This window comes from Melanerpes formicivorus, unplaced genomic scaffold, assembly GCF_026170545.1.
Source record: "Melanerpes formicivorus ecotype bairdi unplaced genomic scaffold, bMelFor1.0.p_v2 SCAF_94, whole genome shotgun sequence".
Lineage (NCBI taxonomy): Eukaryota > Metazoa > Chordata > Aves > Piciformes > Picidae > Melanerpes > Melanerpes formicivorus.
In genome coordinates, this window is record NW_027142446.1 from 47,517 (window position 1) to 116,749 (window position 69,233).

Genomic DNA, 69,233 nt, shown 5'->3' on the forward strand with positions numbered 1-69,233 from the left:
AGATTTCTTTAATCTGTAAAGGTAGATCTGGCCAGGCTCTAGCTTCACAGACAGAAAACTTGCAGGCAAACAGCAAGAGCAAAAGAGCTTCATTGCTTTGCCTAATAGCCTTTTTGCTCATCCTAATAATGCTAATCTCTTATTGATACCATTATATATATATAATCCTTAAAAAACTATTACAAATACAAAATAAGACCAAAAATCTCATTCCATAATATACCTATAACAAACCCTTAACTTATGCTAATACCAAAAATCCTTAAAACCTTAAAAAACTATGTTAAAATTAATCCATCAAATCAGTGTCTAAAAAGAAATAAAATTGTTACATTAACTAAAAAACACTTTCCAAAAATTAAAACCTGTTTACACAGTCCTTAACTATATTACATGGAGCTCCTTTGAAAAGCCTATAGGCACACAATTAAAAAAGGTTCGAACCAAAAGAAAATCATACAATATAAACTCATTACAAAGTACTTACACCTTACTGCAATTACTATGTACCAAGTACCTGTAAATACCAAATGCTTACTTATTCATTATGCTTATTAGAAAAACTTAACAAAACTCGTAAATAACAAATCTCTGAAAGACATTACAATCAGAAATGACAAAATGAGTACTGTTGCTTTAAATCAGAGCAGAGTAGTGCAGCTAAAGCCGCTGCGGGGGAAAGGGGCGGGGGCTGCTGCCGTGACCGCGGCTGGGTCACTGCTTCTGTCGGTGCTGTCGGTGCTGTCGGTGTCGGTGGTGCGTCAGCCGGTACCGCCTTGGTTGGAGCCGTCGGTATCCACGGGGGTCGGCAGGGCTCGCGGGAGGAGTGCGGCCATAAGAACGCCGTAATTGCGAGCCTCCAAGCGCTCCATTTTTTCTAAGAGGGGCCGTAAAGCAAAGTCAGCGCTGTTTGAATTCCTTGCTGCCGGTGTTGTCTTCCGAATCCGAGCCCTCGCTGGCGATGTCAGAGGAAGGTGTTGATAAAAAGGGGTCGAACACACTGAGCTGCCTTTTTCCGGCTTTTTCCCCGCTGTGTGCAAACGGCAGTGGTGACGGCTGGTAAACGCGGTGTGGTTGCCGCAAGATGTATCGGGGGCGGCCCCGGTCGATTGGTCAATAGTTCTCAGACACATCTTTCAGCTGCAATTTAGATACACCTGGCGCTGCATCTCGTCCTGACAAAGTTGCTCTAACTGCAGCAGCCATTCGCTGTTTCAGTTCATAGGTTTTAACACAGTTCATGCACTCTTGCCACGACTTTTGCAGCTTGATGGTAACCCAGTCCCACAGTTTGTCAAAAAGCTTATCTCCTAACTTACACCATTCTCCTTCTTCATCTCCCTCCTCGTGTAAATGCTCTGCAACCCTTCTCCAATAATCTCTGTTTCTTTGTCCTAAATCATCGTTAACCTCTTCCCTTTTTACTTCCTTTGTCTCCACAACTTCTTCACCCTTCAGCAATTCAGAAGAGTGAGGCGATGGAGGAAATTCCTCCTCTGCATATTCTAACATGGGTACTAACTCCCTTTTTTTTTTTTTTAATTTAACTTACACTGTCACTTTTCTAAAAAGCACTTAAATACGCTGCCTGCCTATCCATATCCGTATTTAAACGTTAATACCTGTGCCCACAGTCCTCGTTTAAGCAGTTCCCGGCTCTACAGCGTCTTCGGCTTCAAGGCTGTCTTCCCTTTTCTTGCAGCCTCCGGTACTGCTATCCGGGGCCGGCCTTCTTCTTGCCTCCAGGCTTACTCCGAATCTCCCTAACCTTTGTCTTCATTAGGGTGCCCGCATTCTCGACCATTTGTTGCAAGAAGGGGCCGCTACAACGACCGATGTGATCAGCGGAATCCAACTTTATTGAGCATCAGACACATCTTATATACAGTTTACTGTAATTATGCCTACTTGGTAACATACTATTGGCTACAGATTGCATGTCAACCCCACCTCTTGCAGTTTTAGCATCCTACTTCAGCAGGCCACACACATCTTGTTTGGATAAGCCCCCTACTTGTTTTACGACCCTCACGATTACACGACTACAGTGCCCTTGTGACACTTCGTGATAATTCAGCTACATCCATCATGTTCTGTGGCATTCCTTATCTCGGCAGGGCGCCAGGCAGTCCTGCAGGTATCCCTTATCTTATCAGAAGGCCACAGGGCAGGGCAGGGCAGGGCAGGGTAAGGCAGGGCAGGGTAAGGCATTGCAGGGCAGGGCAGGGCAAGACAGTGCAAGGAAGGGCAAGACATAGCAGGGCAAGGCAGGGCAGGGCAAGGTAGGGCAGGGCAAGGCAGGGCAGGGCAAGGCAGGGCAGGGCAGAGCAGGGCAAGGTAGGGTAAAGCAAGGCAGGGTAAGGCAGGGCAGGGCAGGGAAGGGCAGGGAAAGGCAGGACAGGGCAAGGTAGGGCAGAGAAGGGCAGGGCAAGGTAGGGTAAGGCAAGGCAGGGCAGGGCACAGAATGGCAGGTCAAGGCAGGGCAGGGCAGGGCTGGGCAAGACAGGGGAGGGCAGGGCAGAGCAGTACAAGGTAGGGCTGGGCAGGGCAGGGCAGGGCTGGGCAAGACTGGGCAGGGCAGGGCAGGATAAGGTAGGGCTGGGCAGGGCAAAGCAGTGATGTGTAGGGCAGGGCAGTGCTGGGTAGGGCAGGGCAGTGCAATCCCAGACAAGGCAGGGAAAGGCAGGGTAGGACAGGGCAGGGCAGGGCAAGGCAAGGCAGGGCAGGGTAGTGCTGGTCAAGGCAGGGCAGGGCTGAGCAAGGCAGGGCAGGGCAGGGGAAGGGAAGGCAGGGCAAGGTAGGGTAAAGCAAGGCAGGGTAAGGCAGGGCAGGGCAGGGAAGGGCAGGGAAAGGCAGGACAGGGCAAGGTAGGGCAGAGAAGGGCAGGGCAAGGTAGGGTAAGGCAAGGCAGGGCAGGGCACAGAATGGCAGGTCAAGGCAGGGCAGGGCAGGGCTGGGCAAGACAGGGGAGGGCAGGGCAGAGCAGTACAAGGTAGGGCTGGGCAGGGCAGGGCAGGGCTGGGCAAGACTGGGCAGGGCAGGGCAGGATAAGGTAGGGCTGGGCAGGGCAAAGCAGTGATGTGTAGGGCAGGGCAGTGCTGGGTAGGGCAGGGCAGTGCAATCCCAGACAAGGCAGGGAAAGGCAGGGTAGGACAGGGCAGGGCAGGGCAAGGCAAGGCAGGGCAGGGTAGTGCTGGTCAAGGCAGGGCAGGGCTGAGCAAGGCAGGGCAGGGCAGGGGAAGGGAAGGCAGGGCAAGGTAGGGTAAAGCAAGGCAGGGTAAGGCAGGGCAGGGCAGGGAAGGGCAGGGAAAGGCAGGGCAGGGCAAGGTAGGGCAGAGAAGGGCAGGGCAAGGTAGGGTAAGGCAAGGCAGGGTAAGGCAGGGCAGGGCAGGGAAGGGCAGGGAAAGGCAGGGCAGGGCAAGGTAGGGCAGAGAAGGGCAGGGCAAGGTAGGGTAAGGCAAGGCAGGGCAGGGCACAGAATGGCAGGTCAAGGCAGGGCAGGGCAGGGCTGGGCAAGACAGGGGAGGGCAGGGCAGAGCAGTACAAGGTAGGGCTGGGCAGGGCAGGGCAGGGCTGGGCAAGACTGGGCAGGGCAGGGCAGGATATGGTAGGGCTGGGCAGGGCAAAGCAGTGATGTGTAGGGCAGGGCAGTGCTGGGTAGGGCAGGGCAGTGCAATCCCAGACAAGGCAGGGAAAGGCAGGGTAGGACAGGGCAGGGCAGGGCAAGGCAGGGCATGGCAGGGCAAGGCAGGGCAGGGTAGTGCTGGTCAAGGCAGGGCAGGGCTGAGCAAGGCAGGGCAGGGCAGGGGAAGGGAAGGCAGGGCAGAGCAATACAGGGCAAGGCAGGGAAAGGTAGCCAAGGGCAAGGCAGGGCAGGGCTGAGCAAGGCAGGGCAAGGCAGGGTAGGGCAGGGCAGAGCAGAGCAGGGCAAGGCAGGGCAGGGCTGGGCAACGAAGGGCAGGGCAAGGCAGGGTAGGACTAGGAAAGGCAAGGCAAGGGAAGGCACAGCAGGGCAGGGGTAGGTAAGGCAGGGAATGGCAGGGCAAGGCAAGGCAGGGCAAGGCAGGGCAGGGGAGGGCAGGGCTGGGCAAGGCAGGGCAAGGCAGGGCAGGGCTGGGCAAGGCAAGGCAGGGGAGGGCAGGGCAGGGCAGAGCAGAGCAGAGCAGGGCAAGACAGGTCAGGGCTGGGCAGGGAAAGACCTGGCATGTCTGGGAATGGCAGGGGAAGGCAGGGCAGGGAAGAGCAGGATAGAGTAGGGCTGGGAAGGGCAAGGAGAGGCAGGGCAGGGCAGGGCAGAGCAGGGCAGAGCAGAGCAGGGCAAGACAGGTCAGGGCTGAGCAGGGAAAGACCTGGCATGTCTGGGAATGGCAGGGGAAGGCAGGGCAGGGAAGGGCAGGATAGAGTAGGGCCGGGAAGGGCATGGAGAGGCAGGGCAGGGCAGGGGAGGTCAAGGCTGGGCTGGGCAGAGGAAGGCAGGGCAGGGCAGGGCAGGGCATGGCAAGGCAAGGGAGGGCAAGTCTAGGCAGGGCAGGGTAGGTCAAGGCAGAGCATGGCAGGGGAGGGCAGGGCTGGACAAGGCAGGGCAAGGCAGGGCATGGCAGGTCAAGGCAGGGCATGGCAGGGCAAGGAAGGGGAGGGCAGGGCTGGACAAGGCAGGGTAAGGCAGGGCATGGCAGGGCAAGTCAGTGGAGGGCAGGGCAGGGCTGGGCAAGGCAGGGGAGGGCAGGGCAGGGCAAGACAAGGCAAGGGAGGGCAAGGCGAGGCAGGGCAGGGCAGGTCAAGGCTGGGCTGGGCAGAGGAAGGCAGGGCAGGGCAGTGCAGAACAGGGTAGGGGAAAGGAGGGCTGGACAAAACATTGAAGGGCAATGCAGGGCAGGGTATGGCAAGGCAGGGCAGGGTAGGGGAAGGCAGGTCTGGGGAAGGCTGGCCATGGCAGGGCAGGGCAAGCCAGGGCAGGGCAAGTCAAGGGAGGGCAAGGCTAGGCAGGGCAGGGCAGGGCAGGGCAGTGCAGGGCAGGGCATTGCAAGGCAGGGCAGGGTAGGGGAAGGCAGGGCAGTGCAAGGCAGGGCATGTTTGGGCAATGCCGGGCAGGGCAATGCAGGTCAAGTTTGGGCAAGGCAGGGCAGGGCAGGGCAGGGCAATGCATTGCAAGGGTGGGCAGGGGAAGGCAGGGCAGTGCAATGCAGGGCATGTTTGGGCAATGCCGGGCAAGTTTGGGCAAGGCAGGGCAGGGGAAGGCAGGGCAATGTAGGGCAGGGCAGGGCTGCGCAGGAGAGAGCAAAGCAGGGCAGGGCAAGGAAGGGTAGGGCAAGGAAGGGCAGAGCAAGGAAGGGCAGGGCAAGGCAAGGCAAGGCAGGGCAGGGTAAGGCAGGGCAGGGCAGGGCAGGGCAGGGCAGGGCAAGGCAGTGCAAGGAAGGGCAAGACACGTCAGGGCAAGGAAGGGCAGGGCAAGGAAGGGCAGGGCAGGGGAAGGCAGGGCAGGACAGGTTTGGACAAGGCAGGGCAGGACAGGGCAAGTGTAATGGGTTGGGGCAAACCCCCTCCCCACCACAGGGCAGAAACAACGACTCAGACAAAGGGATTGCAAAAGTGATGGAAAGTTTAAATAGAAAAACAATTTAAAAACAAACAGCAATGAAAGCTTTACAGAGAACCACAAGCACCGTGACAAAGAGAGAGATCCCAGAACATGCCCAAGAACATCCCATCCCCACCTGGGGGTACACCCAAACCCCCCCAGGGATCTTTCCTCCCCCCCCCCCCCACCCAGCCTTGGGCCTGGGCAGGCCCAAGGGAGGCAGCTCACGCCATTTTACCTAGGCTGCGGCTGGGGATGAAAGAGGAAGTGAATACCCCACATAGGCATTTTATAGGGGAGCAGGGCATTATGGGAAATGGAATACTGCCTGCGACCACCCCCTGGGCTGGGCCCACCCATAGGGACCTCCCAGGAGTGTTCTATGCAGTGGCATCCAGGCCAGCACCCAGCCTAAACCACCACACGCCACCCCTTATTCCATACCATAATCCCTGCACCCAGAACATATCACCAAATTAGAACTCTTCTCATGACATGTCTAGCAACAGTCCAGGTCTTCATCTGGGCGTCCTTCCACACAGTCTCTCATTCAGGCTCGAGTACCAGTCCATTCCAGTTCTTCTTCCTCATATGATGGAACCTCCCAGCGACACAGAGTCATTCTCCCGCAGTGTGAATTCCTTGTGGACTTGTTGGGACATCCTGGTCACCTGGCAATACCTCACAACTTCTCAGCTGAACCTTTGTTTGCTTTTACAGTTGATCAGCAGCTTTTTTCCACCCCTGGGTCATGTCGATCAGAGCAATGACCGCTTTTCTCCATCCCTTCAGGGAGCCTCAGCCGACCACTTCCAGCTGCGGTCTGAAGCTACACAAATGCACATCACAGGTACATCACAGGCACACCACAGGCACATCACCGGCACATCCCAGGCAAATCACCGGCACATCACAGGCACATCGCCAGCACATCGCAGGCACATCGCCAGCACATCACAGGCACATCCCAGGCGCATCCCAGGCGCCTCACAGGCACATCCCAGGCACATCCCAGGCACATCCCAGGCACATCCCAGTCACATCGCCGGCACATCGCAGGCACATCACAGGCGCATCGCCAGCACATCGCAGGCACATCACAGGCACATCGCCGGCACATCGCAGGCACATCCCAGGCACATCCCAGGCACATCCCAGGCACATCGCAGGCACATCGCAGGCACATCGTCGGCACATCCCAGGCACATCGCCGGCGCATCACAGGCGCATCACAGGCGCATCACAGGCGCATCACAGGCGCATCCCCGGCACATCACAGGCACATCGCCGGAACATCCCAGGCACATCGCCGGAACATCACAGGCACATCGCAGGCACATCACAGGCACATCGCCGGCACATCGCAGGCACATTGCCGGCACATCACCGGCACATCGCCAGCACATCGCAGGCACATTGCAGGCACATCGCCCCCCGCCGTGGAGTTCACGTACCGAGGCATCACTGCATCCGATTCACAGCCGTCCCCCGTCAGAGGGGGTGGCTGCAGTACAACTCGCTGAGAAGAGAAGAGGCGGAGCCAGGTGCTTGGCGCCATTCTCAGATCATGTCCAAAAACACCAGGGAAAGTTTTACAGCTGCCACTGCCGCTTGAACGCAGCTGGCCCGGCCCCCGCCGTCTCTGTCACCACGATGCAGAGTCCAAGTCACCTCCACCCCCCTCGGGTTTCAGAAGCCGTTGCTTGCCCACTCGCCACGGGTGGCCGTGCCCCGCAGCAGCTGCAGGCCGACCCTGCTCTGCTTGCCACTGCCCCCTCCTCCACTCCGCTCCCTGCCGCTCGTCGCTCCACAGAGAATAAGGAGGAGAAGGCAGGTCTTGCTTTCTCAAGCTAGTTGAGCATTTTTAAGCCACCCTGGGCAGAAAAGTCACAGAAAGAGCCACCCCTCGCTATTCCCAAGCAACAGCAGGGATTTCCATGCTATCAGCCATGCACCAGGAGTCCTTCTGCAGTCCACAGGAGTTCACACAGTCGCCCTGGCAACAAAACTTGAGCCCCAACTTGCAAACCCAAACCGACACCCAGAACTAAATTTAAACTCTCCATCTTTTGCAATCGATCTGCAGAGTGGGCACAGCAGCCAGCCCCACGTTGGGTGCCAAAATGTAATGGGTTGGGGCAAACCCCCTCCCCACCACAGGGCAGAAACAACGACTCAGACAAAGGGATTGCAAAAGTGATGGAAAGTTTAAATAGAAAAACAATTGATAAACAAACACCAATGAAAGCTTTACAGAGACCCACAAGCACCGTGACAGAGAGATCCCAGAACATACCCAAGAACATCCCATCCCCTCCTGGGGGTACACCCAAACCCCCCCAGGGCTCTTTCCTTCCCCCCCCCCCAACCCAGCCTTGGGCCTGGGCAGGCCCAAGGGAGGCGGCTCACGCCATTTTACCTAGGCTGCAGCTGGGGACGAAAGAGGAAGTGAAGACCCCACATGGGCATTTTATAGGAGAGCAGGGCATTATGGGAAATGGAATACCTGCCTGTGACCACCCCCTGGGCTGGGCCCACCTGTAAGGACCTCCCAGGTGTGTTCTGTGCAGTGGCATCCAGGCCAGCACCCAGCCTAAACCACCACAGCAAGGTAGGGCAGGGCAGGGCAGAGCAGGGCAAGGAAGGGCAAGGCAGAGCAGGGAAAGGAAGGGCAGGGCAGGGCAGGGCATGACAAGACAGAGCAGGGCAGAGCAGCATTGTAAAGGCAGGGCAGGGCAGGTCACTGCAAGCCTGGGCAGGGCAAGGTAGGGCAGGGCAGCGCAGCACAGCGCAAGGCATGGTAGGGCAAGGTAGGGCAGGGGAGGGCTGGGGAAGGCAGTTAAAGGTACTGCAGGGGAAGGCAGGGCAGGGCAGGGCTGCGAAGGCAGGGCCAGACAGGGCAAGGCAGGGCAGGGCAAGGAAGTGCAAGGCACAGTAGGGCAGTGAAAGGAAGGGCAAGGAAGGGCAGGGCAGGGCTGGGGAAGGCAGGGAAAAGTAGGGCAGGGCAGGACAGGGCAGGGCAGGGTAGGGTAGGGCAAGGCTGGGCACGGCAAGACAGAGCTGGGCAAGGCAGGGTACAGCAGAGCAGTGCAAGGAAGGGCTGGGCAGGGCAGGGCAAGGCAGGGCAGGGAAGGGCAGGACAGGGCAGTGCTGGGCAGGGTAATTCATGGCAGGGCAGGGCAGTGCTGGGCAGGGCAGGGCAGGGCAATCCCAGGCAGGGCAGAGAAAGGCAGAGTAGGGCAGGGCAGGGCAGGGCAGGGGAAGGCAAGGCAGGGCAGGGGAAGGCAGGGTAGTGCTGGGCAGGGCAGGGCAATGGAGGGCAAGGCCGGGCAGGTCTGGGCAAGGCAGGGGAAGGCAGGGCAGGGCAGGGCAAGGTAGGGTAGCGTAGGGCAGGGCTGGGCTGGGCAAGGCAGGTCAAGGCAGGGCAGGACAGGACAGGTCTGGGCAAGGCAGGGCAATGCAGGGCAAGGTAGGGCAGGGCTGAGTAAGGATGGTCAAGGCAGGGCTGGGCAAGGCAGGGCAGGGAATGGCAAGAGAAGGCCAGGCAGGGCAAGGGAAGGCCATGCAGGGCAAGGCAGGGCAGGGCAGTGTCGGGTAAGGCAGGGCAGGACAAGACAAGGCAATGCAGGGCAAGGCAAGGCAGGGCAAGGGAAGGCAGGGCAGGGCAGGGCAAAACAAGGCAGGGTAGGGCTGGGCAAGGCATTGCAGGGGAAGGCAGAGCAGGTTGGGGCAAGGCAGAAGGCAGGGCAGGGCAGGGCAGGGCAGGACAGGGCAGGGCAGGGCAGGGCAGGGCAAGGCAGGGCAGGTTGGGGCAGGGCAGGGTAGGGCAGGGCAGGTGTCGGCAAGGTAGTTCAAGGCAGGGCAGGGCAGGTCAATGCAGGGCAAGGCAGGGCAGGGCAGGTCAATGCAGGGCAAGGCAGGGCAAGGCAGGGAAAGGCAGGGCAAGGTAGACAAGGGTAAGTCAGGGCAGGGCAAGGGAAGGCAGGTGAGGGCAAGGAAGGACAGGGGAGGGCAGGGCTGGGAACGGCAAGGCAAGGGAAGACAGTTCAGGCAAGGGCATGGAAGGGCAGGGCAAGGTAAGGCAGGGCTGGGCAGGGCTGAACAACGCAGGAATGGGCAGGGCTGGACAAGACAGGGCAGGGCTGCGCAGGGCAGGGCAGGGTAGGGCAGAGCATAGCAGGGCCGGGTAGGTCTGGGCAAGGCAGGGGAAGATAGGGGAGGGGAGGGCAGGGCAACACAGGGCAGGGCAGGGCTGGGAAAGGCAGGGAAAGGCAGGGCAGGAGAAGGCAGGGCAGGGCAGGGTAAGACGGGAGGGCTGGGAAAGGCAGGGCAATGCAGGGCAATGCAGGGCAGTGCAGGGCTGAGCAAGGCAGTTGAAGGGAAGGGAGGGCAGGGCAAGGAAGGGCAAGACAGGGCAGGGCAAGCAGGGCAGGGCAGGGCAAGAAGGGCAGGGAAGGGTAGGGCAAGGCAGGGCAGGACAGAGGAAGGCTGAGCAGGGCAGGACAGAGGAAGGCTGAGCAGGGCAGGGCAAGGCAGGGCAGAGCAGTGCTGGGCAAGGCAGGGCAAGGGAAGGCAGAGCAGATCAGGACACAGCAGGGCTGGGCAGTGCAGGGCAGTGCTGAGTAGGGCAGTGCAGCGCATTCCCAGGCAGGGCAGGGAAAGACAGAGTGGGACAGGGCAGGGGAGGGCAGGGCTCGGCAACGCAGGGCTCGGCAGGGCAGGGTAGTGCTGGTCAAGGCAGGGCAGGGCTGAGCAAGGCAGGGCAAGGCAGGGCAAGGGAAGGCAGGGCAGGGCAATGCAGGGAAAGGCAGGGAAAGGTAGACGAGAGCAAGACCGGGCAGGGCAAGGCAGGGCACGAGAAGGCATGGTAGGTCTGGGCAGGGCAGGGTAGGGGATGGCAGGGCAGTGTAGGTCAGGGAAGGGAAAGGCAGGGCAGGGCAGGGCAGGGCAGGGCAGGGCAGGGCAGGGCACGAGAAGGCATGGGAGGTCTGGGCAGGGCAGGGAAGTGATGGCAGGGCAGTGTAGGTCAGGGAAGGGAAAGGCAGGGCAAGGCAGGGAAAGGGAGACGAGGACAAGTCAGAGCAGGGCAAGGGAAGGCAGGTGAGGGCAAGGTACGTCAGGGGAGGGCAGGGCAGGGTAAGGCAGGGCAGGGCAATGTAGGGCAGGGCAAGGCAGGGTAGGGAAGGGGAGGGCAGGGCAGGGTTGGGCAGGGCAGGGCAGGGTTGGGCAAGGCAGGCAAGGCAGGGCAGGGCAGGACAGGACAAGGTAGGGCAGGGCTGGGCAGAGCAGGGCAGGGCAGGGAAAGGAAGGGAAAGGCAGATCAGGGAAAGGAAGGGCAGGGCAGGGCAGGACAGAGCAGTGCCAGGGCAGGGCACTGGGCAGGGCAACGCCAGATGGAGCGGGGCAGGGGAGTGCAGGGCAGGGGAGGGCAAAGCAGAGCAGAGTAAGGCAGAGCAAGGCAGGGTAGGGCAGGGCAAGGAAGGGCAGGGCAAGGCAGGAGAAGGTAGGGCAAAGAAGGGCAAGGCAGAGCAGGGAAAGGCAGGGGAAGGCAAGGCAGGGCAGGGCATGCCAAAGCAGGGCAGGGCAGGGCACTGCAAGGCTGGGCAGGGCAAGGTAGGGCAGGGCAGGACAGTGCAAGGCAGAGTAGGGCAAGGCAGGGCAGGGCAAGGCAGAGCAAGGCAGGGTAGGGTAGGGCTGAGGAAGGCAGGGAAAGGTAGGGCAGGGCAAGGCAGGGCTGGGCAAGGTAAGGCAGGGCACGGCAGAGCAGTGCAAGGTAGGGCTGGGCAGGGCAGAGCAAGGTAGGGAAGGGCAGGGCAGGACAAGGCAGGACAGGGAAGGGCAAGGTAGAACTGGGCTGGGCCGGGCAAGGTAGAGCTGGGCAGGAAGGGCAAGGCATGGCAAGGAAGGGCTGGGCAAGAGAGGGCAGGGTAGAGTATGTTAAGGCAGGGTAGGGCAGGGCAGGGCAGGGCAAGGCAGGGCAGGGCAGGGTTGGGCAGAGTAAGGCAGCGCAGGGCAAGGCATGGCAAAGCAGGGCTGGGCAAGACAGGGCAAGGCAGGGCAGGGAAGGGTTGGGCAGTGTTGGGCAGGGCAAGGCAGGGCAGGGCAAGGCAAAGCTGGGCAAGGCAGGGCAGGGCAGGGCAAGACAGGGTAAGGCAAGGCAAGGCAGGGCAGGGCTGGGCAGGGCAGGGCAGGGCAGGGCAAGGCAGGGCAGGGCAAAGCAGGGCTGGGCAATATACAGCAGGGCAGGGCAGGGCAGAGCAGGGCTTGGTAGGGAAGGGCAGGGTAGGGAAGGGCAAGGCAGGGCATGGCAGGGCAGGGTAGGGTGGGGCAGGGCTTGGCAATGCAAGGCCGGGCTGGGCAAGGCAGAGGAAGGCAGGGAAGGTCAAGGCAGGGCAGAACAAGGCAGGGCAGGGAAAGGCAGGGCTGGGGAAGGAAGGGCAAGGCAGGGCAGGGCAAGGCAAGGCAAGGCAGGCCACGGTAAGGCAGTGCAGGGCAGGGTTGGGCCGGGTTGGGCAGGGCAAGGCAATGAAAGGCAGGGCAGGGCAGGGCTGGACAAGGCAGGGCAAGGAATGGTAGGGCAGGGCAGGGCAGGGCAAGGCAGGGCAAGGGAAGGCAGGGCAAGGTAGTGCAGGGCAAAAAGGGCAGGGAAGGGCAGGGCAGGGCTGGGCAAGGCAGGGCAGGGCAAGGCAGTGCAGGGCAGGGTGAGGCAGGGCAGGGCAGGGCAGGGCAGGGCAGCACAGTGCCGGGCAGGGCAGAGTAGTGTAAGTTAGGTCTGGGCAGGGCAAGGCTGGGCAAGGCAGGGCAGTGAAGGCAGGGCAGGGCAGGGCTCTGCAAGACTGGGCAGGGCAAGGCTGGGCAAGGCAGAGCAGGGAAAGGCAGGGCAGGGCTAGGCAGGGCAGGGCATGGGAGGGCAAAGCAGAGCAGGGAAAGGCAGGGCAAGGCAAGGCTGGGCAGGGCATGCCAAGGCAGGGCAGGGCAGGGCAGGGCTGTGAAGGAAGGGTAGGGCAAGGTAGGGCAGAGCAAGGCAGAGCAGGGCAGGGCCGGGGAAGGCAGGGCAGGGTAGGGCAGGGTAGGGCAGGGCAAGGGAGGGGAGGGCAAAGCAGGTCAGGGTTGGGCAGGGTTGGGCAGTGAAGGGCAGGGCAGGGCTGGGGAAGGCAGGGCAGGGCAGGGTTGGGCAGGGTTGGGCAGGGCAAGGCAGTAGAGGAGAGGGCAGGGCAGGGCAAGGCAGGGTTGGGCAGGGGTGGGCAGGGCAAGGCAGTAGAGGAGAGGGCAGGGCAGGGCAAGGCAGGGTTGGGCAGGGCAAGGCAGGGCAAGGCAGAGCAGCACAGGGCAAGGCAGAGCAGGGGAAGGCAGGTGTACTGGTTTGAGCCTTAACTGCGAGTTAAAAGCTCAAATGGTGAAAAGCCTGAGAATCTCTTACCCACTCCACCCCCCCTCCTCCCTCCAAACAGGGAGAGGGGAAAAAGAAAGGTAAGGAGCAAATCCACTAAACAACAATCTGGAGTCAGCTTGGAAGTAGAGAGGCGAATAATTTTTCTTCAAATTATATATATGACAATAACAGGGAAAAAAAGGTTCACAAGGGCAAAGAACAAGAATGGATGGGAGTGGGACAGAAAAGAATAATACAAAACCAGTCTTTCTCTGAGGAGGTGCAGAGGCAGCAGGGAAAAGGATCAGGTCCGGCCACGTGGCTGAAGAGCAGGAGGGCAGCTGCAGTAGCTCTCATCCAGCAGAGGCAGGAGCCAAAAAGGAGCTCCAACTGCTATGATGTCCTGCTTTTTCTACCCTAGCTGGGCAGGGAGGGGGGAGTGGAACAGACTCAGCTTTCTCAGGGGAAACGCCCTGCAGGAAGGGTAAAATACGCGCAAGCCCTCCCCCCTGCTTTCTTCTTTTGTTTTCAGAAAAAGGCATTAACCCACCACAATCCACCCCTCTGTTCCACTTCTTCTCTCCTGCCACAGCCCCTTCACGCAATCTTGACATGTGGTACTTGAGTCCTTGGTGCAAGTCCCTTGCTATCCCGGCTCGCTCTCTCCCAGGGCAGTCTCTCTCTCTCTCCGGTGATGGTCAGTGTAGGTGGTGCTTGAACTGGGCAGGCATGTGGAGAAGAATCAGGAATCAGTCTGTCTTTGAAAGGGAAAGAAAAAAAAATCAGGAACAGTCCATTGCTGTAGGGACATCAGGAACAGTCCGTTGCTGTAGGGACATCAGGAACAGGTGCAGGTGAGATGATGCAGGAGCTCTCTGGCTTGGTGTGCAGTGGGTACATTGGGTCCTGGATGCTGGGCTGGTATTAAGCTAGGATGGAGAAACTTAGAACAATTTATAACTATTCACATGATTACATTGATGAGTGTTGCCTCCTCTGAGTTCATCCCCTCTCAGCCAGAGTCACATTCCGCTGTGGGATACACTGAATGTCCCCAGTTTCTAACATAACCCAGTACATGTGACCAGGCCCCTCAGCCGAGACCACCCCTCGGGTTGGTTTGCCCTCACCAGCAGCAGGGAAAACCCACACTGACTTCCCCAGCAGGTTCTTCTCAGCAATCACAGGAACACCATCTCCATCCACTGTTTGCAGCAGGTGGGACTGGGCAGGACCAGCTTGGTTCACAGCTCCTCTGCTGTTCACTAACCAAGTGGCTTGAGCTAGGTGCTTTTCCCACTTCCTGAAGGTTCCACCCCCCATGGCTTTTAGGGTGGTCTTTAGCAAGCCATTGTAGCGCTCGACCTTCCCTGCAGCTGGTGCATGGTGTGGGATGTGGTAAATCCACTCAATCCCATGTTCCTTTGCCCAGTCCCTTATGAGATGGTGTTGCGAGCAGTGGCATGAGGTACTGAGTAGGTCTCCAGACACCCTGTACTTGCCTCCACCATGGTCAGTACGTACTGCTTGCCACTGTGAGACCGAGGAAGGGTGACGTAGTCGATCTGTCAGGCCTCTCCATATTTATATTTCGACCATCTCCCCCCATACCACAGAGGCTTGATGCACTTGGCCTGCTTGATGGCAGCACAGATGTCACACTCATGGATGACCTGTGAGATGGCCTCCATAGAGATGTCCACGAATCTGTCCCAAGTCCACCAGAATGTGGCATCTCTCCCTTGGTGGCCAGAAGTGTCATGGGCCCAGCGAGCTAAGAACAGCTCGCCCTTGTGTTCCCAGTCCAAGTCTATTTGGGAGATCTTAGCAGCCAGGCCTGCTTGGTGGTTGTGCTTGTGCTCCTCTGTGACTCTGCCCTTGGGGATGTGTGCATCGACGTGTCGCACCTTTATTGGCAGCCTGTCCAGGTGGGCAGCGATGTCTTGCCACAGGTCAGCGGCCCAAACAGGCTTCCCTTTTCTCTGCCACCCGTTCCTCCTCCATTCCCTCAGCCACCCTCACAAGGCGTTGGCTACCACCCAGGAGTCAGTGTAGAGGTACAGCACTGGCCAGTTCTCTCGTTCTGCTATATCCAGGGCCAGCTGGACAGCTTTTACCTCTGCGTACTGACTGGATTCACCTTCTCCATCCCTTGCTTCTGCCACTTACCTTTTTGGGCTCCAGACAGCTGCCTTCCATCTCCGCTTGCTTCCTACAAGCCGGCAGGACCCATCTGTAAATAGAGCATAGCCCTTCTCGTTGTCAGGGAGATCGTTATATGGGGGAGCCTCCTCAGCACGGGTCACTGTCTGCTCTGCTGGCATTCCAAAGTCAGCACCCTCTGGCCAGTTGGTGATCACTTCCACTATGCCAGGGCATTCAAAGTTCCCCATCCGAGCTCGCTGAGTTATCAGGGCCATCCACTTACTCCAGGTAGCATCTGTGGCATGATGTGGGGTTGAGCCTCTCCCTTTGAACATCCAGGTCAGGACTGGAAGCCTCGGACCTAGAAATAGAGGTGACTCAGTCCCAATTACCTCAGAGGCAGCCCGGACGCCCTCATAGGCAGCTAGGATTTCCTTCTCTGTCGCGGTGTAGTTGGCCTCGGAGCCTTTGTACCCCTTACTCCAGAAACCTAGGGGCCTGCCCCTGGTTTCACCAGGAGCCTTCTGCCACAAGCTCCATGTAGGACCATTCTCACCAGCCGCAGTGTACAGCACATTCTTGATCTCTGGCCCAGTTCAAACAGGTCCCAGAGCCATAGCACGGACCACTTCTCATTTGATCTGGTCAAACGCCATCTGCTGCTCAGGTCCCCACACAAAATCATTTTTCTTCCTTGTTACATGGAAGAGAGGCTTCACAAATTGACTGTACCCGGGAATGTGCATTTTCCAGAAGCCCACAAGCCCCAAAAACGACTGTGTCTCTTTCTTGTTCGTGGGCTGCACCATAGTGGCTACCCTGTTCACCACCTCCTGAGGGATGTGGCAACAGCCATCCTGCCATCGAACACCCAGGAACTGGATCTCCCTGGCAGGCCCTTTCACCTTGCTTCTCTTGATGGCAAAGCCAGCCTCCAGCAGGATGTCAATTATCCTCTTACCCTTCTGGTAAACTTCCTCTGCTGTCTCACCCCATACGATGATGTCATCGATGAACTGCAGATGTGCAGGGGCTCCACCTTTCTCCAAGGTAGTCTGGATCACCTCATGGCAGATGATTGAGCTATGGACCCAGCCCTGAGGCAACCGATTCCATTGATACTGTACTCCCCTCCAGGTGAAAGCAAACTGTGGCCGGCATTCTTCTGCAATGGGAATGGAGAAAAAGGCATTAGCAATGTCAATTGTGGCATACCACTTGGCCACCTTCGATTCCAGCTCGTACTGGAGCTCCAGCATATCCGGCGCTGATCGGAGGAGTCACTTCATTCAGGCCACGGTAGTCCACGGTCAGTCTCCATTCCCCATTTGCCTTCCGCACTGGCCATACCGGGCTGTTGAAGGGGGAGTGAGCCTTGCTGATCACCTTCTGGCTCTCCACTTGTCAAATCAGTTGGTGTATGGGGTGCAGAGAGTCTCTGTTGGTCCTGTATTGCCTGCGATGTACTATGCGAGAGGCAATAGGTAACTTCAAATCCTGCACCTTATGGCTGCCCACTATGGAGGGCTCATCCAACTGCTCGGGCATGGTGGACAGCTGTTCTTTGCCTGCAGTCTCCACAGCTGCCACCCCAAATGCCCACTTGTGCCCCCTAGGGTCCTTGAAGCATCCCTCCTGCAGAAAGTCAATGCCATGAATGCAAGGTGCATCTGGACCAGTCACTATGTTGTGCTTTCCCCATTCATTCCCGGTCAAGCTTATCTCAGCTTGCAGTACAGTCAAGTCTTGTGAGCCTCCTTGAATGCTTATGGACTCAGCCCCTTTGTACCCCGATGGTATCAGGGTGCATTGGGCCCCTGTGTCCACCAGAGCTCGGTACTTCAAGGCTTCTGAAGGGCCAGGCCATTTCACGTACACATCCCAGTATACTCTGTTGTCCCTGGCCTCCACCTGACTGGAGGTAGGGCACCTCTAATGCTGGCGGCAATGTCCACACTTGTCACATGGTCCTGTGTTACTAGGGGAAGGGTCTCTTGAGCGAGAGGGACCACTCCGGGAAACTGGGGCAGCCCTTCTCCTGGATGAGTTATCCCCGTGGTGCCCACCTTGCAGTTCCCGCACCATGTTCCAGAGGGCAGAGGTGGGTTGGCCATGCCAGGTGTCCATGTCCTCTCCATGGTCACAGAGGAACCTCCACAGAGACCCCCTTGACACCCCTCAATTGGCTTGGGGTGATCTCCTAGGGGAAGGTCGCCTGTTCCTGATTGCTGAAACCTGGAGCCATTCTGAAGGAGAAGGGGAAAAGGAGGCATCGCTCCCCTTTTTCAGTTCAGACATGGAGGTCTTGATCTCTTTGACAATGTCTTTAGCCATAGTTTCTATGGCTGAGATCAGGGGTTTCTGATTTACGCTGTCCTCATATTCCCTTAAATCATTGGCAAACTCACAGACAGTTTTAGGACTTCCATCCTGTCCAGTCAAGAGTATCCCTCCTAATGTGTGAGCATATTTCTGAGGAGCACCCTGGGTGAGTTTCTTTACGAAGGGCCGTCTCATGGGCACCTCATCTGGGTCCAAAGGGAGCTGGCCATCCCCATAAATCATTTCCATCACGGCCATCTGCCTCAGATACTGAATGCCCTGTTCCATAGTTGTCCATCTAACTGGGGCCCAGGGCAGGTCATCTCTTGAGCGGTACTGGCTCTTGATGGCGTTCAGAATCCGGGCCCAGAGAGTGTGTATTCCATCAAGTTTGGCTAACTCTTTGTCCAGACCAGCATCACGAGTCAGGGAGCCTAAAAGCTTTGCCTTCCTCTTATCCAGGTCCACTGTGTCCACCCCCTCGTCCCAGCATCTCAGGGCCCAGCTTAGTATTGGCTCACCCTCTTTCCTTGCGTAATCCAGACGAGTTTGCCTTAGTTCCTTTCTGGACAGCGATGTAACAGTTATTTCCTGGTCTGAATCATCTTCATCCGCCGCTGGGTTCTGTGAGGTGCCGGGGCCTGCTGAGGTTCCTTCCTCACCATCTGTGCTTGGCGATGATTTTTGATTTCTTTTCCTGCATGTGGTGACCGGTGCTAGAGAGACTGCATTGGCAGGAGCATCAGGGGTCAACTGTGGAACTGCTGGTGGTGGGGCAAACCCTTGTGCCTGGGGCTCAGGCTGAGATCTGGCACAGTCATTACAACCCGACCCCTCCCTTTTTGTGTTTACAGAGTGCTTACAATGCCCACAGCAGACACGCCCCCAGTCATTAAAGAGCACAAAGGAGTGTGTTATCACCCTCCAAACAGCTCTTAATGGGTTAGCTCCACCTCCACCCAACACGGTCACAGCAAATGCCCCTTTTGTTTTTCAGAAAAAGGCGTTAACCCACCACACCTGCCCAGCCTTCCCCTGCCCTGCCTTCCCCTGCCTTGCCTTCCCCTGCCCTGCCTTGCCCTGCCTTCCCCAGCACTGCCCTGCCCTGCCTTGCCCTGCTTTGCCCTGCCCTGCCCTCCCCTGCCTTGCCCTGCCCAATCCTGCTCAACCCTGCCCTGCCTTGCCTTGCCCTGCCCTACCCTATCTTGCCCAGCCCTGCTTTGCCATGCCTTGCCCTGCCCTTCATTGCCCTGCCCTGAGATGCCTTGCTCTGCCTTACCCTTCCCTGCTTTACCCTCCACTGCCCTACCCTGCCCTGCACTGCCCTGCCTTGCCCTACCCTGCCCTACCTTTCCCTGACTGGCAAGGTAGGGCAGGGCAAGGAATTGCAAGGCATGGTAGGGCAAGGAAGGGCAGGGCTGGGCTGGGGAAGGCAGGGCAGGGGAAGGCAGGGCAAGGCAGGGCAGGGCAGGGCAGGGTAGGGCAGCGTTGGGCAGGGCAAGGCAGGGGAGGGCAGGGCAAAGCAGGGCAAGGCAGGGCAGGGCAAGGTAGGGCTGGGCAAGCCAAGGCAGGGCAGGGCAGGGTATGGTAAGGCAAGGTAGGGCAGGGGACGGTAAAGCAGGGCAGGGTAAGGCAGAGGAAGGCAGCTCAGGGCAGGGCAAGGAAGGGCAGGGCTGGGCATGGCAAAGCAGGGCTGGGCAAGATAGGGCAGGGGAGTGCATGGCAGGGCAGGGCTGGGGAAGGCAGGGCAGGGCAGGGCAGGGTAGGGCAAGGCAGGGGATAGCAGGGCATTGCAAGACAGGATAGGGTGGGGCTGGGCAGGGGAGAGCAAAGCAGAGCAGGGCAGGTTAGGGCAGGGCAAGGAAGGGCTGGGCAAGGCAGGGCAGGACAGGGTAAGGCAGTGCAGGTCAGGGCAGGGCAAGGCAGGGCAGGGCAAGGTAGGGCAGGGCAGGGCAGAGCAGGGCTGGGCAAGGTAGGGCAGGGCAGGGCAGAGCAGGGCTGGGCCGGGTAAGGCAGTGTAAGGAAGTGCAACACAGGCTAGGGCAAGGTAGGGCAGGGCAAGGCAGGGCAGGGCAAGGCAGGGCTGGGCAAGGTAGGGCAAGGCAGAGCAGGGCAAGGTGGGGTAAGGCAAGGCAGGGTAAGGCAGGGAAGGGCAGGGCAAGGCAGGGCAGGACAGGGCTGGGCAAAGGAGGGCTGGACAGGGTAAAGCAAGGTAGGGCAGGGCAGGGCAGAGCAAGGCAGGGGAGGGCAATGCAGAGCAGAATAAGGCAGAGCAAGGCATTGTAGAGCAGGGTAAGGCAGGGCAGGGCAGGGCAGGGCAGGGCAGGGTTGGGCAGGATTGGGCAGGGCAAGGCGGGGGAGTGCAGGGCCGGCCAGGGCATGACAAGGCAGAGCAGGGCAGAGCATCACTCTAAAGACAAGGCAGGGCAGGTCACTGCAAGGCTGGGCAGGGCAAGGTAGTGCAGGGCAGGGTAGGGCATGTCAGGGCATGTCAGGGCAGGGTTGGGCAGGGTAAGGCATGGAAGGACAAGACAGGACAGGGCAGGGCTGGGCTGGGCAGAGCAAGGTAGGGCAGGGTAGGGTAGGGCAGGGCAGGGCAGGGCAGAGCAGGGCAAGCAAGGGCAAGGCAGGGTTGGGCAAGCAAGGGCAAGGCAGGGCAGGGCAGGACAGGGCAGGGCAAGGCATTGTAGGGCAGGGCAAGGCAGGGCAATGTAGGGCAGGGCAGGGCAGGGCAGGGCAGGGCAAGGAAGGGCAAGGCAGAGCAGGGAAAGGAAGGGCAGTGCAGGGCAGGTCAGGCCATGACAAGGTAGAGCAGGGCAGAGCAGCGCTGTAAAGGCAGGGCAGGGCAGGTCACTGCAAGGCAGGGCAGGGCAAGGTAGCGAGAGGCAGGGTAGGGCAAGGTAGGGCAGGGCAAGGCATTGTAAGGCAGGGCAGGGCAAGGTAGCGAGAGGCAGGGTAGGGCAAGGTAGGGCAGGGCAAGGCATTGTAAGGCAGGGTAGGGCAAGGTAGGGCAGGGCAAGGCAGAGCAAGGCAGGGCAGGGGAGGGCTGGGGAAGGCAGGTAAAGGTAGGGCAGGGGAAGGCAGGGCAGGGCAGGGCAAGGCAGGGCAGGGCAAGGCAGGGCAGGACAGGGCAAAGCAGGGCAGGGCAAGGCAGGGCAGGACAGGGCAAAGCAGGGCAGGGCAAGGCAGGGCTGGGAAAGGCAGGGAAAGGTAGGGCAGGAAAAGTCAGGGGAGGGTAGTGTAGGGCAAGGCAAGGCAGGGCAGGACAGGGCAAGGCAGGGCAGGACAGGGCAAAGCAGGGCAGGGCAAGGCAGGGCAGGACAGGGCAAAGCAGGGCAGGGCAAGGCAGGGCTGGGAAAGGCAGGGAAAGGTAGGGCAGGAAAAGTCAGGGCAGGGTAGTGTAGGGCAAGGCAGGGCAGGGCAGGACAGGGCAAGGCAGGGCAGGGCAGGGCAAGGCAGTGCAGGGCTGGGCTGGGCAAGGCAGTGTAAGAAAGGTCAACACAGGGCAGGGCAAGGCAGGGCAGGGCTGGGCAAGGCAGGGCAGGGTTGGGGAGGATTGTGCAGGGCAAGGCAGGGGAGTGCAGGGCAGGGCAGGGCAGGGCAGGGTATGGAAAGGCAGGGTAGGGAAGGGGAGGGTAAAGCAGGACAGGGGAAGGCAGCTCAGGGCAGGGCAAGGAAGGGCAGGGCAAGGCATGGCAAAGCAGGGCTGGGCAAGGCAGGGCAGGGCAGGGCTGGGCAGGGCAGAGCAAGGTAGGGCAGGGCAGGGCAGAGCAGGGCAGGGCATAGCAGCGCTGTAAAGGCAGGGCAGGGCAGGGTAGGGCAGGGCAGAGCTGGGAAAGGCAGCGCAACACAGGACAGGATAAGGCAAGTCACAGCAAGCCAGGGCAGGACAGGGTAAGGCAGGGCAGGGCAAGTCAGGGCAGGGTTGGGCAGGGTTGGGCAGGGTAAGGCATGGAAGGACAAGGCAGGGCAGGGCAGGGCAGGGCTGGGCAGGGCAGAGCAGGGCAAGCAAGGGCAAGGCAGGGTTGGGCAAGCAAGGGCAAGGCAGGGCAGGGCAGGACAGGCCAGGGCAGGGCAGGGCAAGGAAGGGCAAGGCAGAGCAGGGCAAGGAAGGCCAGGGCAGGGCAGGGCAGGGCATGACAAGACAGAGCAGGGCAGAGCAGCACTGTAAAGGCAGGGCAGGGCAGGTCACTGCAAGGCTGGGCAGGGCAAGGTAGGGCAGGGCACGGCAGCGCAAGGCATGGTAGGGCAAGGTAGGGCAGGGCAAGACAGAGCAAGGCAGGGCAGGGGAGGGCTGGGGAAGGCAGGTAAAGGTAGGGCAGGGGAAGACAGGGCAGGCCAGGGCTGCAAAGGCAGGGCCAGACAGGGCAAGGCAGGGCAGGGCCGGGCAAGGCAGGGCAGAGCAAGGTAGGGCTGGGCAAGGCAGGGCAGGGCAGGGCAGGGTATGGAAAGGCAGGGTAGGGCAGGGGAGGGTAAAGCAGGGCAGGGTAAGGCAGAGGAATGTGGTAATGGTTGTGACAGGCAGTGTGAGCAATCTGGCAGTGTAGGCCTAGAGCCTGACATGGTGGTAGGCTGTGCCCAGCATGAGTGCGGAAGTGGCTAGCAATATAGCAGAACAGTGCTGTGCCCGCACTGTGTAACCAAAGCAGGGCACTGGTAGCCATAAACATAGAGAGTTATCTTGGAATGACAGGACTCACACGTATATCAACAATCCTGCGTGTTAACCAATAATCCACAGTAGTACAGTGTGTGGTCACTCGTGAGGGGCCAATGAAGCCATGCCAGCAATGCCCCCCGAGCTTATATAAGTTGTAAAGTTTTTCTTAATACGCACTTCTTCTGCACACTCCTTACTAGCCTGTCAGCTCTACTGTCTGCTTTGCACTATGCTTGCTTTATAACGGAACAATGATGAAGCAATAAAGGAACAATACTAGATCATATTGATCAGCCGTATTGATTCTAATCTCCATCGTCCCCAGAATAGGTAGCTATGGCTTGTCTAGCTTCTGTTAAAGACCATTAGTCAGTTCAGATTACCATAGTCATTGTTAACCTTCTCCATCTGTGACTACATTTCCCACAACACCTTTCCACCAGCACAGCGGGACAGTTCCTTGTCCCTCCCACCTCCCGATTGCCCCATCGGGACTCACTTGGCATCTCCGTCTGAGTGGTGATAACGTGTGGAATGTAGAAGGCGGGGGGGGCTATAGCGCAGCTGAAACTGCCGGGGGGAAGGGGCCACTAGGGCCGTTCCTGCCACTGCCGTGGCTGATATCAGTGGTGCATCGGTCGATTCTGCTTGATCGGAGCCGTCTGTACTCGCGGGGCCCATGGGGGGTCACGGGAGGCGTCACCAGGAGAGCTGCCAGAGTGTGGGGCACCATTGGGGTGGGCGCCGCCAGGCTGGGGGCTGCCGGGCTGAGCGCTGCCGGGGTGGTGGGGGCCACCATTGGGGCGGCTGGGGCTCGCAGCGGGGCAGGGGTGCAAAAATGCCGTGATCGCGAGCCTGCAAGTGCTCCATCTTTTCCAAGAGGAGTTCTAGGGCAGAGTTCACGCTGTCCGGCTTCCAAGGCCAAGCCATCACTGGCGGTATCAGGAAGATGTTGATGAAGGGGATCGAAAACGCCGAGCCGCATTTCGCCGCCTTTTTTTTTTTTTTTTTGTTAATGGGCTTCTCCGCTGGGCGCGGGCGGCTGTGGCGGTGTCTTAATAAACACGGCGTGCTGGCCAAGATGGCGGAGGTGGCATCTCCTTTGTCTAATTCTTAATGCATAGTGACCTCCATTTTGATTTCACACGCCTTATCAGTTCGATCAGGATTCGCTTCTGCCGCTATTGACATGGCAGGAGCAGATTTTTCCGCGCAAAAGGACAGTAATAGAGAGCCGCGATTCGTGTAGAAGGAGTAGCGGGCAATTGAAATTGAGGAGGATGCTGACGGAGTGGCAGACGATGTGCAAGGAGAGAGGGGGGGGGCGGAGGGCGGGGTGTGCCTTCCGAGTCTCTCTTTTTCGTCTTGGTTCGTCTTGGTTCGTCTTGCTGGTGGACAAAAAGCTCAACATGAGCTCTCAGTGTGCACTTGCAGCCCGCAAAGCCAATCAGATCCTGGGCTGCATCAGGAGAAGTGTGGCTAGCAGGTCGAGGGAGGTGATCCTCCCCCTCTACTCAGCCCTGGTGAGACCCCACCTGGAGTACTGTGTCCAGTTCTGGAGCCCCTATTACAAGAGGGATGTGGAGGTGCTGGAACGTGTCCAGAGAAGGGCCACGAGGATGATCAGAGGGCTGGAGCACCTCTCCTATGAGGACAGACTGAAGGAGTTGGGGCTGTACAGTCTGCAGAAGAGAAGGCTCCGAGGTGACCTAATTGTCGCCTTCCAGTATCTGAAGGGGGCCTACAGGAAGGCTGGGGAAGGACTTCTCAGGATATCAGGTAGTGATAGGACTAGGGGGAATGGAATGAAGCTGGAGGTGGGGAGATTCAGGCTGGATGTGAGGAGGAGGTTCTTCACCATGAGAGTGGTGAAACCCTGGAATGGGTTGTCCAGGGAGGTGGTCGAGGCCCCGTCCCTGGGGGTGTTTAAGAGCAGGCTGGATGAGGCTCTGTCCAGCCTGATCTAGTGTGGGGTGTCCCTGCCCATGGCAGGGGGGTTGGAACTAGATGATCCTTGTGGTCCCTTCCAACCCTGAATGAAACTATGAAACTATGAAACTATGAAACAAATGCCGCAGCAGCTGAATCGGGAGTAGCCTGCTCTGCTTTTTTCGATTGCAATGTCCGTGACGATCCGTCACACAGTGCTCTAGCGAAAAGCTGCTTTTTTAAGCATTTAGCACCTCATCCCACAGCTGGGCTGCAATTTCGTCCCATGCTTCGGAAGTAAAAGCTTATTGCCGTGGGGATGACTCTGGGCACAGGCTAATAGCCTTTTTAAGATCCCAGAATTGCCAGTAATACCTCTCACGGAGAGGAGAGGTGGAGGGCGTTTAGCACAGCCTCTTCTGTGGTGGCGTGCTGCCCCTTGCCCCTCCTCCGGTCGCTCACCGGGCCAGGGTGAGATTCACTTCCTTTTTGAGCGCGTGCTGCTAATTTTTCCAGCACCAGGGCAGTGCTGTTCGACTGGCTTTCCGTATCGCTCAGATGTACCTCTTTGTGCTGAGTTGATCAGTATTGTAGTCTGAGGATCCCTTGTCCACGAGTTCAGGTTTATTCGGGCACCAGTTGTAGACGATGGAGATAGGAATCAATACGGCTGACCAATATGATCAAGTATTGTTCCTTTATTGTTCCAGTGTTGCAGGCCGATGGTGCAGGCCTGAGGTGCAGGCCTATGGAGCAGGCCTGTAGTGCAAGTATAGCACAGTAAAGTGAAGAAGAAACAGGAGACAGGAAAGGCAGAAGTGCGTAGCAAGGCAGCTGCTACAACTTATATAAACTCGGAGTGCCCTGTTGGCATAGCTCCATTGGTTCCCTCTGAGTGACCACACATTGCACTATTATAGATTATTGGTCCAACTACTAATGACACAACGAGGTTGTTGATGCAGGTGCAGGTCCTGTTGTCCCAAGATAACTGTCCATGTTTATAGCTACCAGTGTCTTGTTTTAGTTATATGCTGCAGGCACAGCACTGTTTTGCTACACTGCTAGCTGACTCTGCATTTATGCTGAGCATGGCCTACCACCATGTCAGGCTCTAGGCCTGCACTGCCAGATTGCTCACACTGCTCGTCACTGGCATTGCCACACCCTCTCCCAGAGGGAATTGCTCAGAAGGCTACCGTGAGAAAATGGTATGCCTATCTGGAAGGGATGGTTCAGCTTATGCCTCTAAGAGAAGGGCCCACAAAAGTATCCAAATTGCAGCAGCCCATCAACCCACATACCGTCCCACTGTGCCAGCCCTACAAGCCATCTCCTATTCAGGTAGCACCTGAATTGACTGCCGATGCCAATACTGAGGGAGTGTGGTTCACAGATGCATCCGCCCAAAGGGTAGAATCACAGTGGCATTACAAGGCTGCAGCGCTGGAGATTGGCACAGACAGGACTGTCATTGAAGAGGGCAAAGGCAGTGCCCAAGTGGGAGAACTGCGTGCCCTTATGCTAGCTGTGGAAAATGATGCAGAGACCATATACACTGATTCATATGCTACTTTCAAAGGTGCCACAGAATGGATTTGCCAGTGGGAAGCAAATCAGTGGATAGTTGGCAATACCCCAGTTTGGAGGGCAACCAACTGGCAAAGACTACTAGAGAGAAGTCGAGCCAGGACTATCAAAGTAGGATGGGTAAAGGGACACTCCAGGAAGCAAACCCCTGCCGCTACTTGGAATCAACAAGTAGATCACTTAGCAAAAATCAGTGTAGTTGATCGTGAGGGAAAGGAGTGGGAGCGACTGGCTGAGTGGCTACATATTAAAAGAGGTCACTCAGGTAAGTCAGACCTTTACTACGAATGCAGATCCAGGGGGTGGCCAGTTTCTTTGACCACGTGCGAAACCATTGTTTCAGCCTGCCCTCAGTGCCAGATCAGATTAAAAGCTAACCATCCCGGTCTGGCTCCAGCCCAGCATATCAAGAAAGACAAAGTGCTATGGAGCACATGGCAAATTGATTATGTTGGTCCCCTCCGACCCTCACATGGGAAAAAATACATACTGGTAGGGGTAGAAGTGGTTTCAGGCTTAGTCATGGCCACTGCTACTAGCACTGCTTCAGGAGCTCAAACCATTGAAACTCTAAAGGACTGGTTCAGCATTCTGCCTATGCCTGAACATATTCAGAGTGATAATAGTTCACATTTCACCTCAGCCTCAGTGCAAGACTGGGCCCGAGGGGAAGGAGTCAAATGGACGTTTCATACTCCATATTATCCCCAGGCAAATGGCATAGTGGAGAGGGCAAATGGCCTCATTAAGAAACATGCAAATGTTTCAAGGAGTAATTGGGACAAACGCCTACCTTCTGCAGTTTTCATTGTAAACAACCGATGGGGGAATTATGGCAGCCCCAAAGTCAAGGCATTCTGCCCTGCTGACCCAGTTAGGGATGTCAGCCACATGCCAGGGGAGGCAAATGATGAACATCCACATTCAGTAACACAGATGCAGGTGGGCCAACCAGTGTTAGTGAAACTGCCTTCTGTCGGGATCGTACCCATGACACTGGCTAAGCCCAGGGGTCTATACGCTTGGGAGACTACTGACATCAATGGGAAAACTCATCGCATAAGTGCTCAGTGGGTCGTTCCAAATGACTAACTGTCAAGCCCAGCTTTAAACACTGTGGCCAGTTTTGTTTCTCCACAGAGTGACAACGGTTCCAGTGGATAGATTATCCTGGAAAGGAAGACCCGTCTCGGGAGTAACAGGGATCCACCACCGGTCAGGGGGTGGAGACTAGAAAACACTAAGTTCACCGATACTGACCTTAGGATTAACGAGTTCTATCCTGTGTTGTAACATGCTTTGTTTAGAGTACAGTTGTACACTTCTGAGATATGTATATATATATATGTATGATGTTCTTGTGATGTTTCTATATAATGTTTAATTCATCTTTGGTAGAGTTTAATCATAGGACAATATTTGCCTACATATACTTGCCCATAAGCAGGGGGTGGAATGTAGTGAAGGATGCTTATGGTCAGGATTGTGCCCCAAACATTTGTGTAGGATATATTTCTCTGTGTGTTAACCCTCCTTTGTTCCTCCTCCTTTCTGGAGGCAGCAGGGGGGATCCTGGCTCCACTGAGTCCAGGTAAGCAGCCTACCTGGGCGTGGTCTCACCCCTGTAGTACAAGAGACAGGCTATATGTTTGTTTCCCTGGGTATAGCATATACTTAGGCCATATTTGGTAGGTGTCAGTTCATTGGTTAATCTTTGCATTAGCAACAGATGCTTAATGGACCAGTATTCACTGGGGCAAATGGTAAATAGGGGTCGTTTGGTAAATGAGCCCCCCCACCTCGGTGTTGGAGCCTGTGTGTGCATGTGCCAGTGCTTCAAGAGGCCTCGTGGTCCTTTTGCCCCTGTCACCCAGCTGCGTGCAGTGCCGTGGACAGCACTCCATGGGATCAACCGCTGTGTGATCCATCGTTGTAGGGGAAAACCTGGTAGACCGTGTGAACCAGCGTTGCTGACCTGCCACTGCCCCTCTCCGAGCGAGGAACCTTTTGTATCCTGGGAGAGAACAGCAGACCCACGCGGTGCGGCCACGCGGCCGGCGCCATTTCCTGTCTCCTTATTACGGCACATCCGTGCCACGTTGTCCGGACTACAAACATTATTAAGGAAAGACTTCACGAAGTTTTCAGCTTGTGAGTAAGCCAAGCCCTTCTTTACAGAGCTTCAGTTAGGATAGCGTTTATATTACTCCGGGTGGAGGGTTGCCGGTCGCTGACCAACCCCTCCCCCGCCACTCTCTGACTCAGTTTCGATTATAAGTTCTGTGAATCATTTTGATTTAAATGCCCATTGTGGTGGTTTAGGCTGGCTGCTGGCCCGGATGCCACTGCACAGAACACACCTGGGAGGTCCTTACAGGTGGGCCCAGCCCAGGGAGTGGTCACAGGCAGGTATTCCATTTCCCATAATGCCCTGCTCTCCTATAAAATGACCATGTGGGGTCTTCACTTCCTCTTTCATCCCCAGCTGCTGCCTAGGTAAAATGGCATGAGCTGCCTCCCTTGGGCCTGCCCAGGCCCAAGGCTGGGGTGGGGGGGGGGAGGAAAGAGCCCTGGGGGGATTGGGTGTAGCCCCAGGTGGGGATGGGATGTTCTTGGGTATGTTCTGGGATCTCTCTCTTTGTCACGGTGCTTGTGGGTCTCTGTAAAGCTTTCATTGGTGTTTGTTTATCAATTGTTTTTCTATTTAAACTTTCCATCACTTTTGCAATCCCTTTGTCTGAGTCGTTGTCTCTGCCCTGTGGTGGGGAGGGGGTTTGCCCCAACCCATTACACCCATACATAACATTCTGTAAAGATAGTTACACTAACCGAATATTGATACCTGTGAAGTGTGACTGTAAATACCCCGTTACAGAGTTTGCACACATAAATATATAAATAAACTTATATTTTCATTGATGGATCTGCCGCGCATTTCTGAGGGCATATCCACTACAAAGGCAAGGCAGGGCAATGCACGGCAGGGCAAGGTAAGGCAGGGCAGGGCAGGGCAGGGCAGTGCAGGACAGGGTAACACAGGGCAAGGCAGGGCAGGTCATTTCAGGGTAAGGCAGGGCAGGGTAGGGCGAGGCAGGCTCGGGCAGGGTTGGGAATAGCAAGGCAGGGCAAGGCAGGTCAAGGATGGGCAGGGCAGGGCAGGGCAGGGCAAGTTAGGTCAAGGTAGAGCGGGGTAAGGCAGGGCAGGGTAGGGCAAGGCAGGGTAGGGAATGGCAGGGCAGGGCAAGGCAGGGCAGGGCAGGACAAGGCAGGGCAGCACAGGGTAAGGCAAGTCAGGGCAGGTATAGTGGTTTGAGCCTTAACTGGGACTTAAAAGCTCAAATGGGGAAAAGGCTGAGAATCTCTTCCCCACTCCCCCTCTCCTCCCTCCAAACAGGGACATGGAAAAAAAAAGGGTAAGCAGCAAATCCACTAAACAACAATCTGGAGTCAGCTTGGAAGTAGAGAGGTGAAGAATTTTTCTTTAAATTATATATATGACAATAGCAGGAAAAAAAACTTTACACGGGCAAGGAACAAGAATGGATGGGAGGGGGAGAGAAAAGAATAATATAAAACCAGTCTCTCTCTGAGGAAGTGCAGAGGCAGCAGGGAAAAGGATCAGGTCCAGCCACGTGGCTGAGGAGCAGGAGGGCAGCTGCAGTAGCTCTCATCCAGCAGAGGCAGGAGCCAAAAGGAGATCCAACAGCTATGATGTCCTGCTTTTTCTACCCAAGCTGGGCAGGGAGGGGGGAGTGGAACAGACTCAGCTTTCCCAGGGGAAACGCCCTGCAGGGAGGGTAAAGTACCTGCAAGCCCTCCCCCCTGATTTGTTTTTTCTTTTCAGAAAAAGGCGTTAACCCACCACAGCAGGGCAAGGCAGGGCAAGAAAGGGCAGAGCAGGCCAAGGCAGGGCAAGGGAGGGCAGGGCAGGGCAAGCCAGGGCAAGAAAGGGCAGAGCAGGCCAAGGCAGGGCAAGGGAGGGCAGGGCAGGGCAAGCCAGGGCAAGAAAGGGCAGAGCAGGCCAAGGCAGGGCAGGGCAGGGCAGGGCAGGGCAAGGATGGGCAGGGCAGGGCAGGGCAGGCCAAGGCAAGGCAAGGCAAGGGAGGGCAGGGGTAGGGCAAGGCAGGGCAAGAAAGGGCAGAGCAGGCCAAGGCAGGGCAGGGCAGAGCAGGGCAGGGCAGGCCAAGGCAGGGCAGGCCAAGGCAGGGCAGGCCAAAGTAGGACAGGGCTGTGCAGGGCAGGGCAGGGCAAGGATGGGCAGGGCAGGGCAAGGCAGGGCAAGGGAAGGCAGGGCAGGGCAAGGCAGGGCAAGAAAGGGCAGGGCAGGGCAGGGCAGGGCAGGGCAGGGAAGGGCAGGGAAGGGAAGGGAAGGGAAGGGAAGGGAAGGGAAGGGAAGGGAAGGGAAGGGAAGGGAAGGGAAGGGAAGGGAAGGGAAGGGAAGGGGAGGGGAGGGGAGGGAAGGGCAAGGTAGGGCAAGTCATGACAGGGCTGTGCAGGGCAGGGCAGGCCAAGGCAGGGCAGGGCAGGGCAGGGCAGGGAGGGCAGGGCAAGGCAGAGCAGGCTAGGGCAGGGCAGGGTAGGGCAGGGCAGGGCAGGGCAAGGCAGGGCAAGGCATGGCAAGGCAGGGCAGGGCAGGACAAGGCAGGGCATGTCAGGGTAAGGCAGGGCAAGGCAGTGTAGGGCAAGGCAGGCCAGGCCAGGGCAAGGCAAGGTAGGGAAATGCTTGGTTGGGCCAGTCAGGGCAGTGCAAGATGGTACAGGGCAAGGCAGGGCAGGGCAGGGCAGGATAGAGTGAGGCAGGGCAGGGCAGGGCAGGGCAGGGCAGGGCAGGGAAGGGAAGGGAAGGGAAGGGAAGGGAAGGGAAGGGAAGGGAAGGGAAGGGAAGGGAAGGGAAGGGAAGGGAAGGGAAGGGGAGGGGAGGGGAGGGTAAGGGCAAGGTAGGGCAAGTCATGACAGGGCTGTGCAGGGCAGTGCACAGCAAGGATGGGCAGGGCAGGCCAAGGCAGGGCAGGGCAGGGCAAGGCAAGGATGGGCAGGGCAGGCCAAGGCAGGGCAAGGGAGGGCAGGGCAGGGCAAGCCAGGGCAAGAAAGGGCAGAGCAGGCCAAGCCAAGGCAGGGCAGGGCAGGGCAAGGCAGGGCAAGGATGGGCAGGGCAGGCCAAGGCAGGGCAAGGGAGGGCAGGGCAGGGCAAGCCAGGGCAAGAAAGGGCAGAGCAGGCCAAGGCAGGGCAGGGCAGGGCAGGGCAGGGCAAGGATGGGCAGGGCAGGGCAGGGCAGGCCAAGGCAAGGCAAGGCAAGGGAGGGCAGGGTAGGGCAAGGCAGGGCAAGAAAGGGCAGAGCAGGCCAAGGCAGGGCAGGGCAGAGCAGGGCAGGGCAGGCCAAGGCAGGGCAGGCCAAGGCAGGGGCAGGCCAAAGTAGGACAGGGCTGTGCAGGGCAGGGCAGGGCAAGGATGGGCAGGGCAGGGCAAGGCAGGGCAAGGGAAGGCAGGGCAGGGCAGGGCAGGGCAGGGCAGGGCAGGGCAGGGCAGGGCAGGGCAGGGCAGGGCAGGGCAGGGAAGGGAAGGGAAGGGAAGGGAAGGGAAGGGAAGGGAAGGGAAGGGAAGGGAAGGGAAGGGAAGGGAAGGGAAGGGAAGGGAAGGGAAGGGAAGGGGAGGGGAGGGTGAGGGAAGGGAAGGGAAGGGAAGGGAAGGGAAGGGAAGGGAAGGGAAGGGAAGGGAAGGGAAGGGAAGGGAAGGGAAGGGAAGGGAAGGGAAGGAAAGGGAAGGGAAGGGAAGGGAAGGGAAGGGAAGGGAAGGGAAGGGGAGGGGAGGGAAGGGCAAGGTAGGGCAAGTCATGACAGGGCTGTGCAGAGCAGTGCACAGCAAGGATGGGCAGGGCAGGCCAAGGCAGGGCAGGGCAGGGCAGGGCAGGGAGGGCAGGGCAAGGCAGAGCAGGCTAGGGCAGGGCAGGGTAGGGCAGGGCAGGGCAAGGCAGGGCAAGGCATGGCAAGGCAGGGCAGGGCAGGACAAGGCAGGGCATGTCAGGGTAAGGCAGGGCAAGGCAGTGTAGGGCAAGGCAGGCCAGGCCAGGGCAAGGCAAGGTAGGGAAATGCTTGGTTGGGCCAGTCAGGGCAGTGCAAGATGGTACAGGGCAAGGCAGGGCAGGGCAGGGCAGGATAGAGTGAGGCAGGGCAGGGCAGGGCAGGGCAGGGCAGGGCAGGGCAGGGCAGGGCAGGGCAGGGCAGGGAAGGGAAGGGAAGGGAAGGGAAGGGAAGGGAAGGGAAGGGAAGGGAAGGGAAGGGAAGGGAAGGGAAGGGAAGGGAAGGGAAGGGAAGGGAAGGGAAGGGAAGGGGAGGGGAGGGGAGGGAAGGGAAGGGAAGGGAAGGGAAGGGGAGGGGAGGGGAGGGAAGGGAAGGGAAGGGAAGGGGAGGGGAGGGGAGGGAAGGGCAAGGTAGGGCAAGTCATGACAGGGCTGTGCAGAGCAGTGCACAGCAAGGATGGGCAGGGCAGGCCAAGGCAGGGCAGGGCAGGGCAGGGCAGGGAGGGCAGGGCAAGGCAGAGCAGGCTAGGGCAGGGCAGGGTAGGGCAGGGCAGGGCAAGGCAGGGCAAGGCATGGCAAGGCAGGGCAGGGCAGGGGGCAGGGAAGGGAAGGGAAGGGAAGGGAAGGGAAGGGAAGGGAAGGGAAGGGAAGGGAAGGGAAGGGAAGGGAAGGGAAGGGAAGGGAAGGGAAGGGAAGGGAAGGGGAAGGGGAGGGGAGGGGAGGGGAGGGAAGGGAAGGGAAGGGAAGGGAAGGGGAGGGGAGGGGAGGGAAGGGAAGGGAAGGGAAGGGGAGGGGAGGGGAGGGAAGGGCAAGGTAGGGCAAGTCATGACAGGGCTGTGCAGGGCAGTGCACAGCAAGGATGGGCAGGGCAGGCCAAGGCAGGGCAGGGCAGGGCAAGGCAAGGATGGGCAGGGCAGGCCAAGGCAGGGCAAGGGAGGGCAGGGCAGGGCAAGCCAGGGCAAGAAAGGGCAGAGCAGGCCAAGGCAGGGCAGGGCAGGGCAGGGCAGGGCAAGGATGGGCAGGGCAGGCCAAGGCAAGGCAAGGGAGGGCAGGGTAGGGCAAGGCAGGGCAAGAAAGGGCAGAGCAGGCCAAGGCAGGGCAGGGCAGAGCAGGGCAGGGCAGGCCATGGCAGGGCAGGCCAAAGTAGGACAGGGCTGTGCAGGGCAGGGCAGGGCAAGGATGGGCAGGGCAGGGCAAGGCAGGGCAAGGGAAGGCAGGGCAGGGCAAGGCAGGGCAAGAAAGGGCAGGGCAGGGCAGGGCAGGGAAGGGAAGGGAAGGGAAGGGAAGGGAAGGGAAGGGAAGGGAAGGGAAGGGAAGGGAAGGGAAGGGAAGGGAAGGGAAGGGAAGGGAAGGGAAGGGGAGGGGAGGGAAGGGAAGGGGAGGGGAGGGGAGGGGAGGGGAGGGGAGGGGAGGGGAGGGGAGGGGAGGGGAGGGGAGGGGAGGGCAAGGTAGGGCAAGTCATGACAGGGCTGTGCAGGGCAGTGCACAGCAAGGATGGGCAGGGCAGGCCAAGGCAGGGCAGGGCAGGGCAGGGCAGGGAGGGCAGGGCAAGGCAGAGCAGGCTAGGGCAGGGCAGGGTAGGGCAGGGCAGGGCAAGGCAGGGCAAGGCATGGCAAGGCAGGGCAGGGCAGGACAAGGCAGGGCATGTCAGGGTAAGGCAGGGCAAGGCAGTGTAGGGCAAGGCAGGCCAGGCCAGGGCAAGGCAAGGTAGGGAAATGCTTGGTTGGGCCAGTCAGGGCAGTGCAAGATGGTACAGGGCAAGGCAGGGCAGGGCAGGGCAGGATAGAGTGAGGCAGGGCAGGGCAGGGAGGGCAAGGCAAGGCAGGGTAAGGCAGGGCAGGGCAGGGCTGGGCAAGGCAGGGCAGGGCAGGGCTTGGCAAGGCAGGGCAGGGCAGGGCTGGGCAAGGCAGGGCAAGGCAGATCAAGGTAAGGCAGGGCACAGCAGGTCAAGACAGGGCAAGGCAAGGAAAGGCAGGGCAGGGCAGGGAAGGGCAGGGCAGCGCCGGGCAGGCAGGGCAGGGCAAATTAAGGCAGGGCAAGGCAAGGCAGGGCAGGGCAAGGCAGGTCAAGGCAAGACAGGGCAGGGAAAGGCAGGGCAGGGCAAGGCTGGGCAAGGCAGGGCAGGGCAGGGCAAGGCAGGGCAGGAGAGGGTAGGGGAGGGCAAGGCAAGGCAGGGCAGAGCAGAGCTGGGCAGGGCAGTTCAGCGCAAGGCAGGGATGGGCAGGGCAAGGCAGGGCAGGGTAATGGAGGGCATGGAAGGACTGGACAGAGCAGTGCAGTGAGAAGCAGGGCAGGCAGGGCAGGGCTGGGCAAGGAAGGGCAGGGGAGGGTAATATCAGGACGGAGATTGGAGTCAATACAGCTGGTCCATATGATCGAGTATTGTTCCTTTATTGTTCTAGTATTGCAGGCCTATGGTGCAGGCCTGTGGTGCGAGTCCAGCACAGTGAAGTGTAGAATAAGAGAAAGGAAAGGCAGAAGTGCGTGGCAAGGGAACTTCTACAACTTATAGTTTCATAGTTTCATAGTTTCATAGTTTCTTTCAGGGTTGGAAGGGACCACAAGGATCATCTAGTTCCAACCCCCCTGCCATGGGCAGGGACACCCCACACTAGATCAGGCTGGACAGAGCCTCATCCAGCCTGCTCTTAAACACCCCCAGGGACGGGGCCTCGACCACCTCCCTGGACAACCCATTCCAGGGTTATATAAACTCGGAGTGACTTGTTGGGATGGCTTCATTGGTTCCCTCTGAGTGACCACACATTGCACTGTTGCAAGATTATTGTTCCAACTACTAACAACACATGAGGTTTGTTGATGCAGGTGCAGGTCCTGTTGTCCCAAGATAACTTTCCATGTTTATAGCTACCAGTGTCTTGTTTTTAGTTACATGCTGCAGGCACAGCACTGTTTTGCTCCACTGCTAGCTGGCTCTGCATTTATGCTGAGCATGGCCTACCACCATGTCAGGCTCTAGGCCTGCACTGCCAGATTGCTCACTGCTTGTCGCTGGCATTGCCACATCTTGGTTCTTGAGGGCTGCTACCCAGGGAACTTTACAAATAAGTTTCTTAAACAGGCTGAAGTTTGCCCTCCTGCAGTCCAAGATGAAGGTTCTGTTGGTGCTCCTCCCTATCTCCCTGAATCTTGAAAACTTCACTATCTCGTGGTCACTGCACCCTAGGCAGCCTCCCACGATCACGTCTCCCACCAGCCCTTCCCTATTGGAGAACAGCAGGTCAAGCAGAGCCTGTCCCCTGGTAGGCTCACTTAACACAGCTTCCAAGCTTCCCAAGCTGGGAAGGACTCATGAAGACCATCAAGTCCAACTCCCTGCTTCTCCCAGGATTACCTATTGCTAAGCCATATGACTAAGAGGCTGGAACTTCTCTGCTGTGAAGCCAGGCTGAAAGAGTTTGGCTTGTTCAGCCTGGAGAAGAGAAGGCTCCAGGGACACCTTCTGGTGGCTTTTGGGTGCTTAAAGAGGGCTGAGAAGGAAGTTTGAGACAGTTTTGAGCAGGGCCTGCCAGGACACGACAAGGGGGTATGTTTTGAACTAAAAGAGGGGGATTCAGACTGGAGAGGAAGAAGAAATGTTTGACACTGAGGGTGGGAAGAGCCAGACCCAGGCTGCTCAGAGGGGTGGGAGATGCCCCATGCCTGGCACCATTCCAAGTCAGGCTGTGAGCAGCCTGCTCTGGTTGGGGATGTCCCTGCTGAGTGCAGGGGAGTTGGACAAGGTGACCTTGAAAGGTCAAACCCTTCAATGATAGCTGCTGCTAAAATGATAGCTCTAAACAAGTGCCCTTGAGCCATTTGGTCTTGGAGTATTTCCAACCCAATTCTTTAGGTTGACACACAGCTGTTTGTTGAATGAGACAAAATTCCCCATTTTCAGAGGCTTCCCTTCCTTGGGCAGAAGAGACCAACCCCCACCTCACTGCAGCCTTCTTTCAGGGAGTTGCAGAGAGCAATGAGGTCTCCCCTCAGCCTCCTCTTTTCCAGGCTGAACACCCCTATCTCCCTCAGCTGCTCTTCCACAGCCCCTTCCTCAGCTTTGTGGCCCCCGGACCTGCTCCAGCCTCTCAATGAAATGAAGCTTTAGAGAGGACACCCAAGGCTGTGGAATTCTGGAAGGTTTGTGTCTTAGAGAAAAAGGACACCATGGCAGAGCACAGTGGAGGTGTTGCTCTCCCTTAGACAGGCAGATATGCTGAGGAGTTCTCAAGTTCTGCAATGCACACTGCTCCCAAGAGGAAGAGCTCTCAAAGCAATTCACAAACTCCACAGGTTCTTCAGCAACATCTGACCCACCAGTTCTGGGCCTGTATCTTTACTTCCTTTTGGAACAGAGCCATTGCTTGTGCCCCCAGACCCAGTGCTTGGGAAACGTTTCCTTCCCAATCCATAGGGAGAGCTCAAGTGTGTAAACTAAGCATAGATAAGAGAGTTTAGGGTACAGCCTGAGAGAGAGGCTGTAATGGGTTGGGGCAAACCCCCTCCCCACCACAGGCAGAAATAACGACTCAGACAAAGGGATTGCAAAAGTGATGGAAAGTTTAAATAGAGAAAAACAATAAAAAACAACAATGAAAGTTTTACAGAGAACCACAAGCACCGCGACAAAGAGAGAAATCCCAGAACATACCCAAGAACATCCCATCCCCTCCTGGGGGTACACCCAAAACCCCAGGGCTCTTTCTCCCCCCCCAGCCCAGCCTTGGGCCTGGGCAGGCCCAAGGGAGGCGGCTCATGCCATTTTACCTAGGCAGCAGCTGGGGATGAAAGAGGAAGTGAAGACCCTGCATGAACATTTTATAGGGGAGCAGGGCATTATGGGAATGAAATACCTGGTTTCCTGTGACCACCCCCTGGGCTGGGCCCACCCCTTGGGACCTCCCAGGTGTGTTCTGTGCAGTGGCATCCAGGCCAGCACCCAGCCTAAACCAACACACGCCACCCCTTATTCCATGCCATAATCCCCGCACCCAGAACATATCATCAAATTAGAACTCTTCTGATGACATGTCTAGCAACAGTCCAGGTCTTCATCTGGGCGTCCTTCCACACAGTCTCTCATTCAGGCTCAAGTACCAGTCCATTCCAGTTCTTCTTCCTCATATGATGGAACCTCCCAGCGACACAGAGTCATTCTCCCGCAGTGTGAATTCCTTGTGGACTTGTTGGGACATCCTGGTCACCTGGCAATACCTCAGAACTTCTCAGCCAAGCCTTTGTTTGCTTTTCCATTTACTCAGCAGCTTTTCTCACCCCTGGGTCAAACTGGGCGGAGCAATCAGGCTCCATGACCGCTTTTCTCCATCCCTCCAGGGAGTTGCAGCCAACCGCTTCCAGCCGCGGTCCGAGGCTACACAAATGCACATCACAGGCACATCGCAGGCACATCGCAGGCACATCACAGGCACATCACAGGCACATCGCAGGCACATCGCAGGCACATCACAGGCACATCGCCCCCCCACAGGGGGTTCGTGTACTGAGGCATCACCACATCCAGTTCACAACCCTCCCCCGGCAGAGGGGGCGGCCGCAGCACAACTCGCTGAGAAGAGAGGAGGCGGAGCCAGATGCTCGGCGCCATTCTCGGAGCATGTCCGAAAACACCAGGGAAAGATTTACAGCTGCTGCTGCTGCTTGAATGCATCCTGGCCCGGCGGTGCCACCGCCACTTGAACGCAGCCAGCCCGGCCCCTGCTGTCACTGTCGCCGCGATGCAGAGTCCAAGTCACCTCCACCCCTTCAGGCATCCAAACGGTTGCTTCAGACAAAGCCACGAGTGCGTTCTCAGAGCCATTGAGAACAGCTTTCTAGCTGAAGTCCCCGCTCGCCCTTGGGTTTTGGAAGCCGTCGCTTGCCCGCTCGCCGCGGGTGGCCGTCCCCCACAACGGCCGTGGGCCAACCCCACTCTGCTTGCTGCTGTCCCCTCCTCCACTCTGCTCCCTGCCGCTCGTCACTCCACACAGAACAAGGAGGAGAAGGCAGGTCTCGTCTTCTTAGGCTACCCGAACATTCTTAATCCACCCTGGGCAGAAAGTCACAGAAAGAGCCACCCCTCGCTATTCCCAAGCAACAGCAGGGATTTCCATACCATCAGCCATGCACCAGGTGTCCTTCTGCAGTCCACAGGAGTTCACACAGCTGCCCCGGCAACAAAACTTGAGCCCCAACTGCCAAACCCAAACCAACGCCCAGAACTAAATTTAAACTCTCCATCTTTTGCAATCGATCTGCAGAGTGGGCACAGCAGCCAGCCCCACGTTGGGTGCCAAAATGTAATGGGTTGGGGCAAACCCCCTCCCCACCACAGGGCAGAAACAATGACTCAGACAAAGGGATTGCAAAAGTGATGCCCCAGCCCATTACACTGGGGACAAAAGAGGAAGTGAAGACCCCGCATGGACATTTTATAGGGGAGCAGGGCATTATGGGAATGGAATACCTGGTTTCCTGTGACCACCCCCTGGGCTGGGCGCACCCCTTGGGACCTCCCAGGTGTGGTCTGTGCAGTGGCATCCGGGCCAGCACCCAGCCTAAATCACCACAGAGGCCTTGGGGCCACAAAAGGTCATTTGAGGCGGAGGTTTGGGAGACCCCAGGGCACTCGCTCATTTCCCTGGGTCACACCCTGTGAGCAATGGCTGGGTTAGGCAGGGCTGACTTTGTGAATGCTCAGGGAGAAATAGCCCTGAAGACTCCACCTGGGTGGCCCTGGGGACTTTGGGAACCATCCCACCTTGTGTCTTACTCTGTGCTAAATAAATAAATGAAAATGCTGCTGCTTGTCCAAGGAGTTTTTCAATTCTGCTGTCACCACTGCCACCCTGGGCAGCCTGGGCCAGGCCTTGGAAATCCCCAAGGGGAAGGATTTGTACCTCATGGCCAACCTCCCCTGGCACACTTTCAGGGCATTTCCTCTCATTCTACCATCTGATCTTAGGGAGAAGAGACCAACCCCCCACCTGGCTCTGGCCTCCTTTCTGCCAGGCCACATTTGCCCAAGCTGTTCCTTTCCCATGCTGCCTGGGGTGGAGCATCCCCTACCCTCCACCATGCATCCTGGAGGGGTTAATGTGGAGGGCTGGGGTCAGCACTCCTACTGCCAGCTGCCACAACCCCTCCCCAGCCTTGAATCCTGGAGGCGTTAATGTGGGGGTTAGGGTAAGCACTCCCACCACCACATGCTCACATACACACCCCCGCAGTGGGGTGCTGCAGGGCCACCCCTGGGCACAGCTCTGCCCACGGCCCTCATCTGAGCAGTACTCCCATGGCTGCTCAGCACCTGCTGGTTGTGCTCCTTGGCATCCTGAGAGGGGCCCACTTCCATCTGCACTTGGCAGTGACAGAGGCACCGTGACTCAGTGACTGTGGGGGTGTCAAAGGGGAATTTTGGGGTATCAAGGGGCATCTGGGGGCCAATGGAGGCTCTCCTGGGGGTATTTTAGTTGGAGGGTTAGGGTTAGCTGGGCACAGCCAGGTACTGCTTGCTGCCACCTGCTGGTAAGGCTGTGAGTGGCCTCCAAAGAGGCTTTTGGAGGCAGGGAAAGGTATTCTGGGGCATCTAGAGGTGTCTGGGAGCCTCTGGAGGATCTCCTGGGGGGGGTCTCTGGAGGGTCTCGAAGTTGCTGGGAGCACGGGGGGGGCTGTGAGGGTTAGGGGGCTCTGTGGGGTTCCAGGTTTTGAGGTCTCGCAGGATTTGGGGAGGTCTCACTCCGGTTTTCAGTGTCCGTGCAGCCCCGGGACCCCCCAGCCATGTCTCTCCCGGCATCCAAAGGAGAGCTGGGGGCACCTAAAGGGCTTTAGAAGGTGACAAAGGGGGCTGGGGGACATGTAAACAGGTCTCTGGGCACCAGGCTGGCACCGCCTTCCCGCTGGGGCGCCGCCCTCTCCAAGATGGCGCTGCCCTGACCAAGAAGACTCCGCCCTCACCAAGTTGGCGCCGCCCCCGCCCCATAGGCTCCGCCCTCAGCAGCATGGCGCCTGCCGGCTTCGAGCTGGAGTTGTTCTGTGGCAGCTGCAGGACTCTGCCGTGGATCCGCAAGTGGGGGGGCAGCGGCGGGGACGGCGGGAAGCGGCAGCGGGTGGGGGGCCACAATGAAGCAGCGGGGGGGCGGTGAGGGGAGATTGGGAAGCGGTGGGGGGGGGGAGCAAGCAAGCGGCGGGGGGCGGGGGGCAGCGGCGAGGGCTGGTGTGGGTGTGGGTGTGCAGCGCTCGGCAGGGCTCAGCTCCCAGCGTCACGAAGCGTTCTCTCAGTCCCTCGCGGGGCTCCCAGGAACAGTGAGAGACCTCTAACCCTTCCCACGCCCCCTGCCTTCTCCCTGTCCCTCCCAACCCCCTCCCAGTCCCTTCCAGTTCCTTGCAGTCCTTCCCAGTGCCTCCTAATCCCCTCCACGCCCCGCCGCCAGGTGCTGTGCGCTGCAGACTGACTCCGGTGGCCAGCAGAGGGCGTGGCTGAGCACCCTCCAGACCTGCATCGCTTTGGCCTTCACCCAGGGACACCCCCCGGAAAGACCCACCTGGCCTGGTGGGTACCCCAAAAATTCAACTCTCCCCTCTGGACCTCCCAAAAATAGCCCAGGAAGAGGTTTGGGGTCCCAAAAGTCATCTCGCGGGACCCCAAAATTGTCTCTGGGGAGCCCAGGACCATCCTAAAGGGGTTAGGGACCCCAAAAATTCTCTTGGGTGACCCCAGGACCATCCTGGGTGGGGGTTGTAGATCCCAAAATCATCTTGGGGGACCCCACGAGCATCCTGGGCATCCTGGGGTGTTGGGGATCCAAAAAATCATCACGGGAGACCCCAGGACCATCCTGGAGGGGATAGGGACCCTGAAATAGTCTTGGGGGGGCGGGTTGGGGACTCCAAAAATCATCTCGGTGGGGACCCCAAAAATCGTCTTGGGGACCTCAGGACCATCCTTGAGGGGGTGGGGCCCCCAAAATTGTCTCAGGGTGGAGATTGGAGATCTCAAAAATCATCATGGAGGACCCCAAAATCCTCTCAGGGCAAGGGTTGGAGACCCAACTCACGACCCACCCACCCTAACCCTACAGACAACCTCAAGTACAGCAAGCAAAGGGATAGTCACAGAGCAAACCTCATGCGAAGGTGCCTTCTCCTGCTCAACAGAGAGGCTTCTTGTTCTCCACCTCCAGGGACTGGGGCGCTTGGAGTGGGACTACAGCCTAAGGTGTGAGTGGCTAAACTACTGCAAGGCAGCCCTTCCCCCTGTCTTCACAGGCCTGCAGGCCTCTAGAAGACTGTAGCACTGCCTAGCAACAACACCTGTCTGGTTTCATGCAGACTCCTCCTGGCTGCCAACACTCTCACAAAGGGAAGTGAAAGCCAGCTCCAGTCCCTTTGTACCATCAGCAGCACTGATACGAAAGCCAGATCCTTTGGGGTAAGGTACAATTAATCTTTAAGGCCTAAAACCTTAACCATGCACTTGACAGGTAATGACTATTGATGGCTTTTCTTACATGAATGGTTCCTTTTGAAAGGGGGGGATGGTGAGATTGCCCACAGCCCGTGCGTTTTACAGTTCTTTAGGACAGTAACAAAGAAAAACCAAGCACAACACAGAGCTAAGAGCTTTTTCTTTTACTGTGTTTGGTGCCATTAACTCTGAAGAACCTTCACGTTGTTGACAAGAGTTCAACAGAAATGCTGTTTGCTCATCATTGCAAACTGCATTGGGAAAACTCTACCTGGTAGTTAAAAAAGCACAATAAACTTCTACACTCAATACATATAGCATTGCACCATCAGCAGCCATACTGACATTCACCATCTTCAAATCATTGCTTTTCTTCAGCTTCCTTTTCCTCCTCTAATTTAAAGTACAAGGATTTGTCATAGCCCATGAGATGGTTGTAATCCTGAATATTGGGGAAAAGCGATGGATTCACAAGCATTGACTTTGTCTTAGCATAAAATGTTGTAAACATCTTGGTGATGTCTGGAATCTTTACATCTTTCTGATGGAAAACAGTTGCTTTCTCTGCCAGGATGACATTGTAGGTGATGGCTGTATAGGTGTCTGCCTCATCTTTGTAATAGAGCCGAACCACATAGCCTTTGGTAAGGACATGCAGAGTCACTGGTGTCACAAAGGTGAAAAACCCAATCACCCCATAAAAGGCAGCTTCTAGCAGCAGGCTGTCAAACCCAATCCCAGTTTTGAGCATGATGTAGGGCATCATGAACAGGTTGAATATGCTGGTGGAGTATGAGAAAAACTTGACACCTACATAAAGCAAAACCAAAATGGAGGTTAAGACTTCTGTTTTCCCCATCAGCCTCTCTGTTCTGTTACTGATGGCATTACACAAACACCTACTGAAAATCTACTTCCCTTTTAATGTTTCTCAATTCACAAAGAAGCCATTGAAAGTTCACCCCTGGGTTGTTCAGCCTGGACAAGGCTCTGTGCAGACCTTCTAGCAGCCTTCCAGTATTTGAAGTGGGATACAAGAGATCTGGAGCGGGACTTTTGACACAGGCATGGCCAGGATAAGGCATAATGGCTTCAAAGTGGAAGAAGCTCCATTTAGGTATTAGGAAGAAACTCTTCCCTGTGAGGGGGGTGAGGCACCCAAACAGGTTGCCAAGAGAAGCTGTGAAGGTTCCATGCCTGGAAGGGTTGAAAGTCAGGTGAGATGGGGCCTTGAGCAACCTGGTCTGGTAGAAAGCATCCCTGCCCATGGCCGAGGGGTTGGAACTAGATGATCTTTAAGGTCCCTTCCAACTCAAACCATCCTATGACTCTTACCACTGTTCTGTTTGTTTATATGCTCATTTTAGCAAAGCTGGTAGCTGGCCCTGTTTCTATGATGAAGTTGGCTACTGGCTATCACACACACCTGTGAAGTTTTTACTTTACAGATAGGGATCTGATTTCCAAAGCAACTGGACTCCAGGCATGGACACACATAACGGTAATCATCAGAAATACGACTGGGAATGAGAATTCCTCTCTTCATCACCAGCTAATGCTGACATTCAGTGTGCATTACAGAGAAGCTTGCTTGGTCCCCCACCATGCATAACTTGAAACACACAGGTTATGCAGTGCTAACGAGTACTCCAACACCAGCCTGCGTGCAGCTCAAAAGAGAACAGCCAGTGCCGTGGATCGCCCAGAGTCCTTAAGTCACCACATGAGGATGCTGAGGGGTCACAGAAATGCACAATTTCTACAGAACTTCCTGCACACCCAAGTGTAGAAGTAGAAACCAAGCCCCAGTACCACAGCTTTTTTGTTGCAGAGCATCCAGGTTGTTAGCAGAGTTGGAAAGGAGAACATTTATCTTCCGAATGCTGTGTTTGAAAGCTAGTAAACACTGTTCAATTTCCAAAAAAAAGGCAATACAAATACCTTCAAGTAACATACCTAACACTGCCTTTGCCAAGTTTCCTTTATAAACTAATCTTCCATGTTCTGGGTGCTCATGAGGGGAGGATGAGCAGAGGCTGCGAACAGCTATTCCTTGGAAAGATGCAACCTGAAAGATTAAAGCAGTACATAGCCAAGCAACATCAGTTTTATATACGCAGAGATGTGTACATACACGCATGCAGCTGCTCCTCGCCCTGAACCCATTCCCAGCACCTCGAATTAGGGATTCAAGTTAAATTACACTACAAAGCAGGCCACGAATCGATGTACTGCGTGGCTGTGTCAACAACCGACACTGCAGATCCGCGACCGCGGGCAGATGCCGCGGGCATTCTGCAGGGAGCCGCTCAGGGCGCCCCGCTGGAGCTCCGGCGTGCCACAGAACCTCCGCTCCCTCCCTGCACTCCTACTTTGCGCCAGAGTACAGACACGAATCTGAGGCCTGCCGCCCTCCCCCCGTCCAGCTCCTTCTGGGGAGCGGGGCCACGTCCCCCCACTGCCCCCCAACCTGCTGGGGCCCCACGGCGGCGGCCGGACCCGACCGGCGGCGGCAAGCGCTGGGGAAGCGGAGGGGAGCGGCGCCCCGCAGCCAGGCCGAGGCGGCGGCGAACCGGCAGCCGGCAGCCCGCAGCAGCAGCATGTCGGGCCGCGACCGCAGCCGAGGGCGGAAGGAGGGAGGGGGGCGGTGTGCCGGTACACGGCGCCGCAGCCCCGCGCTCCTGTTCCGCGGCAGGAAGGGGCCGGACGGCTACCCCGCGGCTCTCCGCCGCCCCCCGGGGAGGTGGGGGGCTTGAGACCCAGCCCGCTCTGCTGATGGGTACGGGGCCACAGCTCCGCCCGCACCGGTAGGATCTACGTCCCGTTCTTAGCCCAGAGACCCAGCATGGCAGGGTTGGAAGAGACCTCCGGAGCTCATCCGGTCCAACCCCCCTGCAGCTTGCCTGGGATCACACTGGCCAAGCGGATTTGGAAAGTCTCCAGGGCTGTAGAATCTTCACAGGAAAGTTTTTTTCTCAAGTGAAACCTCCTGGGTTCCAGTTTGTGCCCACTGCCCTTTATCCTGTCACGGGGCACCACTGAAAAGAGCCCAGCCCCATCCTCATGCCTCCTGCCCTTTAGCTCTTGCTGAGCATTGAGCAGATCCCCTCTCAGGCTGCTCTTCTCCAGGCTAAACAGCCCCAGGGCTCTCAGCCCTTCCTCCTCCAGGCCTCTCAGCATCTTTGGAGCTTCTGTTGGACTCTTTCAGTAGTTCCCTGTCTGTCTTGAACTGGGGATCCCACAACTGGGTCCTGCTGGGGCCTCACTAGGGCAGAGTGCAGGGGGAAGGGTATGTCCCTCGACCCACTGGCCACACTCTCCTTAATGCACCCCAAGAGACCATTTGCTTTCTTGGCCATGAGGGCATGTTGCTGGCACACTGTTGTCCACCAGCACTCCCAGGTCCTTTCCCACAGAGCTGCTTTCCAGCAGGTCAACCCCTAACTGGTAGTGGTGAAACTGGTATAAGAAACAAATTAAGTTGAGCAAATACCTAGGTTATCATGATGCTGTTTAAGTTAGGGTTACATATACTGTATTGATCCTCTGAGGAGGAGGAGGCTTTATGGTGTAAAGGTGTGACTTGGAATAGCCATTGCCTGCCTTGAGAGAAATTGTATCCCTGACAAGTAGTACCTGAAATATTGATGAAATGTAAGAGGATCCACATCAACATAAGCAAAAACCTTTTAATTGTGAGAGTGCCAGAGCCCTGGAGCAGGCTGCAGAGAGAGGTTGTGGAGTCTCCTTCTCTGGAGACGTTTGAAACCCACCTGGATGTGTTCTTGTGTGACCTGCCCCAGGTGATGCTGCTCTGGCAGGGAAGCTGGGCTGGATGATCTTTTGAAGTCCCTACCAACCCCTAACATTCTGTGATTCTTTGTGCTGGGAATTGTCAATAAAGCATTGAGGATACCATGAAGAGCTCTTAACTGGAGGAGAATCGGTTTGGGGGAGCACCCAGAGATAAAGTGTCACCGATCAGGCCTCTGGCAAGAAAACCAAGCTACTAGATGTAGCCTTTCTGTGAACTACTCATTACGATGCTCAACCCCACACCCCAGGAGCTAGAAAGCTACCGAAGCCCCCACGCTCTGAGCATGCCTGGTGAATGTCAAAGAAGCTGTATCTTTTAGATGAGGCAGGAAAGAAACCAACTAATTAGTAGGTATTAGCATTAGGCGTGGCCAATCCATTTGACCCTATAAATAGCAGCTGCGGAGCTCAGCTGGTGAGCCAGTTTTGAGGGTGCTGTGTTGTCTGCCCCTAAGCTCAGTGCAGACCGCCGGTTCAGAAACCGTTTTCTGGGCAATACAGCCAGGCTGGTACTCGGCCTGCCACGGGCAGGCTGGCTCTCGGACACCTGTGAGCCCGTAGACAGAACTGTCCTTCCGGGGGAACGTTCTGCGGGCGTCCCTCCTGACACGGCGGCACACCCCCTGCCTCCGCCCAGCTCGAACTACGCCCCCCAGCATGCACCGCGCCCCGCGCGCAAGGCGTGCCGGGACGTGCGGGCCCTCCGGGGGCTGGCCCCGATCCGGAAGTGCCCTGTGACCTCGCCGGAAGTTTTCGGAGGCAGCTGGCCCGACACAGCGGGGGCCCTGTGAGCGGGGCGGAGGGAGCGGCGCTGACTGGTGAGTGGCTGCGGGGGCTGGTTCTGCTGGTGGAGGCGAGGCGAGGCCAGGCCAGGCCAGGCCCGGCCCCGCCGCCGCTGCTGCTGCCGCTGCCGTCCAAGAGGGCGAGGCGGAGAAGAGAAAAGGGGGAGCCCCTGGGGCCTGCCCTTTCCGAGGGGAACGGGCCTCGTCCTCCGCGCCGCTCTCGCCCCCCTCCTGGAGGCGGGGAATGGGAACCAGGCCTCGGAGAGAACAGCCTTAGAGCGGCCGGAGGAGCGCAGGGACCTGTCAGGGCTTGCCGTGCCAGTTGGGGGTTCCCCCGCCGGGACGGTGGTGAAGGGCGCGTTTCTTTGAGAGCGGGAGCAAAGCGATACTTTCATTAAATAGCCCTTCTAAACTTTTTCCGCCACAAATGACGTTTCACCCCTTAGAGAGAGGGGGAAAAACTTAAGCACGAAAGAATTTAGGATACACCCCCGGAGGTGATTATAGCAAGGTGAGGAGTGCTTTAGCCGTGATGTTTGACGAGTATAAGCAAAGCGAGGCTGACGGAAGAGGGTGATGCACGTACGTGTAGTAAGAAACACAAGCTTTTGAGTACCATGTGTTCCTCCGAGGGAGATTCTGCCTTAGGGACTCTGGGCATAAGTAAGGTATTGATGACATCAGCTGCATGTATGAAAACGTGGTGGTGATGCTAGCAGTTAACTTCAGTGGCCAGTGTAATCTCCTACTGTGTGATGCTATACGCAAAAGCTCTGTTAAGATGTTTAATACTAGCGATTGGGAGTTAAGCCTTGCACTATGACTTAGTCATAGACTGTTTGTTTACACGGGTTGGGTAAAGATTACTTGCAGAAGTTCAGTTTGGAAGCAAGCCAGAAAAACATTGATAAGTAATCAAATGAGACACACTTGTGGTAAGAAAAAATTATTTCTGATTAATCCCTCCCGTGCTCCACTTTCCTCCTCTTGCTGTGCAACACCATTGAGACAGAAATAATGCTTATTAGCCAAGGAGTCACTGAAAAGGGGAACCTGTGTTAGTTTTTCTATAATGCATTGGCTGCCATTTGTGCATGTGCAGCTTACACCTTAGACCTTGATCAGCCTTCTGATGAGCCGGCTGTGTCAAACTTTCACTAGCATTTCCTACTAATATTGGGAGCTCCAAGATAATATTTAGAAACTTTCAGCACTCCAACATTTAATTTTTTTTTCTTGTCAGAGAAAAGTCATTTAAGGTCTTCTTTCTTCTTTCTTGTTTGTACTGGAATGGGTCATGAGCAGATGGAGGTAGTTTCATGTGACCTTAATGTGAAGACTCGATTTGGTACAGTGAGGAGGTCCCTTCTGGCTCTCAGCCTCGTATTTCTGTTTCTGATCCGTTTGTGCTCTTTCTTACTGCCCCTCACCCTTTGTGTGGGCATGAGTGAGTTTCTTGCAGAGGTGTGCTTCATACATAGGTGGTACATTCAGGTGTTCTGCTGTGCTTTTGCAATTGTCAGGGTTTATTACAAGAAACCCTTAAATTTTGTTATGAAAGTGTGGGTTTGTGAGATGAAAACAAAGGAATCTTGATGTATTTTGACAAGCTCTCTTGCACCTAGGAAAGTTCAGGGTTTGGTTATCTTCAGTATGTTTTAATGAGTGCCTCTAAGGGCAGGGCAAGCCCTGGGAAGTTTTGTGGTCTGCTGGCAGCTTTCCCCTGCTGCTGGCAAGAGGAGCACGGCGGAGGAATGTTGGTGTACAGTAAGTAGCAAACAGTAACAACCTTCTGCCCTGCTTTTTTTCTCTTAAGGACAAAATAAAAGGTCACAATGGTGTTGCTGTTTCCTTGGGAATTACTGAAAAGGGAGGTTTCCTTGGATGGAAATGGACCACCTTATATAAGTCCTACCTCACTCCCTGTTTCACTTCAAGCCAGCACTCCCCTGTAGCACACCTTCCTGCCACACTACAGTGTGCCCCCAAGGGTGGAACTGTAGTACCCCTGGGTATGGAACCCTGAATCCAAAGTGAAGATTTGGGTTCATACTGTACCAGGTTCCCCTTCTGTTTCAATCCTTACTCACATGAATAATGTTTTTTGATGCACACTGAACTGCAGAGTGGTATTTTTAAACAAGGATCAAGAGCAGGACTAGAATTTGAGGATTGAGCAGAACTGGAATTGAAGGAGGAGGCTATGGCATTTGTTTACTGCTGAACTCTCTCTGATATACAAACAACAAGCAGAAAATGTCACATTTGGCTTCTGAGCTAATCTAGAAATTGTGATGGCATTTGTGATATTTGCCCTGTGTTTTCCAGAGGTGGTTGGTGCAGAAGTGGCACCAGCTCAATTGTCTGTGCTGCAGAACCAGAAGTTGTCTGTGTGGCACAGCTAATGAGTTAGAAGCTGTTTGAGTTTTCGTAGAATAGAATCAGAGTTTCTAATAAGTTTCCTACAGACAGAATCAAAGAATCTGAGATCTTGAAATGTTTGCACAGGCTTAATTTTCTGGTACTAACCAGAATGAAGCACTGGGATCCTGGGCATCCATGCAGTGGTTGTATGTGTTCAGTTACAGCAGCATATCACAGTAGGGCAGGGCTAAGTTGGATAGTAGGAAAAATGTCTTCAATGAAAGGGTTGTATAGCTCTGGAACAGGTTGCCCAGGAAAGTGGTGGAGTCACCATCCCTGGAGGGATTTGAAAGCCCTGTAGGTGCAGAAGGAACCTGAGCAGAGCTGGGGGAGACTGTGCTGTGTAAGGAGGAGCTGCTGCTTGCAGGAGAGCTGTGGTGGCTGTAAGAACAACCCATAACAGTGATCTGGAATGGCCAAACCTCCAGGCGTCGGCAGCCTTGAAGCCCCTGGTCCTGGCTCTGCTCTCTGAAGTGTGACTCTGTGACTTGTGACTCTGAAGCCTGTGGACACTTCTGGAGTCAAGCAGACCTGCTGCCCAGCACTGTCCTGTGGTCCTTATTGCATTATTGAGACAGATCAACTCCTTGGGCACAGCTTCGGATCTGCACGCGCCAGAAAAGCCTCACCTTGGCTGGCCCATTCCAGGATCTGCTGTGGCTCCTGGAGCTGCTGCATGGCACTGGATTGTGTGCAGAGAAGGGCAAAAAGTTGGTGAAGGGTCTGGAGAACAGGTCTTGTGAGGAGCAACTGAGGGAACTGAGGTTGTTTAGCCTGAAGAAGAGGAGGCTGAGAGGAGACCTCCTTGCTCTCTACAGCTACCTGAAAAGAGGTTGGAGCAAGGCCAGCGTTGGCCTCTTCTCCCTACTAACTAATGACATGAGAAGAGGAAATGGCCTCAAGCTGTACCAGGGGAGGTTTAGTTTGGATATGAAGAAGCCCCTGTAAGGAGGTTGGAGTGATATGGAGGTCAGTTTCTTCTCCCAAGGTAGACGTGATAGGAGAAGAAGAAATGACTTAAAGGGGAGGTTTAGTTTGGATATGAGGAAAAATTTCTTCCCCCCAAGGGTTATCAAGCTCTGGAACAGGCTGCTTGGGTGGAGTCCCAGTCCCTGGAGGGACTGAGAAGCTGTGTAGATGTGCTGAGGGACATGTTTTAGTGCTGACCTGGCAGCACTGGGTTAATGGTTGGACACATTGATATGAAAGGTCCTTTCAGCCAAAGCAATTCTATGCATTCAAATATTTGGTCTCATTGACATAGAAGGTAGAGAAGGAAATTCTGGGAAGCTTGGGAAATGGGAAGGTATCTTTGGGATTGAGGTGGGAGGGCCATAGACATGCTATGCTTTTTTCCCTTGCGTTTGATGCTGAAGAGAAGCAGGAGAGAGGTCAGACTAAGCTCACTGAACCACAGTATTGTTTCTAAAAGCTGTAAGGAGGCTGAAGCACACCAAGGAGAATACTTGCCTCATATGGAATTGAGCTATGTTCTACCTCGTAGGCATAAACATCCTCACAACTTAGACACATTTTCAGTCCTCTAATAAGAATTGGATCTGTTCTGCAGCAGGAGCTTCCTTTTCAAACTGCTTGGAAATTTTCTGTGTCAAAGCTTCTGGGCTTAGTTGTATTTTGTTGTCCCTTAGTGATGAAAAAGTGGCATGTCCTTTTTATGTAATCTGTTCTTAACAAAGCAGGCTTTGCTCATATTTTTTTTGTTGTTGTTAAGGAGCCAAAGCAGGAGAACAACACCACCAAATATATCTGCTTTTTGGAGATTAAAGGCAGGGAGCTGAGCCACCTGATTGGTAATGCCACATAAGCTTCTGAAGGGGAAATGGAATCAGGAATGTACTTAAACAAAAATCTACAGTGCTTTGCAGAAGGCTGAAGCTATCAGACATGTATGATAACAAAGGCAAATACCTGAGAGCTCAGCGTTTGCACTGCTCACTTCCCCTGCTACTGTGTATCTGTAAAGGCCAAAAACACTCTGGGGTTGGTGTAGCATAGGAGCAGCTATGAAATGTGGAAAAGTGATTAAAATACAGTTGCAGACCTCTTCAGTCAGCAAGTCTCACTTTTCATATTGTCTTGGCAGATGTCAGGTGTGTTTTTGTTATGTGGAAAGAGAACAAAGGGACATGCTTTCTAGTAACAGTGCATTGGTACATAGACTCTCAGAGAAGAGCTGCTGGTAAGACAATCCAACAGGCCACAGTACCTCAGGGGACTACAAGAAAGCTTGGGAGAGACTTTTTACAATGGCTTGCAGTGATAGGATGAGAGGGAATGGATTGAAGCTGGAAGAGGGGAGATTTGGACTAGAGATAAGTAAGAAACTCTTGACAGTGAGGGTGGTGAGACACTGGAACAGGCTGCCCAGAGAAGTTGTAGATGTGCCCTCCCTGGAGGTGTTCACAGCCAGGTTGGATGAGGCCTTGAGCAGTCTGATCTAGTGAAAGGCATCCCTGCCCATGGTAGGGGATTGGAACTAAATGATTCTCCAACAAGCTGCTTGATTTGTGTTTACAAAGCCTGTTGCAGTAAAGATCCCAACAGGTTTGTGGCACAGCTGTTCTGGCACCCAAATGTCATTGCCTTGGAGGAGTTCCTGGAGTTCCTGAAAATGAGGACAGCCTTTAACAGGTGTCTCTAAAAGAGGGTGCACAGGTTGTCTCTCAGGGTGCATTCCTGAAAGTGCCTTGTATTGAGGACCTCTTCACCTGCAAGACATGTGAAGGTGTTCTTCATGGCAGCAGGGAAGGGAAATATTTGATGTTTCTGTACAGTCAGGATAATTTTGAAAGACAAACTCAATGTAAGTGGAGGATGCTTTTTGCCCAGCTCCCCGAAGGCAGCAGCCAACAGCTGCTGGTTAAACTGTGTGGTTTGAGTTGGTAAAGGTACCAGCCTGCCTTTTTGGGAGAGCTTCAGGAGACAGACTTTCACACTTGTGCTGTTGAGAAGTCAAGCAGCAAGAGCTTAATCTTCTGAAGAGATCTTTGCAAAACTTTTTTGTGGCTCCCTCCTCAACTTGCTGACATTTTTTTGCTAAGCTTCTGCCAGAAACACAGGAGGGAGGGGTGAGGGCGGTGGTCTCATGATCTGCTTTCTCACATCTCCTGCTCTGTGGTCCCTCTCTGGTGAGCAGTCACCATTTGTGCCTCTGCTGGCGCTCACTGCTTTGTCAAAACTCATCCCAGCCTCTGTGCTGCCCCTGGGCATTGGCTGGGAGATGACCCAGGAGGGCTCGCGCTGTCCTGGGGAATCCGTGGGCACACGGCAGTAGCTGATTGATTTGCCTTGGGTTAATGTTTGGAGGGGAGCTGTTGTTGTGAAAGACATTCTAGGCCAGCGGGTGGGTGGGTGGAGTTTCTCTTCCGAAGGTTTCTGCAGCAGAGATGCAGTGAAAGGAGCTGTTGTATCTGGACGTGGCAGATGTGTTTTGTAAACAAGTGCTTCCAGCTCTCTCTTTGGGTTCATGGGTGTGCACCAGGCTGGGGGTCAGTTTCGAAGCGGTGGAAGCTCCCGGTTCCTTACCTGCCTGAAACGTTTGAAATAGATTATCTAGCTGACATTGGTGGCTGTATCAGGAAGCCTCAGTCTCTTCTGGGAAAGACAGGTGGGAGACCAGATGTTTAGTACACAGTGATTAGACTGATCCCTGAGCCTTCTCTTCTCCAGTCTAAACTACCCTAGTTCCTCAGTTTCTCCATTGGCAGCTGCTGCAATCCCTTGGTCATCTTTGTGGCCCTTTGCAGGACTGGTGTTTTGGGGAGCCCAGAGCTGGCCCTAGCACTCCAGATGTGTCCTACTGGTGCTGAGTGGAGGGGCAGGATCATTTGCCTCAACCTGCTGACAATGCTCCTCCTAATCCAGCCCAGGGTGCTGGTGGCTGCTTTTGCTGCCAGCACACGTTTCTGGCTCCTGCTCAACTTGGCGTCTACCAGCACGCTCAGGCCTCCTGAAAAGCTGCTTTCTAGCAGGTCAGCCTCTAGTCAGTGTTGGTGCCTGTGGTAACTCTTCACAAGGTTTTCCATTTCCCTTTGAGCATCCCTTTGCTGTTACCTTTCTTCAGCTTGTCAGGGTCCCTCTGAATGACAGGACAAGCACTCCTCAGTCCCAGCAGGGCAAACTCTTCTCTGACTGGTGGATTTTTTCTGTAGACAAGCTATTCAGCCTCTTCAGTGCTTTTTGCAGTGTGGCAAAACCTCCCCAGTACCATGGCGTGAATGGTGTCGGCAGTGATAGAAGTCATAAAGCTTTTGCAGCAACTCAGGTTTGACTTGGAGAGCCTTGAAGGGCCCTTCAAAAGCTTGGAGGAACAGCTTCTTTCCAAAGTAAGCTAAAAATGTAGAGGCTCTCCAGCGTGTTAAGGATCCCCGGACTGCTAAGCTAGGTTTCAGAATGTAATGCTGATGGAGCCTGCATGCTGTGTTGTCAGCATAACCTTTTCTCAAGGCTGTTTCAGGTAACACACAGGTAACAACTAAAGCTGACCTCAGAGTGTGCTGCTGACTGAAAATATTCCCCCTTCTGTTTTTCCAGACGCTCCAACTGCAGAAGCTGCTGTTGAAAAGAGAGCATTTTTTTAATATAAGAAGAGAATGGGTAAGTTCATCTGAGAGAAATGTTGCTTGTGAGGCATTGGTAAAGGAAGTAGACTGTAAGGCTTGAAATGTTGATCTTGTCACTTTTTCTCGTGGCCTCAAAAGCTAATGGAGCTCCTCCCTACAAATACTTGTAGGAGGATTTCTTCAAGTGACTGTTCATTCATGGCAAGGCTTGTTCAGAGTGCATCTAACAATACATTTCAGTTGCTTCATATGCACAGTGCCAGCACATGCTAAACCAGGATGTTTTTATAGCACTCAACATGTGGATAGAGGACAAGAAAGTGTTGCTGTGTGCTGGTTTAAATGTTTGCTTGTTGACTGTTGTGCTCTGTTAAAACTCACAGTACCGAGGCGGTAATTCAATTTTGACTTCAAATTCACGAACAGCTTGACTGGGTGAACATCACATGTACTATAACACTAGGTCTGATGCAGGGAAATTGTTCTAATCATTAATATCGGGTCCTTGTTTTCCCAGGGGAAATGACAGAACAGTCACATGTCAAGCTTGTAGTCAGTATCTGGTTCATCTTCCTGACTATGATCATCAAATACTTTTTCAGAAGTGTAGAGATCTTCTGGGATACTTTTCCATGCTGGAAGAGCTTCCAGGACTTAAATTTTATACCTTTCTGTCAAGATTAAGACTGTTCTGAAGATGAAATTTGCTGTGCAGTGCCAAATTCCTCTATTGCTTTAGTGGGATTGTAGCAATAGCTGCTTAGTCCCTTTGAAAGCAGGCCTTAACTTCCCAGTGTGAGGGGACAAGAGACGTGCAAGATGGAGAAGCATTTAAGATTGCACAGTAGTGGCAATCACTGTGTTTGAGGGTTTTCAGCTTGTGAAGACAGCCAGTTAGGAAAGAATAAATGACTGAACAACAAGGGTTGGGGGATAAAGGCTCCTAGAGAGTGGGTGTATAGTGAGGCAGAAGGCAAAGAGAAAAAGTACCATCAAAACTGCCAGGAGGAGAAGTCCCTATGTTCTTGGGGTTTAGTGTTTTGCTCTTCTGTTTTCCACCAAAAGTTGCCACCAAGATGTGCAGCAAGACTGTGTGGTAGTTCTGGGTCTGGCTTGGTAGTGGTGGAGGCTTAGTCTTATTTTGTGTCATTTATTGAGCACAGGGGTGCCCCTGCTCCCCCAGGCGGCCCACGGCAGTGCCCTGTCTGTACGTGTTAGAGTGCAACGGAGGCAGCTCTGAGCCAGCACTAATCAGATAAAAGTGGCAGTAGCCTTTGGGGGGGAAGCAGTGACACAATCGTTTCCATTGAGAAATGCTAAAGAGGAATATCATCCCTGCATTGAATTTAGAACTGATGTGAAAATATGGTGGTGAGGAAAGGAGAGAGATTAATTACAAAGCTCTGCTTTGGCAAAAATTCCTGCTGTAAACCAGGCTGCCGAGCCCTTCTGAGAAGTCATCTGCAGCCATGCAATGCTCCTGTCCCTGTCTGGTTGTGCTGGGTTGTTTGCTCTGCAGTCCCAGAAGTGCCTGCAGCTTGCCTTCTTAGTGATGTCCATCAGTGATCGTGTTTGTTCTGAAACTGGCAATGTGGTTTCCATTGCAGATGGAGAGGAGAAGACATATGGTGGGTGTGAGGGCCCAGATGCAATGTACGTGAAGCTGATCTCCTCTGATGGCCATGAGTTCATTGTGAAAAGAGAGCATGCATTAACATCAGGAACAATAAAAGCCATGCTGAGTGGGCCAGGTAGGTATCAGAGGTTTAGTTACCAGCATGTCCTTGGTTTTCACCTTTGGACAGTTTGAATTTATATTGTGCAATATGTGAGAACTGGAATGAATGATGCATTTCCAGCTCCTGCCCAGCTTCCCTTACCAGTGGAGCAGTCTATCTCTGTGCCACCAGCCATGGAACTGGACTGGTCTGCTTTTGGACAGTCCATGATCTTACTGGGTCATTCCTGCTGCTCATCAGCAGGCAATTGTTTAGCTAGTTTGTTTTAGCTATTGGAAGGAGGTTGTAGGAGTGCTGGGGAGGGACTTCTTACAAAGGCATGGAGTGACAGGACAAGGAGTGGTGGCTTCGGACTGGAAGAAGCTCCATTTAGATTGGACATTAGAAGAAATTTTTCCCCATAAAGGTGGTGAGACACTGGAACAGGTTGCCTAGAGAAGCTGTGGAGGCTCCAAGCCTGGAGGTGTTGAAAGCCAGGTTAGATCAGGTCTTGAGCAACCTGAGCTAGTGGGAGGTGTCCCTGCTCATGGCAGGGGGATGGAACTAGGTGATCCTTAAGGTCCCTTCCAACCCAGAGCAGTCTGTGATTGTCGTTTGTGACCAAACCAGTGCTGATCACGTACCATGTTTTAGCCATTGCTGAATGTGTCCTGTGTAAACAGTGTCTGGACTTGCTGTGTCACTCTTTGCCCCACACAGTGAATGGTGTGCAAGGGCTTGGGAGGGAACACAATCAGGCAGGTGATCCAAACCAACCAAGGAGCTACTGCATGCTCATAAGAGAAAAGGGACAAGAGAGTTAGGGGCATCAGCATCGTTTGCTTGGGAACTGGCTAGGCATCAGCCTGCCCAGGGGAGGTGACAGCTGATTGTCTTTGCAATCATAGAGTTGTTCAGGCTGGAAAAGAACTTCAAGGTCAGCAAGGCATTCTTTAGCATCTCCCAGGGCTGAACTGGTGCTGTGGGGAACCTGTCTTCCAGGACAACTGGAGTTCCCCTGCCCCTTCTGCCTGCCTGTTTTCACAGCTTAGGAAGGTAGCAAGGTGTCACCACTCTGTCAAATCTTCCTGACACAGAAATTCAAAGCTAATGGGTTCACAGCAGGGACCACTGGTGAGCATGTGTGTGCAGACAGGGAACATCTATAAACATCTCTGGGCTCAGACAGCTGGAAATGTCAATGGATTCCTCTGCTCTTTTTAACCTGATTGCTGTGACTCCTAGAGCTCAGCAGGCTACAGTTGGAGAGCTCCTGTCAAGCAAGCATCAGAATAAGCCCTAAATTTCTGGTGTGGTTGTTCAGAGTAGGCTGTGGCCAAAGCCAATGTTTTGTAGTGCAGGGGTTCTTAATACCCTTGAGGATTACAGCTGTGGTACATCCTGCCTTTCACCACAGCAGCTAATGTCCCAATAGAGGATGAGGGCAAGTCTGCACAGAGCCTTGGATCAAGAAGGTCAAGCGTTCAGTTTTGCAGGGAACTGAGATGCTGATCTGTGGTTGCTTCTGTTTCTCTGCAGGACAGTTTGCAGAAAATGAAACAAATGAGGTGAATTTCAGAGAGATCCCATCCCATGTGCTATCCAAAGTCTGCATGTATTTCACCTACAAGGTCCGCTACACCAACAGCTCAACGGAGATTCCTGAATTCCCCATTGCACCTGAAATTGCACTGGAACTTCTGATGGCTGCAAACTTCTTAGATTGCTAAATAAAATAAATTATAACTAAAAAAAACCCAACCCAACCAACAAAGAAACGACAAAAAATGTAACTTTTTTCAGTATTTAATACTTGTACTTCAGTGAGTAACCTTTTTCAGATAGCATGTTGTGTGTGTACTGTTGAGAGCCGTTGAAGCTCAACGGCAGGGCAGCTGCTCTCAGCCCTGCTGCAGATAGCAATCCTTCAGCTGGAGTTTGTTTTGCTTCTGACACAAATTGAGGACCTTTTCACAAACTGAGACAAATAAACAAATCTGCCAATTAGTAGATGGCTATGCCGTATCCTTTAGGTGTGGTAGAACCTCCTCCTCATACCATGACCATAGCAAACCCTGGAGCTGAGTTGAATGCTTTCTCCAAGGTAACTGTAGTGAAATACTAGTAGCTGTTTAGAGTTTCTAACCTTCTCTTACTGTTCATGTTTCTGAACATCTGAATTTAATCTCCTTTGTAAGATAGCTGTCCTTTAGCATAGCCACACTAACAAGGTGAAAAGTGTCCTCCCTGAGGTTTGTATTCTGATAGCAATATTCTGCTGGGTTGTGCTGGGGCCTTGAGCAACCTGGGCTGGTGGGAGGTGTCCCTGCCCATGGCAGGGGAGTTGGAACTAGATGATCTTTAAGGTCCCTTCCAACCCAAACCATTCTATGATTTAAGAGAAGGTTTAAGGCTTTTAATTTAAACCATAGTATAGAGCTGTGTAAAGATGTACTTGATATATTTTTCTTTCATAACCTAAATTTTCTCCCTTGGCAACTCCAAATGCTGCGGTCACTTGTCTGCGCGGTAAGACTGCGCTCCTGCTGACGGTGGCTTCCAAGGGGAAAAAGAACTGTTAGAAGCTGTGTATGTTATCTTCTGTAGAGCATAGAAGGCTGTTCTTAATGTCCTGTCACTTGACCTGATGCATATTTTACCTGCTTTCAGTTCTGGTTTCTCTCCCCTGTTCTGTAAAGGCTGTGCTTGATCTCGAGGAGCAGTCATCAGCACTGTGCCACAGCAGCTGAAGTGATGGCTGTGCTCCTGTCTTTCACCTCTTTCTCCACCTCTCCCTTGGACCTGCTGGAAAAGACTCAGAAACATGGAGATCTTTTCTGTCTGAAGGAAAGGGCATTAAGCAGATGTTTAAGGAGCTGTTTTATAAATTTCTTAGGTATTTCCAGTGTTTTTACAAATAGTTTAGGGGACAAGGATTGGCAAGCCACTGCCATCATACTAGAGCAGAACACAACATCCCTTGGGCATTGCTGCTAGCGGGTGCCTGTTCTATCAGTTCTTGGTTCCAAACCAGTTTCCATAAAGGGAAGAATTTAAACTTGAGACATAAAAGCTTGGATTTTGTTCAGCTGCAGCCTGAAGAGCCCTTCTGCCAAAATCAGCCGTAAATGAGAATAAATGTAACTTGTCATAAAAGAATTGTGCCAGAACACTGGAGATGGTGTGCTGTCAGCTGCCATTGTTTCAGCTTTCTTTGGCTCAAGAAACAATTGTAGTCTTTCATGGAGACATCCTTCTGATGGAGGGAAGGACCTCTGAAGGTGAAGGTAGAGGGTTGCAACTCTCCCCTAAAACTGTTTGCCAACAAAAATGCAGCTTAGTAAAGGTTTGTCTGTCCGAAGCCAGTAAGCAGCGCAGGCTGCCTGTGGAGGAGAGCTGTTCTAGCACGAAGTGTCACTGGCCTTGAGAAGCACTGTATGGACAAGCTGCTGTGTGTCAGCCTGGTGATGGCTGAGCTGGCATCACCTGCCTGGGCACAAATTTACTACTGGCTGGTTTGGCATGACAGAGCTGCCCTGCGTTGTAGGGGGCTTGCTGAAACCCTGCCTTGGAGCCTTGGGGTTATTGCTGTGGGTAACTCCCTGCTGAGCCCTGAGCAGCTAAAGGCAAGCAGGGACACTGCCCTGAAAAGTCCAGCAATACTGACCTGGGTGTTTTGGTCTCTGCTGTCAGTGATTTTTAGCTCCAGCTAAAAGTGGTTCTGAAGTTCTTGGGCCATTTTTGGTAGTGTTGAGGTCAATGGTTTGAAGTTTAAAAATACTGAGTTTAAAATAGAAGTAAAAATGTCAGTTAAAAAAATAAAAGGTGGCTTTTCTTCCCTCTCCACCTTTTTAAGCTTTCCAAAACAATCTCTTGTTCCAACACCTTGCATTTTCTGACTGTGTGCTCCAGCAGTGAGGTAAAGGAGCTGATTTAGTTCTGAATCATCATTCTGTAGGGTTTTCTTTCTCCTGAGTGTACCCTGCAGTGGCTCAGGAAGTACAATGGTGCCCTGGAGCAAACCCAGTGGAGTGGGGAGAGGAGGGTGGCAGAGGGAGTCTGTGCAATCCCTGGCAGTGGCCTAGGCAGGCTTTTATTGGACAACTGGAACCTTGCCACGCTTAACCCCTGAGCTCTAAATAAATTTCAACATGGAAAATTTTTAAACCTGTGTGGCTTGATTTGTGACTCCTCAGAGAAAGTGCTTGTGTGCTGTGGGGAGCATGTTGCTGGTGTATTTGGGGCAAAGATGTGGGTTTTGTGGCTCTGGAGAGATTTATAGATATAAAATGTGCAGATGTCTTTGTGCTCCTCAGAATTACCTGTGTCCTCCGTTCTCAGACAGCCAAGCACTGAGAAAGGGCAGTGTTGCTGAGCAGCCTTGAAGGGGAAGTTTTGAACACTCCAGCTGTCCCACAACACAACTTCTACTTTGTAAACTAGTACTGCATTTGGTGCTTCAAATTTTAGTCTGACCCACTGATTTAGACAGAAAAAAACATTCCAGGTTCTTTACAAAGGGTAACTCATAAGAAAAGTCATGCTGGGTTATGCTTTTATGTCATCTGAGGATGCACAAGCTGCTGAAGAGGCATCTGATGCTCTTCACCATGAAGCAGTTCATGCACCTGAAAGGATCAGAGCTCTGCTCCACAAGACAGGAAATCCCTTTTTGATCTGGAGGTTGGAGAGAAGAAAGGATTCACTGTGCCACTGCACTCAGCTGCTGCATTGAACATGATGGCTAGAAGGCATTACTACAGGTAGTATGTGTAGTGCACGAGTTGCTCCTCTCTCTGTCTTACCACTGTACAGCTGCATCGGGGGCTATTTGCCTTTGCACTCATCCTTGTTTTTACTCTTCCCATGGGAAGGGGTTTTGCAACACCTGCCTAAATCTGTTGGTTTATGTGATAAAGCAGACAAGGAGATGATTGAGGCAGGAAAATGAACTTTTCAGTCCATGTGTTGTGTCCCTAGTTTTGTTTTATTTTGCTGTCTCAGGTGTTTCAGGATAATTGAGGAGAGTAGTAGCTACAGTCACAGCACAGTCTAAATGTGTGGTGTCAGTTTATTTTCAGCAACTGAGCAAGATAACAAGAGCAGGAACTTGTTAGTTTTCATTATTCTTTCCTATGAGGGTGGCAAGGCACTGGAACAGATTGCCCAGAGAAGTTGTGGAGGTTCCAAGCCTGGAGGTGTAGAAGATTGGATGAATCCTTGAATAACCTGGTCTAGCAGAAGGTGTCCTTATAGATGACAGGGCATTGGAATTAGATGATCTTTAAGGGCCCTGCCAACCTGAACCATTCTGCAATTCTATGATTAAAATCTTCTTGCATGGTGCTAAAGTTACTGGTTTTCAGGATGGTTCTGTGAGATGACTTTTAGGAATACAAGCTCCTTATTTATGTGTTGCAAATTTCTTTTCTCAAACAGAAGTTACTTTGAAGTTAAAGCCAAACACTGTTAATTCCTGTAGTGTTCATTCCAATTTAAAACTGTCTTTTCATGTAAGAATTCAGAGCTAAGTGTGTCTAGTAAGCCTAGGGAGGCTCTCCTCCCCCTACACTCTACCCTGCTGTGATCACACCTGGAATACTGTGTCCAGTTTTGGGCTCCCCAATTCAAGGAGGACAGGGACCTGCTGGAGAGCATCCAGCAGAGAGCTACAAGAATGATTCCAGGACTTGAACATCTCTCCCATGAAGAGAGACTGAGAGCCCTGGGGCTGTTTAGTCTGGAGAAGAGACAGCTGATAGGGAATCTGATCAATGTCTATAAATATTGGGGGGAGGGGGGGGAGGGTCAAGAGAAAAGGGACAGGCTCTTCTCAGTGTCACATGGTAATACCTAGAATACAGGAAGATCCACCTCAGCATGAGGAGAAACTTCTTTACTGTGAGGGTGACAGAGCCCTGGAGCAGGCTGCCCAGAGAGGTTGTGGAGTCTCCTTCTCTGAAGACTTTCAAAGCCACCCTGGACATGTTCCTGTGTGACCTGCCCTACGTGACCCTGCTTTGGCAGGGGGTTTGGACCCAATGATCTCTGGAGGTCCCTTACAACCCTTTGTTTAGAATAAACCTTTATTTAGAATAAACCAAACCAGGTTGGAAGAGACCTTCAAGATCATCGTGTCCAACCCATCAACCAATCCAACCCACCCAAACAGCTAACCCATGGCACCAAGCACCCCATCAAATCTCCTCCTGAACACCTCCAATGATGGTGACTCCACCAGCTCCTTGGGCAGCCCATTCCAATGGGCAATCACTCTCTCTGTGTAGAACTTCTTCCTAATATCCAACCTGAACCTCCCCTGGCGCAGCCTGAGACTGTGTCCTCTTGTTCTGGTACTGGCTGCCTGGGAGAAGAGACCATCATCCACCTGTCTACAACCTCCCTTCAGGTAGTTGTAGAGAGCAATAAGGTCACCCCTGAGTCTCCTCTTCTCCAGGCTAAGCAATCCCAGCTCCCTCAGTCTTTCCTCACAGGGCTGTGTTCCAAACCCCTCACCAACTTTGTTGCTCTTCTCTGGACTCATTCCAGCAAGTCAACCTCCTTCCTAAACTGAGGGGCCCAGAACTGGACACAGGACTCAAGGTGTGGCCTAACCAGTGCAGTGTACAGGGGCAGAATGACTTCCCTGCTCCTGCTGGCCACACTGTTCCTGATGCAGACCAGGATGGCATTGGCCCTCTTGGCTGCCTGGGCACACTGCAGGCTCCTGTTCAGCCTGCCATCGACCAGTACCCCCAGGTCCCTCTCTGCCTGGCTGCTCTCAGCCACTCTGACCCCAGCCTGTAGCACTGCATGGGGTTGTTGTGGCCAATGTGCAGAACCTGGCACTTGGATGTGTTCAATCTCCTGCCCTTGGGCTCTGCCCATCTGTCCAGCCTGTCGAGGTCCCTCTGCAGAGCCTCTCTGCCCTCCAGCAGATCAACTCCTGCCCCCAGCTTGGTGTTGTCAGCAAATTTACTGATGATGGACTCAGTGCCCTCATCCAGATCATCAATGAAGATGTTAAAGAGCACAGGGCCCAGCACTGATCCCTGGGGCACACCACTAGTGCCTGACTGCCAGCTGGCTGTGGCACCATTCACCACCACTCTCTGGGCTCAGCCTCCAGCCAGTTCCTAACCCAGCTCAGAGTGCTGCTGTCCAAGCCAGGGGCTGACAGCTTGGCCAGGAGTTTGCTGTGGGGAACGGTGTCAAAGGCCTTGCTGAGGTCCAGGTAGACCACATCCACAGCCTGCCCCACATCCACCAGGCAGTCACCTGATCATAGAAGGAGATCAGGTTGGTCAGGCAGGACCTGCCCTTCCTAAATCCATGCTGGCTAGGCCTGATCCCTTGGCCATCCTGTAAGTGCTGTGTGATTGCACTCAGGATGACCTGTTCCATGATCTTGCCTGGCACTGAGGTCAGGCTGACAGGCCTGTAATTCCCTGGCTCATCCAACCTGCCCTGCTTGTGGATGGGCACCACGTTGGCAGCTTCCAGTCTTCTGGGACCTCGCCAATGAGCCAGTACTGCTGGAAAATGATGGATAGTGGCTTGCCCAGCTCATCTGCCAGCTCTCTCAGCACCCTAGGATGGATCCCATCTGGTCCCATGGACTTGTGGGGATCCAAGCTGCTAAGGAGAGCTCCAATCACCTCCTCATGGAACATAGGGAAACTGTGCAGCTCCCTGGCTCCTTCTTCCAGCTCTGCAGGCCAGCTGTCAGAAAGACATTCTGTCCTTCTAGTAAAAATTGAGGCAAAGAAGGTGTTAAGTATCTCTGCCTTTTCCTCATCCCTTGTTACAACATTTCCCTCCATGTCAATCAAGGAGTGGAGGTTGTCCTTTCCCTTCCTCTTGCTATTAATGTATTTATAGAAGGACTTTTTGTTGTCCTTCACAGTAGAGGCCAGTTTAAGCTCCAAGTGTGCTTTTGCCTCCCTAATTCTCTTCCTACAAGACCTAGCAACATCCTTAAACATTCTGTGGGTTGCCTCCCCTCTCTTCCAAAGGTGATACACCCTCTTTTTTTCCCTCAGTTCCATTAAAAGTTCATGAACCATCCAGGCTGGCCGTCTGCCCCGCGGCTCATCTTCCGGCACATTGGCACAGCCTGTCCCTGAGCCTTCAACAGTTCTTCCTTGAAGTAGGACCAGCTCTCCTGGACCCCTTTGTTTTTAAGGGCTTTATCCCAAGGAATCCTCTGAATTAGTTCCTTGAGTAGCCTGAAGTCCACCCTCCGGAAGTCCAGAGTGGAGGTCTTCTTGCCGCCCCTCTTGGCTTGACCAAAAACCGAGAATTCAATTATCTCGTGGTCACTGGACCCCAAACACCCTCCAACCACCACATCACCCACCAGTCCTTCCCTGTTGGTGAAGAGGAGGTCAAGCATAGCCTTGCCCCTGGTAGGCTCTCGCAGCACCTGGGATAAGAAGCTGTCCTCCATGCACTCTAAGAACCTTCTAGACTGTCTCCTCTCTGCTGTGTTGAGATCCCAGCAGATGTCAGGCAGGTTGAAGTTGCCCATGAGAACACGGTCCAGAGGTCTTGAGACAGCCCTAAGCTGCCTATAGAATGCTTCATCAACATCTCCCTCCTGGATGGGTGGTCTATAACAGACTCCAACCAGGGTGTCTGCCCTGCTGGTCTTCCCTCTAATTCTTATCCACAAGCACTCAACCCGATCGTCCCTAATCTCCATCTCAATGGCATCTAGAGCCTTCCTGATGTAAAGGGCCACCTCTCCACCCCTTCTTCCTTGCCTGTCCCTCCTGAGGAGCCTGTAGCCATCAATTGCAGCGCTCCAGTCATGTAAGTCGTCCCACCACGTCTCTGTGATGGCAACTACATCATAACTTTCCTGCTGCATCAAGGCCTCCAGCTCCTCTTGTTTGTTACCCATGCTTCGTGCATTAGTGTAGTGGGTTGGGGCAAACCCCCTCCCCACCACGCGCAGAAATAACGACTCAGACAAACAGATTGCAAAAGTGATGGAAAGTTTAAATAGAGAACAGTGAGTGTGTGCAGAGAACTAGAAATACAGTGACAAGAGAGAGAACCCAAAACAGACCCAGAGAGATCCCATCCCTACCTGAGGGTGCACCCAAAACCCCCAGGGCTCCTCCTTCCCCCCCCCCCACTGCTAGGCTAGTCTCAGCTGGCCAGATCTGAGACTGCCCATCCCCCCGTGGCCTTGGGCCTAACCAGGCCCATGGCCGGGAGATCTCTACCCCACTTACCGGGTGGCGAGGAGGAAGGAAAGAGGAAGTGCCAGACCCCGCCGTAAAACTTATAGTGGTGCAAGGGATCATGGTAGGAAATAACCTAATTTCCTGTGTCCACCCACTGGGCTGGACTTCTGGACACAGGAAACACCCCTGTAGCAGAGGGCACCCAGCCCAAACTACGACAGGAGCCACCCCTTATTTCATACCATAATCCCTGCACCCAAACACATCATCAAATCAGAAAACTGATGACATGTCCGGCGAAGTCCGTGTCTTCATCTGGGCGTCCACTCAAACAGTCTCTCAGTCAGGCTCTAGTGTCTGTCCATTCCAGTTCTTCCTCCTTCATCCAATGGAACCTCCCGGCGATGCAGAACTCATTCTCCTGCGGTGCAAGTTCTCCATGGATCCGTTGGGCATCCTGGTCACCTGGAAAAGCCTCACGACTTCTCAGCCAAGCCTCTACTTTTCACCTATGATCACTCGGCGGCATATTCTCCACCCCTGGGGCAGGCCAGTCGAAACAATCCAACCCACGACTGCCTTTTTCAATCCATCCAGGGTGCCGCAATCAACCGCTTCCAACTGCGGTCCAAAACTACACGGATGCATGTCCGAGGTACTCCGCCCCCCCACTAGGCGTACCCGTACCAAAGCAAGACAGCATCCGGCTGCACACACCCCCACCACCAGAAAGGGAGGGGCTGCACCACAGCTCACTGAGAAGAAGGGAGGTGGAGCCAGGTGCTCGGCGCCATTTTCGGAACTCGTCCGAAAAAGTCGGGGAAGAGACTAGGGCCGGGCCCGCTGCAGCCCGAGCGCACGGCCAGGTCCGCCGCCGCCGCTCGCCCGCAGCAGGGCTCCACCCACCTCTGCCGCCGCGGCGCAGAATCAAAATCACCTCCACCCCTCGGACACTCAAACGGCTTCTCCAGCGAAAGCCATGCACGCGTTCTCAGAGCCCTTGAAAACGGCTTTCCAGCTGGAGTCCCCGTCGGCCCCCCGGGGCTTCGGGAGCTGGCTCGCCCGCTCGCAGCGGCTGGCTCTATCCCCGCAGCGAGAACGGACCTGACTCTGATCTGCTCGCCGCTGCCCCTCCCCCACTTCACTGCCCGCCGCGGAGGAGGGGCAGGTTCCACGTTCTCAAGCGGTACCCCGATGCCGATGGTCGAGCACCACCCCTGCCTGAAATAGCAGGAGAAGGTCCGAGCCACCGGCAGCGCACCAGTCATCCCCCCACAATCCACAAGAACTTACACGGTTGCCCCGGCAACATCACTTGAGCCCCCAACTGCCAAACCCAAACCGACGCCCAGAACTGAATTTAAACTCTCCATCCTTTGCAATCGATCTGCAGAGTGGACACAACAGCCAGCCCCACGTTGGTGCGCCAAAATGTAGTGGGTTGGGGCAAACCCCCTCCCCACCATGCGCAGAAATAACGACTGAAACAAACGGATTGCAAAAGTGATGGAAAGTTTAAATAGAGAACAGTGAGAGTGTGTGCAGAGAACTAGAAATACAGTGACAAGAGAGAGAACCCAAAACAGACCCAGAGAGATCCCATCCCTACCTGAGGGTGCACCCAAAACCCCCAGGGCTCCTCCTTCCCCCCCCCACTGCTAGGCTAGTCTCAGCTGGCCAGATCTGAGACTGCCCATCCCCCCGTGGCCTTGGGCCTAACCAGGCCCATGGCCAGGAGATCTCTACCCCAGTTACCGGGTGGCGAGGAGGAAGGAAAGAGGACGTGCCAGACCCCGCCGTAAAACTTATAGTGGTGCAAGGGATCATGGTAGGAAATAACCTAATTTCCTGTGTCCACCCACTGGGCTGGACTTCTGGACACAGGAAACACCCCTGTAGCAGAGGGCACCCAGCCCAAACTACGACAATTAGTGTACATGCACTTCAGCTGGGCTGCTGGTTTCACCTCCAACTCTAGCTTGTCGCCCCCAGACTCTTGCCTGAGGGGACTAGTTTCAGCCCCTTCCCCTTCGAAACCCCTGACATTCTGTGATTTTCTTCCCATTACAAAATGCTTCTGGTGTCCTGTTACACTCACAAACCCTTGGTCTCCAAAATCACCACTAGACAAACCCAGAAATTATACACAACTCACACCTTGGGTTGCTAGAAATTCTTGTGCTCTCTCTAGTAAGACAATGGGATAATTGGAATGCAGATTAACCCATTCTCAGATAGAGAGCTTTCAGTTTGGGTTAGTATCATCCATCCTGAAAACCATGGAGAATCTAAAAGCATTTGGCACATATCTCTTGATGGTACTTGAGGATCCTTCAGTTTGCAGTCTCTGGAGGGAAAATACAATGACTGGGTGATCATTTTATTTGAACCTCATAGGTATGATCAATGAGGACTGTCTGAACCCTTGGGTTTGATGGAATCTGGACTCTGGAAATGGACTTTTGATGTGAAAGACCTTGGAATCATTCCATCACCTTGCAGCTCTTGATATAGGTCCTGGTTTAATTTTTTACAGCTTCTGTCTTTACAGATGCTTGTCTTTACAACATTTAAAAGAGTTGAAGGACTACTGGTGCCAAAAACACATGCCTTGACAATTACTACAAATTAGCAATTATGGCATATCACTTGTCCAGTCAATGCTACTCCTTTCCCTGGCCACATGTCCTCCTCCTTCCTCTGCAGGAATTATCACAGTTCTGTCTCCACATAATACAGCAAGTTTTGGTAGTTTGGATTTCCTGTGGATAAGCTGAAAGTCACAGATCACCCAGTGGCTGCAAAACCATCCAGTCCTACACAAGAGAAGAAACGAAAGCACAGCACATGACATCCAAGAACAAGATCACCTTCTGCAGGCACTGTGCTTGCAGCAGCTCAGAAATTAGGTGAGACCTTTCTTTTCCTTAGCATCCTTTCATCTCTTTGAAAGCCCTGGAATGGAAACAGAAATATGCCCACTGCTGCTCAGGACAGAGATGAAAATGGAACACAGCCTGGATGAAACCCCTGCATTACACTAAGGAACAAAACAACAATAAAAGCTCAACAGGTCAAACGCACCTCGCAGGTGCAAGGTAGGATTCATTTTTAGTTGTGTGTGCAAGTTAATGATTTTATAGTCTTGATATATTCTTGGTTTGATTCTACATCTTCAGCTGGTGTTTTCTGTGGGTGTATCCAGGCTGTCTTTAGTAGATCTCTCTTCTACAGCCATTTTCAATGTAGGGCTCTTCCTGAAAGTGGCAAGCAGGATAGGAAGGAGAACTCAACACAATTCCTCTGAGAGCTACATAGCCACCTGTGCTTGTGAGACGTGGCTCCTGGCACTGCAGATGATGGCTGCTGTGGCACTGGAGTAACAAGGAGAGATTAAAGGGAGCATACCTTTGACTTCTATGTGAGAAGAGGTAAGATTGTCATGGGTTAGGGCTGGGCCAGCCACTAAACAAGTGCCAGAGGCTCTCTATGAACCTCTGCTTCCCAAAGGGAAGAGAAAGGAAATAAGGGAGAGAGACTGATGGGGTGGAAAAGATACTAAACCAGCTGGAAGGGAAATAGTAACAACGTAATAACGAAATGTGTATGAATAGGTACCAAACAATACTGACCCCAACCCTGATGGCAGTAGGTCACTGTCACCACTGATGGTGGCAGCCACTGTATTGACTTCCTAGCCACACCTCCTCTTGATGCAGCCCAGGACATGATTCTGCACTGTGTGAGGGCACAGCTGGTGTCCAGAGGTCATTTTTCCTTATTACAGAGCACAAGTCTTAAGGCCACAAAGCCAATCTCTCCATGCCACCCCAGCCTGCAGTCTGTCAAGTGTGCTGGCACTCCTGAGCACACACCTTGTGACCTGTTTTCCTCTGACCTTCAACAGAGCTTTCTGGAACAGAGTTAGAAGGCTGAATGTAAGAGACTAGGATCAGCCTTGCCTGGTTGTGATTCCATCAACAGGGACAGCTACTAGGTCTGTGTTTCCAGCTGAACACATCTCTGTTGCTTCAACTCAATGCTCTTGCAATCTTTGAGGCATTTGGCATTAAAAATTTACTTTAGGATAAGCATATGTCTGGAGCGGGCAAAACAATGTGTAACCAGGAGGATGGATGATTCCACTTCATGCTGCAACAGCCCAAGACAGTGCTGAAGGGATAAAACCAAACTTCCTGTAGGTCAAATGTCTACTGAATGCAAGAGATCCTCTGCAAGGTAACTGGTGCTGGGAAGTCATGCAGCACATCAGCGTGGCCTGGAAGGGCAAGCACAGGCAGCAGGACTCTTCTGGCTTCCGTGGTCTTTCACTGAAACCTGGGGAGCAACAGCAGGCCACACAGCAGCAGGAGCCCATAATTTTTCAGGAAAGTTCAGGGGACAAGATGTCCAGGATCTGGCTCATGTGGTGAGATTTTGTCCAGCCATACTTTTGGTTGGCTAGTCTCCTTTCCTACTCAAAACCTGACACGTACTCAATCCTGTCATCAACAAATTCCTGCAGAGCCAAGAGGCTCATTCCTTTCTGCAGCTACCTCCTAGGGCAAGGATTCTCTTGCTGCCTTCTGGTCATCCGTTTAGGCAGACCTCAGAAGTTGGTGTGCTCCCTTTAACATCAGCAATGCTGCAGCTGCTGTATCACGCTGGGTTTCTGTACTCCTCCATTTTGATGGTTTCAAAGTTTGAGGACACACAAAAACATCCTGAAAGGCAAAGCTTGTAGGTATCAGCAGCACATTGCATCACAGTAGATATGATGTTTGCAGAAAGTAGGCAGGCTCTTGGATGTACGACCCTTCTTGAGGTCTAAAATGAGAGAAGCAGATCAAAGGTAAATGCAAGCTGAGAATAGTTGTTTATTAATGTGTACAATCATAGAGCCATTCTGGTTGGAAGAAGACCTCTAAGATCATCAAGTCCAAACAACAACTTAGGACCACCGTGGCCATCAAACCATGTCCCAAAGTGCCCTGGCCACACATTTCTTCAACACCTCCAGGGATGGGGACTCCACCACCTCCCTGGGCAGCCTGTTCCAATCCCTGACCACTCTTGCAGAAAAGAGTTTTTTCCTAATCTCACAGTATCACCAAGGTTGGAAGAGACCTCGAGGATCATCGAGTCCAAGCTGTCAACACAGACCTCATGACTAGACCATGGCACCAAGTGCCACATCCAAACTCCTCTTGAACACCTCCAGGGATGGGGACTCCACCACCTCCCTGGGCAGCACATTCCAATGGCAAACAACTCTCTCAGTGAAGAACTTTCTCCTCACCTCCAGCCTAAACCTCCCCTGGCACAGCTTGAGACTGTGTCTCCTTGTTCTGGTGCTGGTTGCCTGGGAGAAGAGACCAACCCCTTCCTGGCTACAACCACCTTTCAGGTAGTTGTAGAGGGCAATGAGGTCACCCCTGAGCCTCCTCTTCTCCAGGCTAAACAACCCCAGCTCCCTCAGCCTCTCCTCACAGGGCTGTGCTCAAGGCCTCTCCCCAGCCTTGTTGCCCTTCTCTGGACACCTTCAAGTGTTTCAATGTCCTTCTTAAACTGAGAGGCCCAGAATTGGACACAGGACTCAAGGTGTGGCCTAACCAATGCAGTGTACAGGGGCAGAATGAC

General features: G+C 54.5%; 2 protein-coding genes across 2 annotated transcripts; one reads left to right on the top strand and one right to left on the bottom strand.

The window, feature by feature from the left end:
• Positions 1-41,225: 41,225 nt before the first annotated feature.
• Positions 41,226-43,769, bottom strand: TMEM70 (transmembrane protein 70). Its single transcript, XM_068165890.1, has 3 exons — positions 43,547-43,769; positions 43,033-43,144; positions 41,226-41,886 (listed from the first exon to the last, which is right to left on the bottom strand). The coding sequence occupies exons 1-3, from the start codon at positions 43,676-43,678 to the stop codon at positions 41,438-41,440; spliced, it is 693 nt and encodes a 230-aa protein (XP_068021991.1). The 5' UTR covers positions 43,679-43,769; the 3' UTR covers positions 41,226-41,437.
• A 1,835-nt stretch (positions 43,770-45,604) lies between these two features.
• ELOC (elongin C) lies at positions 45,605-56,406 on the top strand. Its single transcript, XM_068165908.1, has 4 exons — positions 45,605-45,710; positions 52,653-52,715; positions 54,289-54,432; positions 55,939-56,406. The coding sequence occupies exons 2-4, from the start codon at positions 52,712-52,714 to the stop codon at positions 56,127-56,129; spliced, it is 339 nt and encodes a 112-aa protein (XP_068022009.1). The 5' UTR covers positions 45,605-45,710; positions 52,653-52,711; the 3' UTR covers positions 56,130-56,406.
• Positions 56,407-69,233: the final 12,827 nt, after the last annotated feature.

Excerpts from the sequence above, each read along its gene's own strand:
- TMEM70 (XM_068165890.1), bottom strand. The coding sequence starts at position 43,678 with ATGCTGCTGCTGCGGGCTGCCGGCTGCCGGTTCGCCGCCGCCTCGGCC. Across the intron at positions 43,145-43,546 it reads CCGCCGTGGGGCCCCAGCAG|GTTGCATCTTTCCAAGGAAT; the intron begins GTTGGGGGGCAG and ends TTAATCTTTCAG. Across the intron at positions 41,887-43,032 it reads CTTGGCAAAGGCAGTGTTAG|GTGTCAAGTTTTTCTCATAC; the intron begins GTATGTTACTTG and ends TGCTTTATGTAG.
- ELOC (XM_068165908.1), top strand. Across the intron at positions 54,433-55,938 it reads AGCCATGCTGAGTGGGCCAG|GACAGTTTGCAGAAAATGAA; the intron begins GTAGGTATCAGA and ends GTTTCTCTGCAG.